At 35.0% G+C, this 70,370-nt stretch overlaps 9 protein-coding genes and 4 pseudogenes across 10 annotated transcripts; 8 read left to right on the top strand and 5 right to left on the bottom strand.

The window, feature by feature from the left end:
- Positions 1-2,855: 2,855 nt before the first annotated feature.
- On the bottom strand, positions 2,856-5,647 carry LOC120197174 (NADH dehydrogenase [ubiquinone] 1 beta subcomplex subunit 7-like). The gene is made up of 2 exons (XM_039198774.1): positions 5,261-5,647; positions 2,856-2,986 (listed from the first exon to the last, which is right to left on the bottom strand). The coding sequence occupies exon 1, from the start codon at positions 5,627-5,629 to the stop codon at positions 5,273-5,275; it is 357 nt and encodes a 118-aa protein (XP_039054705.1). The 5' UTR covers positions 5,630-5,647; the 3' UTR covers positions 2,856-2,986; positions 5,261-5,272.
- A 1,160-nt stretch (positions 5,648-6,807) lies between these two features.
- LOC120197196 (short-chain dehydrogenase reductase ATA1-like) lies at positions 6,808-7,806 on the top strand. Its single transcript, XM_039198800.1, has 2 exons — positions 6,808-6,890; positions 6,961-7,806. The coding sequence occupies exons 1-2, from the start codon at positions 6,814-6,816 to the stop codon at positions 7,751-7,753; spliced, it is 870 nt and encodes a 289-aa protein (XP_039054731.1). The 5' UTR covers positions 6,808-6,813; the 3' UTR covers positions 7,754-7,806.
- Positions 7,807-14,570: 6,764 nt separating this feature from the next.
- On the top strand, positions 14,571-16,580 carry LOC120197194 (glutamate decarboxylase 4-like). Its single transcript, XM_039198796.1, has 5 exons — positions 14,571-14,694; positions 14,791-14,995; positions 15,090-15,505; positions 15,582-15,888; positions 15,976-16,580. The coding sequence occupies exons 1-5, from the start codon at positions 14,609-14,611 to the stop codon at positions 16,459-16,461; spliced, it is 1,500 nt and encodes a 499-aa protein (XP_039054727.1). The 5' UTR covers positions 14,571-14,608; the 3' UTR covers positions 16,462-16,580.
- A 2,144-nt stretch (positions 16,581-18,724) lies between these two features.
- Positions 18,725-19,369, top strand: LOC120197175 (non-specific lipid-transfer protein 4-like). The gene is made up of 2 exons (XM_039198775.1): positions 18,725-19,113; positions 19,212-19,369. The coding sequence occupies exons 1-2, from the start codon at positions 18,762-18,764 to the stop codon at positions 19,226-19,228; spliced, it is 369 nt and encodes a 122-aa protein (XP_039054706.1). The 5' UTR covers positions 18,725-18,761; the 3' UTR covers positions 19,229-19,369.
- Positions 19,370-21,709: 2,340 nt separating this feature from the next.
- LOC120197195 lies at positions 21,710-23,181 on the top strand. Of its 2 annotated transcripts, XM_039198797.1 has the most exons (5): positions 21,710-21,971; positions 22,075-22,199; positions 22,288-22,357; positions 22,428-22,796; positions 22,960-23,181. In XM_039198797.1, exons 1-5 carry the CDS (start codon positions 21,848-21,850, stop codon positions 22,971-22,973), a joined length of 702 nt encoding a protein of 233 aa, XP_039054728.1. In that variant the 5' UTR covers positions 21,710-21,847; the 3' UTR covers positions 22,974-23,181. The 2 variants fall into 2 exon arrangements, with proteins under 2 accessions (XP_039054728.1, XP_039054730.1); XM_039198799.1 differs by lacking the exon at positions 22,960-23,181 and having other exon boundaries at positions 21,711-21,971; positions 22,428-22,906.
- Positions 23,182-27,628: 4,447 nt separating this feature from the next.
- LOC120197224 lies at positions 27,629-42,029 on the top strand (annotated as a pseudogene).
- Positions 32,113-33,346, top strand: LOC120197225 (non-functional NADPH-dependent codeinone reductase 2-like). The gene is made up of 3 exons (XM_039198826.1): positions 32,113-32,502; positions 32,593-32,836; positions 32,924-33,346. The coding sequence occupies exons 1-3, from the start codon at positions 32,135-32,137 to the stop codon at positions 33,326-33,328; spliced, it is 1,017 nt and encodes a 338-aa protein (XP_039054757.1). The 5' UTR covers positions 32,113-32,134; the 3' UTR covers positions 33,329-33,346.
- LOC120197223 lies at positions 33,507-37,012 on the bottom strand (annotated as a pseudogene).
- Positions 42,030-46,062: 4,033 nt separating the features above from the next.
- On the bottom strand, positions 46,063-47,368 carry LOC120197156 (annotated as a pseudogene).
- An 8,125-nt stretch (positions 47,369-55,493) lies between these two features.
- On the top strand, positions 55,494-57,045 carry LOC120197240 (protein BASIC PENTACYSTEINE2-like). Its single transcript, XM_039198836.1, has 2 exons — positions 55,494-55,529; positions 56,153-57,045. Exon 2 carries the CDS (start codon positions 56,157-56,159, stop codon positions 57,003-57,005), a length of 849 nt encoding a protein of 282 aa, XP_039054767.1. The 5' UTR covers positions 55,494-55,529; positions 56,153-56,156; the 3' UTR covers positions 57,006-57,045.
- Positions 57,046-57,352: 307 nt separating this feature from the next.
- LOC120197155 (putative clathrin assembly protein At1g25240) lies at positions 57,353-58,282 on the bottom strand. The gene has a single exon (XM_039198759.1). It carries the CDS (start codon positions 58,280-58,282, stop codon positions 57,353-57,355), a length of 930 nt encoding a protein of 309 aa, XP_039054690.1.
- A 1,663-nt stretch (positions 58,283-59,945) lies between these two features.
- On the top strand, positions 59,946-61,605 carry LOC120197239 (annotated as a pseudogene).
- A 556-nt stretch (positions 61,606-62,161) lies between these two features.
- Positions 62,162-66,186, bottom strand: LOC120197238 (RNA demethylase ALKBH10B-like). The gene is made up of 8 exons (XM_039198835.1): positions 65,284-66,186; positions 64,430-64,555; positions 64,158-64,252; positions 63,924-64,041; positions 63,606-63,725; positions 63,345-63,457; positions 63,102-63,256; positions 62,162-62,970 (listed from the first exon to the last, which is right to left on the bottom strand). The coding sequence occupies exons 1-8, from the start codon at positions 65,834-65,836 to the stop codon at positions 62,421-62,423; spliced, it is 1,830 nt and encodes a 609-aa protein (XP_039054766.1). The 5' UTR covers positions 65,837-66,186; the 3' UTR covers positions 62,162-62,420.
- Positions 66,187-70,370: the final 4,184 nt, after the last annotated feature.

Raw genomic sequence — 70,370 nt, 5'->3', positions numbered from 1 at the left:
AAGGAATCAATATGAATATTCAAATAAAAGATAAATAAATAAAATAATTGAGTAAACATGAATTAAATGGATAATATTAAATCTAATTCATGTATATAATATATGGCTCTCTCGCCCATAAAGGGTCATGGGAAAAATTATTTTCCCAGCATTCGTAATATTATTTTTTGAACTATGGTTTTTTATTGGTATGAAGACGCTGTGCACTCTTGGTGTCTTCTCCACTTGCCTTAAGACGTCATAGAATATTCTTCATTTTCCTGAAGACGTATGCAGTCGTGGAGTATTCATATTTAGCTTGAAGACTCGTGGAGCACTTGGCGTCTTTAAGTTAATACTGTTCAATTCACCCTAGATGGAAAAATAATCCTCGGACTGGATTAAAAATCCCACTTACATTATCTTAACGATTTTCCTTATAACCCTAATATATATATATATGATTAATGAAGAAAATATACAGCACACCATATGGGCCATATGTTTTTGACTTTCCATCAATAAAAGCTGGAATTGTTCAATAAAAAAATTAATTAATACATACAAAGAAGATTTGATTGACGAAGATGTAGGTTTAAGTGATAAGTAGTTTTATATCGTTTAAGTTGAGTTTTAGGTTCGGATTTTTATGTATATAAAAAATCTCTGTTGACAGATTCGCCCATCAAAATTAGATATGAGACGTGAATCGATTCAGATTAATCAGAATGAAATCTTTGAATCCAGAGAAAATAAATAAATAAAACGATTTGATTAGCCAAACTATTCATGCACGTTACCAGCCGTAAAGGACAAAAGTGATGAGCTTTGTTGCATGTTAGGTTTCTAAAAAAACCAATAAAATCAAAGTATTAGGTTTTTTTTTGAAGCTTCCACATTGTTCCTCCAAACCTAAAACTTCCAAAACAATTCAAATTATTTTATATATTATTATTTTTAGTATGAAAAATAAATTCTCTATTATGGGTCATTGTCCCATACTTCCAATAATAATAAAAATAATAAAATATATTATAAATTTATATTCATGGAATTTGACTCCTTCATACAATCCAACCTTGATGTTTATTCTTACATTCCATCAACAAGGTTGTCATTTGTCACTTTTTAGCTAGCTGTTATCTTCAATCCCTCCAACTTTTTAGCATCACTTTATATATAATTGATTTATTTGTTCAAATATGTCATGCATTTCCCACAATAGGGTTTAGGGTGTGAACAACTATATGGACCGTCACCCAATGTTTATTGACCTAATCATTAATTATTAGGGTAGAGTATACAAATAGTCTTCCTACTATATAATTATTGACTATTAAAAGTTATAAAATGGTCACCGACTATTTATTATGTTTTAAACCTGTCATTTTATGTTAAAAGATAGACAATTTTTTTAAGTTGGACATTAATTAACATGATGACTGATATATGATAGTTGTTTGTGATCCTGAGATCATATTTTATCATATCATAATTAGCATGATAACGTTCAGTTAAGAATACCGTCAATTTTTTAACGAAAAAACGAGTTTTGAACATGATAAATAGTTGGATGATCACTTTGTAACTGTTTAATAGTCGATAGATTCAACAAAATAACACTCTATAGGATAATAACCTATTTCGTCAAAAAAAAAGTCGTAATTAATTGAGAAGTGAGTTTACCAAATAATAATTAAGATGAAAAAAATTCAGACCAAAAAGTTAAAAGGCAGAAACAGATCACGTGTGGTGTTGTGGATCCATGAAAGACTGAATGTGAAATTATTTGCAATTCGTCAAACATTGCTCGAATTTCAAGAAACGATCAGTTTGACTATCAGAGAAGATCATAAAGTTTCACATTTGGGTCGTAGTTTTAATTAATCAATATCCAATAGTAGAACATATGTAATGATATATTATATTTAGAGATAATGAGTTCGAGGATTAGCGTCGGTAATAAAATAATTGATTTATTATTATCAAATGGTTGAAAGTATTTAAAACATAATTACTTTATAATTGCCTCCACGTTTAATTCAAATGATCCGTTAGTTTGAGAAGATGTTAATGGTATAACCGTACCCGTTTATGAGATTTTGGTGGTCTTAAGATGAATAAAAAAAATTAAGTGATATTACGGTCACTGTAATTATTTTGATTGTGAATTTTTAATAACATATATATCGTGAGCATAATGGTCATGGATATCGTGATTTTAAATGATGTCGTCGTCACTACATAACGATCACAGTTGTGGTTGCAAACCGTTATTTAAGTAATTGTTCCTAATAACAAGTTTTTAAAAAAATTATAAGGGTAACTTCATAATAATAAGTTTTGGAAGATCCCTAATAACAAATATTAAAAAAAAATATTAAGAGTACACTCGTAATAATAAATACTAAAAAAATTAGACCCTTGATAACAGGTATTGAAAAAATTAGACCCTTAATAACAAATGTTAAAAAAATGATGACAAAAAATTAGATATTTATACAAATATTAGAAAAAAATAATTATAATAATAAGTCTCCAATAATAAATATTAGAAAAAATGAACCCATAATAATAAATATTAAAAACAAAAGCAAACCCTTAATAACAAATATTAAAAATCATTTTTTACAAATATAATGTATTATAAAAAAATTACGGCCCTAGGCAAGTACCTCTCCTGCCCAAGCCCAAATACGACCTTGGGTATCATTAGAAGGCCCTGGGCAAGTGCCCCTCCTACCCAAGCCCAAATACGACCCTGGGTATCGTTAGAAGACGTTAGTTCGTTATCGCACATCGTTTTGATGAAAAAATTGTTAAATATGATAATCGTGTCTTGGAACCACTTAAAAGATGTCACAAAAACCATGTATTTGATGAGCAAATTTATTCCATAAACAAGGAAATGGTATCCCTTTTACATGAGTTCAGGACAATACAGTTCTTACTCTCGATCGGATTCGAATAGCAATGCCGACATCCACCAAAGCTGTTAAAAACCTTCCTGCCATGTTTAAACCAGGTATGATAAGCATAACGTATGGAGAACAAAACAAAAGTAGAGAGCAATGTCGATTATAACAACGAGCACGATACTACAATGTCCGTCGTTCCACTAAATATAGAATGCACATTGTGGCTTTTATAACAAGGCACATGCTTCTCTGCTCGGATAACAACGAGCTGGTGCAGCATGCTAAATTCAAAACAGGCACATAAACAGCCTAGGCCTGGTATGTGCCAAGGAAACAGTGCTTAGCATTTGATACAACTGTTCAACGCATGATTAGCCATGGACTACAAATTACGAATTCGGATGAGGGAGAAGTTTAATTGATCACCGAGGTGCACTTATGTATATCCCTTGTGGCACATAAGTAGGATCGGATTCCATAGTTCTCTAGGCACATAAGTATTTAAGCACCGTGTTTATGTTAATAATGACTAAAAGAGGAAGCCTTAAAATATGATAAGTGTTTAGAACTCCTTAATCTCATAAATCGATCAGTAAAAGAACCAAAAGCAAAGGACTTCTTTATCTGGATCGTATCACAATTTACCCGCCATCAGAATCGAAGTAATCTCAGTAGAAGCAGCTCAGTCCCAAAATAGTATTCTAAGTCCCTGACTTCTTCATTCTACAATAATCCCCTACAACACCCTTTTGTCAAACCTTTTTATTCGAGTAGTTCCCAACGTGTTATATACTCAAAAGCCTTAAGCAACCACACTAAAGAAATTATCAGTTTCCCTCCAACACATCCTACTAAACCTCGCATTTTAGTGATACTTTCAGTAAAGCATTTTGTTTAGGATCTAAGACAACTCAAAATGGTAGATGTAACACATCAGACACCGTTCATTGCTTGCTCGGCAGTAACTTTTTGCAGAACTCACACGTAGAAGCACTATTGTGAGGGGAGAGCAAACTAAAATGCAAAAGTTTTACAAAAGAACAGTAATTGAGTTCCTAATCTAAGAAGTTTTATGAGTATGATGTTTTAGTGCTTTCAGAATTTGAAAAGAACATATTCGTTCCTCCTAACTTCTATGTCCAAGCTTTGCGATTCAAGACAAGCCGATGCACCAGAAAATGGTATCTATGTCTGAGCCTCACCTTACCATGTTTACCAAACAGAGGGCGACAATGTCATCCGAAAATTTGATTTAAACCAGAAATATCATTCAATACACTAACTCAGGCCTCCTATGATATGTCAGTTAAATTTTGGATTAGATTTAGACCAATACCACTTGAGGGAAATAAACGAGAACAATCAAACTAAATGACTAATCAGAATTCATCTTCAGTATGTAACTGGGATATTACGCTTTCCAATGCCTCAGCACTCTCCAGTTAAACGTCCATTTGTTCCTTATTCCGTAACCACAATATCTTATACTGATCATAATCAACATAGTTCCATCAGCTAAGATACTAATTCATTGAAAATAAATAAATATGAAAGTAACCTAATTGTGCAAACACAACTACCTTCACCGGTCAAGATACCCCAAAAAAACCCATTATGGTAACCAGAAAAAGCATGTGTATATAATCCGATTGCTCGCAAAACATAACATGAAATCTCATTAATCAAGATCCAGAGAACACTTGCAAGCATTAGCCGCCACATGACCGTTCAAGATCTTATTTAATCCCATTTTCAGAGGCTCTACATGGACATAAAGTCCAGAATCTGTGCTGTTCTGACTCCCTATATACAATACTCTATACCACAAGGCAAGAACAACCTAATTCTACTTCCAAAATCTTCAAAATGAACACAATTCTATGGACTAACCGAACCGGAAGCAAAAATCGAACGAGCAGGGTACATTCCAGATCCCCTGCTCTTTTCAATCAAATACCAGACGAACCAAAGACTGAAAGAAAAAACGAGTTTTTTATTCGAAGACAGGAAACCGAGTTCCTTAAAGTATCGATAATCGAGTGCCTGAAATTCATTGATTTGATAATCAACGGGGATAAAAGAGAACACCTAAACGCTTCAATTCAACACTAAGATCAAACAGTAAATTTCTATTCAACTTTTAGCAGCAAACCCTTGATTAAAACAAAGCCCTGTTGAGAAAAACAAATCCCGATCATCCAATAATCTATCTGGTCAATTCAAAAAGACCCATGAAAACAAAACCTAGCCTGCTCAAAACCCAAAAAAGTTCTGAACTTTAGAACCCGTACTTTAAATTCAGAGAACCCATCAACAAATCATGCAAAAAAGAAAGAAGAATAAAGAAACGAAATTTAACTCACCGTGGAGGTAGCTTAAGTATCAGCGGTTTTGGGGATGAGAGGGATGGATCCGCCTTGTTTCCCCGCCTGTTTGAATTTGGCCTCTTCCTCACGGATCTTCTGCATCTGCAGCATCCTCTCCATGACGAGCTCGTACTCGCACTTCTCGTACGAGTGGCGTTCGTTCTCGCATTTCCAAGGCAAGTAGAACTCGGCTTGCCGGCACTTGTTGAGTGGGATCAAAAGGTGAGCGCAATGGTCTCTGTATGGGATCGGCACCTTGTTCGCCACCATTTCTTCCTGCGTTGCAATCATCTTCTTCGACGAACCCTTCACTTCCATTTTTTCTGGTTCCTCTCTCCTTTGATCCGAACAAAATTCTTGGGTCATGGACAAAAATAAAAATCCCTACTTGGCTAGATTTATCTAATTCTTGTGCTTTTTTGGGTAAAGTATACAAATGATACCTTAACTATATGATACTATTTTGTTAGGTTCACCGACTATTAAAAGTTACAAAATGATCACAATTATAGGATGCTGCTTTGTCGAGTCCTCTACTATTAAAAGTTACAAAATAGTCACCGACTATTCATTATGTTCCAAACTCACCGATTTCCATTAAAAAATTAATATAAATCAGAGTTGGATATTAATTTGTTGTCTGAGATATGATAGTTGTTTGAGATTCTAAGATCAGATTTTATCATATCTCAAACAGATATTAACATCTAGTTTAGACTGTCATCAATTTTGAACAGAAAAATATGCGTTTGAAACATAATGAATAGTCGGATGATCATTTTGTACTTTACCATTGTTTTTTCATCATTTACCTCATAATTCAGATTAGATTTTTGGTCTAATATTGATTTTAGTCCCTCTACTATATTAATGTCAACTAGCAGCGTCATTATTATAAGGCATGATGACAAATTCAGCCTCTAATGTTTCTATAAATATTCAATTTGGCTCCTATTCTTTTTTCGAGTGCATTTTAACTCCAGCCCATTTTAATTTTTTTTATCAAAATAACCTGTACTAGATGAAAAATATTAATTGACTAACGATCAACATAAGTTACTGATGTGACATAATCTCTCTATTCTATACTAAAATGCTACTTTGGATGAATGGGAAATACGTCGCTCTTTGATCTGCATAATAAGACCTACGAGCTCTCTGTTTTATGGCAGAGATCTCTCCACGCCAAGGAACCAAATCACAATAGGTCGAAGACCTCCTTTTCTTTCCAATTAGTCAAATTCTTACTTGGGAAATTGTGGTCGACCCCGACTAGATGACGTGGGCTTGAAGAGGGACAGGTCTTGTGACTTGTCTAGTCAGACATGAAATTAGAAGGTAGCAGGTTGTTGTAAAGTAGATATCAACCACATGATTTTAGAAGGAGAATCCATGAACAGAACATTACCAAGCTTCTAGTTTGGAAGTAGTTGTTGAGGATGTAAAGAGTGCCCAACTCTATTATATATAAAACAATACCAAAAACACTTCAAAATAGCCTCTTTCAGTTTATATATATATATATATATATATATATATATATATACACCATGTTTGCTTATGTTGTGTATGCAATGGAGCAAGGTGTTGATAAGAACGTTGATTTGCAGAGTTCATCTACAAAAAGGTTAGTTTCCAATGGCTACTCCAACACCCTTGTTCGATTTCGACTCTAAATGGTTTCGGTTTTTTTGTAGGATGATTGGAAAAGTTGTGGTCATAACTGGTGGTGCGAGAGGGATCGGAGCTGCTACGGCTAAATTGTTTGCTGAGAACGGGGCATCCGTTGTCATCGCAGACGTTTTGGATGAATCGGGGACGGTTCTTGCCGAATCCATCGGGGCTCGCTACGTCCATTGCGATGTATCGAAGGAGAGCGACGTCGAATTGGCTATCCAGCTTGCCGTCGCATGGAAAGGCAAACTCGACGTGCTGTTCAGCAATGCTGGCATTGGAGGCACTGCGAGCAGCATAGTCGACCTCGACATGGAACAAGCGAAGCATCTGATCTCGATCAATCTGCTCGGAAATGTTCACGCGATCAAGCACGCCGCGCGAGCCATGCTGAGATGCGACACGAAAGGTTCCATCATATGCACATCGAGTTCGGCTGGCATCATGGGAGGGCTAGCGTCTCACCCTTACTCTCTGTCGAAAGCCGGCATCCTCGGACTGATGAGGACCGCCGCGTGCGAGCTAGGCGTGCACGGGATCCGTGTGAACTGCATCTCTCCACACGGCGTCCCTACGGATATGCTCGTGAGCGGCTATAGAATTTTCCGAGGGAAAGAGATGACGCCCGAACAAGTGGTTAAACTCGTTGGTGAACAAGGGAGTTTATTACGCGGGAAGGCTGCAACCGTCGAAGACGTTGCCCGAGCTGCGATGTTCCTCGCAACTGATGGTGCCGGATTCATAACAGGACATAATCTCGTTATCGACGGCGGATATACTTCCGCGATCGGCAGCCTGAGTTTCATCTACAAATAGCAAAAAAATCGGGAAAACGAAAAATAAAACAAAGAACAACGTACTTGATATGTAAACATGATTGAATGCAAACACATTCAATCAAACCAACATAGTTGTACTACGCCTTATATTGAAATACATGCAGTTTTTATCTTATAACATCACAGGTGAATTTCTCTCCATATCAGAAGGAACTTTAAAGAACCCTTCTGCTTTTACTTCGAGACGCCGACGACGTACACCGACATTATAGTTGTACGTCTTTGCGCATTGGGCCTTGTCGAGGATCAATCTGTTTTGATTTTATTTCGATGAACCCACTTGTATTAAGAAAAATGTAATTCTCGGCCTAATTTGGACTTGAACTCGCAGCCTATGTTCATGCAGCTTCTTAGTCAGGTAGCTCACAATATCAGTTGCTATCCCATGATAAGCCTATTTCATCTAAAAATTACGAGTTAAACTTTTGAACATTTCAATTTCATTATCAAATTATAACTTTCATTTTAAAGTGATTTTTAAACTTTTAACTCTTTCAATTTCATCCTTAATTTCATCCGTAATTAGTTTTAATATAATTGAGGGTAGAAACACTCCTTAAATTATAGTTAAAATAATTTTTTTTTATTTTAGCAGACGGAAAATTCTACAGTACACGTTGCACACCGCAACATACCACTAAAGCGATGTTCCGAAACGTACCACTAGTTAAATTATCTTTATTAAGTAAATATTAAAAAGATATTAAGTAAATATTAAAAGGATAAATTACACGCTTTTATACTTAAATTATCACTTAAGCTTAATTTTAGTATTTAAATTTTAATTTTAGATACAATTAAAAATACTGGTAGTGTAATGTCCTAAAATTACACGTTTTGTACCAATACAGTTTAAAAAAAATACTTACGGAGAAATAGAAAAATGATGTGAAAATAAAAAAATTGACATGTGATGTCACTTCAACATTTTAGTTAATGATTTTGAAAAAAATAAACTTTAGGTATTAAAATGAAAAAAAATGATAGTGTAACTAAACATATAAATTAGCTGACCCTGTTCTCATATGTAATGTGATAAGGGGAGGTAGGGTAATAGGTTGCCCCCAACACCAGGTTGAGAGCAGCTTCTGTGGAAGACCTCCGATTATGAATTGCCTGACTCGATCCCACGACCACAAGGTTAAGAGCCTTGCGTTCTACCAACTGAGCTAGATTGGTTAATATTACTTAATAAGGACATTTTAATTAATTGTGTGTTTAGATACATCACTTAGTGGTATGTTATGGTAAGCAACGTGCGCTCTAGATAGGGATGGGCATGAGTTGAGTTTCGGCAAGTCCGACTTGAAAATTTTATATCTTTCACCAAACTCGAAAAATATATATCCTCCACCCGACCCTATTTTTTGAGATAAAACCTGACCCGAACCTGACCTGACCCGACCCGAAATAATAAAAAAAATAGTATTTTTATTCAATAAAAATAATGATTTAATTGAAAAAAATAATATATAGAGGGTATTATTATAATTATTCTTAAATACATAAGATAAAATTATATTTTTTTCAGGTCAGGTAGGGTTGAGAATTTTTTACCCTAAACCTGAATCTAACCCGACCTGAACATCATCTTTAAAAAACCAAACCCGATCCGAATCTAATTTTTTTTTTAAAACCCGACCTGGTCAGGTCGAGTTGGGTTCGAGTCCCATGCCCATCCCTAGATGTATACTCATCATTTAGCAGTTAAAACAGTTAAATCAATGGTTAGGGGTTATTAAATTTTATAACCGAACTTAACCACTTAATTGACTTAATTATACATTATTTAATTATGTTTATAACATAAAATAGGAAAAATTATGTATTTAGTACCTAAATTATTAGTTTTTATCCGTTTTAATACTTAAAGTTTCAATTTTTTTCAAAACCATACCTAATGTTTAGTTTTTATTTCATTTTAGTACCAATCGTTACAAACTTAATGTGTTTAGTACCTAAACTATCAATTTTGATCCGTTTTAGTACCTAAATTTTTAATTTTTTTTTCAAAACTTAACGTTAAATTTTGAACGGGGTACTAAAATGAAACCAAAACTAAATTTTAGGTATAATTTTTAAAAAATGAAAGTTTAGGCACTAAAATAGGTCAAAACTAAAAGTTTAAGTATTAAACGCGTAATATACCCTATAAAATAATTACAGTAAATGATTTATGCCTAAGGATGGCAACGGGCTGGGTTAGTGGTCAACCTGACCCAACCCGAAAATATGCACCATCAACCTGACCCCGACTCGACCCGAAAAATATATATCATCCACCCGACTCTGACTTCGACCCGATTGTACCCAACCCGATATAAATTAATGATTTAATTAAAATAATAATAATTTTTAAAGAAATTTACATTATTATCCTCGGGACGGGTCGGGTCGAAGTTTTTCACCCTCCACCCGAACTCGACTTCACCCCTTAAAAAATATGACCCAGCCCGAACCTAAATTTTTCTAAAAAATATATGACTCGATCGGATTGAAACCCGTCGGATGCGGGTGAAATTACCATCCCTATCTATGCCTAGTTTAAGCTGGATAAATCATGAGTGTATCTTAAAATCCAAATTCTCTGTAATTATTTATCTATTTTATTAAATATGTTACATTAAAATTGTATTTTTGTCAACTCGAATAAAAAGTTAATGTTGTTAATATATATGTATATGTACTCAATATTTCTAAATTCGCTACGAATAAATATATGGAGTATAAAATTTAGAACAAATCCAACCAGATTAACTTACTTTTTTTATAATTGCCGATATTTGATTTATTGATCGCTTAATCTAGATCAGGTACTGCAGGGACAAGGGTGACTCTCCCAACTCAATTAACTCTATTCACAATCATCAAGATTCGAACATTTGACCTTGCTTAAGAGACGTAATGCAATCTATTCTTCATCACACTGGACCAACTGATTATTGGTACCGGATTAACTTATTTTCTAACATATAAATCTATTTATAAATATATAATAAACGTGGATTACATAGTTGCCAATAATAATTAGATTTATTTTTTCCTTTTTACATAAATTATTGAAAAATTTCTCGTTCAAACAACCATTGAATTTGACGTTTATATATACGTGTTGAATTTTAGTTTTTTATTTTCATTATTTTTAAAAGGGTAAATTATATATTTAGTACTTAAACTATCAGTTTTTATCTGTTTTAATACTTAAACTTTTAATTTTTTTAAAACCATACCTAAAGTTCAGTTTTTGTTTCATTTTAGTACATATTTTTCAAAATTTAATGTTAAGTTTTGAAAAAAATAAAAGTTTAGGTACTAAAATAGAACAAAACGGATAGTTTAGGTACTAAACACAATAAGTTTCTTAACGGTGAGGTACTAAAATGAAACAAAAACTAAATATTTAGTATGGTTTTAAAAAAATTGAAAGTTAAGATACTAAAACAGATCAAAATTAATAGTTTAGATACTAAATTTGTAGTTTACCCTTTTTAAAAATAGAAGAAAAAGCAACAATTATACGACATGGCCGGTTGTGGTCCAAATGTAAAAGGTAAGTCAAAAGAAGCTGACCGGACCAGATTCGTCGGTCGCAACTCGCAATTTAACACAAAGACTCGGTCCATTTGACGGACAGCTGCCGGTTTCTAAGGTAAATTACATGTTTAGTATTAAACTATTAGTTTTGGTTTGTTTGAGTACCTAAACTTTCATTTTTTAAATCATACCTAAAATTTATTCATGTTTCATTTTAGTACCATGTTAAAAACTTAATATTAATTTTTGAAAAAATTGGAAGTTTAGGTACTAAAACGGACCAAAAGTGATAGTTTAGATACTAAATATGTTAAGCTTTTAACAGCAGGATAATAAAATGAAACAAAACTAAACTTTAAGTATGTTTTTGAAAAAAATGAAAGTTTAGATACTAAAATGGACTAAAATTGATAGTTTAATTACTAAACGTGTAATTTACCCAATTTTCTATTGTTCACTATTTTTTATGTGAATTTTATTAGATCATACATTATATATATATGGTTATTTGTATTAAAATAATTGTAATAATATATTATATTTTAAATATAATTATGGTACTTACATGGGTGAAAATTAAATTATTAGTTAATTTAATTATCATTTTATAATTTTTAAAAAAATATTAAAATAATTATTTAAATATAATTAAATTCGAGGGTAAAATATTTAAATGGTCTCCCGACTAGAAGATATTGCTTTATTAAGTCACTTGACTACGAAAAGTTACAAAATAGTCCTTCAACTATAGAATGTTACTTTATTAAGTCTCCAACTATTAAAAGTTACAAAATGGTCACTTAACTATTCATTGCATTTCAAACTCATCATTTTCCGTTAAAAATTGATGGTTATCTAAGTTGGACATTAACGTGAAGGCTGAGATACGATAGTCGTTTGAGATTCTGGTATCAGTTTTTATTATATCATAGTCAGTAAGTTAAGTTCAGCTTAGAATACCGTCAATTTTTTTTAACAAAAAATGACGAGTTTGGAACATAATGAATAGTCGAGTAACTATCTTGTAACTTTTAATAGTCGATGGACTCAAGAAAGTAACACTATATAGTTGAAAGACCATTTTATAACTTTTAATAGTAGAATGACATAATAAAGTAACACCATACAGACGGGGACCATTTATGCACTTAACCCTAAATTAATTTAAAGTACTTTACCCAATTATAAATTGAAAAAGAAAACTCTTTATTAATTTAATTTTGAGTTAGGAAGCATTAGGTTGATTATTGACTTATAAAAATAAATGTTTGTAATTGACTCCATATTTGTTTTTTTATTAACAATTGACTCCATATTTGTTTTTTATTAACAATTGACTCCATATTCAATATCCTTTGGGGCTATTCTTTTGACTTTCTCCACATCCACACATTGTTTACTTTCCATACTTTATTACAAAACAAGCCACGACATAACCACTAGGCCTTGTTTGGTAGTGTAAGATTTTTTCTTAAAATATTTTAGGAATATTATTTCATGCATTTATAGTGGAAAAAAATCTATAAACAATCTATTAAATGTGCATAAATAGTCATGACTATAGTATGTCTTATTGAGTCTTTCGATTATTAGAAGTTATAAAATGATTTCCTGCCTATAAGACGTTGCTTTTTTAAGTCCGCTGACTATTAAAAGTTATAAAATGGTCACCTGAATATTCATTGTGTTCATTTTCCATTAAAAAAAATCGATGACAATTTGAGTTGTGCGTTAACCTTCTGACTGAGATATGATATCATATGAACCCAGAATCCCAAACGACTATCATATCTCAATCAGCAGGTTAACATATAGTTTAAACTACCATCGATTTTTTAACGAAAAGGGACGTGTTTGGAACACAATGAATAGTTGGGTGATCATTTTGTAACTTTTAATAGTTGAGGGACTTAAAAAAGCAACGTCTTATAGTCAATGAACCATTTTATAACTTTCATTAGTCGAATGACTCAAAAAAGCAATACTCTATAGTTGAGGAACCGTTTGTGTACTTTACCCTAATTTTTTTATATACATCTTCTAATCTTACACCACTAACTCCCAAATTAGTAGGGTGATTAAGCCATGTGGTAAGAATAGATTCCTAGAAAGAAAGTAAATTAGGCATAATAAATTAATCATGAGGAGAATTTGGGTTTGCTTTTGTAGTTAATATTGACTCAAAATAATTAAAAATAAAACTTAATAAATCCAATATCCATAGAACTCAACTTTGTTATATAAGGTATTTAATAGCAACTTGATAGTTAGGGGGAAGTGGAGATATATACCATACCCTACTAAATAAATAATAAATACCTTTTATAAGGTCTATTTAATCCTCCAATAATTAGTAATAGTTCTATGGATTTAGAGGTAAGAGGCTAACCTTTCCCTTTATTATTCTAATAAAAAGAGATATTTTCATTTTTTTTCCAAAATGGAATTTCAATGAAATTATTTTATTTCGAATTAGATTTAAAATGTCCATCATACACAAGTCTAATACTACCATAATTAGGGATCGAGTCGGGTCAAATTTTCGGTCCACCCGACTCTATTTTTGAGATAAAATTCGAACATGACCAAAATAATATATTTATTAAAAAATATTTATATTCAATAAAAATAGGGATTTAATTGAAAGAAAATAATATATATAGGGGTGTTATTGTAATTATCCCTAAATATAATGTAAAATTACAATTTTTCGGGTCGGGTATTTTCACCCTAAACCGAACCGACCCGAACATAACTTAAAAAATCCGACCCGATTCGAACCCAATTTCTTTAAAAAAATCTGACCCGATCAGACCAGATCGAGTCGCCCATCCCTAACCATAACCAACAATTCACTATCCAAATCAAAAAGAAATAAAAATGAAACAAAATTAAACTTTAGATATGGTTTTGAAAAAATTAAAAGTTTAGATACCAAAATGAATAAAAAATTTGATAGTTTAGGTACCAAAGGCGTAATTTATCCTAAACAAAATTATAAAGAATCAATTAACCAAACGTTGCTTTGAAGGTGCCTTTGTTCCATCATGGGCACGCAAGTTCCCCCCATCCGCCGAATAAGACCCCACCACCGTCTAAACACGGCGGCGATGGCGTTCTTTGACCCCTTTTTTCTTCTTCCGGGGAAATAGTCAAATGGACCAAATCCCCTTCCAATCCATCCCTATAAATACCCATTTGCCTCTCATTTCTTCCTTCATCAAGCAAAACAACAGTTCCATCTTCACAAAAAGAACCCTTCTTTAATCAGTTCATTTCAGTTTTTCAGACATCAACAATGGTGCTTTCTAAGACAGCTTCTCAAACCGATGTCTCTGTTCACTCAACTTTCGCCTCTCGTTATGTCCGAACCTCACTTCCAAGGTAAACCCCTTGCATCTTTAGTTCTCAAATTCATGTTAAAAGTGTATGCTTTAATGGCGAAAAAACAAGGTGGCTGATTTGTTTAAATATCTGCAGGTTCAAGATGCCGGAAGAGTCGATACCGAAAGAAGCTGCGTATCAGATCATCAACGATGAACTTATGCTCGATGGTAACCCAAGGTTGAACCTCGCCTCTTTCGTCACCACCTGGATGGAGCCTGAATGCGATAAGCTCATCATGGATGCCGTTAACAAGAACTACGTCGACATGGATGAATACCCTGTCACCACCGAGCTTCAGGTCAATATCGAACGGTTCATTGAAATAGCACATTTGTTCAATGCACCACTAGGGGACTTAATCTCTGATAAAAGTTGTACTTGTTGTAATGCAGAACCGATGTGTGAATATGATAGCACATTTGTTCAATGCACCACTAGGGGACTCGGAGACCGCGGTAGGAGTCGGAACGGTCGGATCGTCGGAAGCGATCATGTTGGCCGGCCTTGCATTCAAGAGAAAATGGCAAAACAAGCGTAAAGCCGAGGGGAAACCGTATGACAAGCCGAACATCGTGACCGGAGCCAATGTTCAAGTGTGCTGGGAGAAGTTCGCAAGGTATTTCGAAGTCGAGTTGAAGGAAGTGAAGCTGAGGGAAGGTTACTACGTAATGGACCCTGCTAAAGCTGTGGAAATGGTCGATGAAAACACCATTTGCGTTGCAGCAATTCTTGGATCAACGCTCAATGGTGAATTCGAAGATGTCAAGCTTTTGAATGATCTCCTTGTCGAAAAGAACAAGGAAACTGGGTAAATATCTAAACTTTATGAACTTGAGTAGTTTGAAACAACATCAAAGTACTGAGTTTGATCCTTTTTTATGCAGATGGGATACCCCAATTCATGTTGATGCAGCTAGTGGTGGGTTCATTGCACCATTTTTGTACCCAGAGCTTGAATGGGACTTTAGGCTTCCACTTGTGAAGAGCATTAATGTCAGTGGCCATAAATATGGTCTTGTTTATGCTGGTATCGGTTGGGTTATCTGGAGGAACAAGGAGGATTTGCCTGAAGAACTTATTTTCCATATCAATTACCTTGGAGCTGATCAACCCACTTTCACTCTCAATTTCTCCAAAGGTTCAAGCCAAGTCATTGCTCAGTATTACCAGTTGATTCGATTGGGTTACGAGGTAAGAACGAGATAAAATTATCGTTAATTGTCGCGTCAGTACATGCCATTCGACTTACGATTCGGATTCGATGGTGTTATGTCACAGGGGTACAGGAATGTGATGGAGAACTGTCATGAAAACGCCATGGTCCTAAAACGGGGATTGGAGAAGATGGGGCGGTTCGAAATTGTGTCGAAGGACGAAGGTGTCCCGTTGGTGGCGTTTTCCCTCAAGGACAACAAGCGTCACGACGAGTTTGAGATAGCCGAGATGCTGCGTCGGTTCGGATGGATAGTGCCGGCATACACCATGCCGGCCGACGCTCAACACATCACGGTGTTGCGCGTCGTCATCAGGGAAGACTTCTCCCGTACCCTGGCAGAGCGTCTCGTGATGGACATCCAGAAGGTCCTACACGAACTCGATACGCTCCCCGCCAAGGTGAATGCCAAATTGGCCATGACGGAGGAAGAGCATGGAAAGAACGGCACCACCGTGAAGAAGACCGCCGTCGAAACCCAGAGGGAAATCACTGCTTACTGGAAGAAATTTGTGAGCGAGAGGAACACGAACAAGAACAAAATATGTTAGAGTTTACTATATAATCTTTAATTTATCACTATGTTTCCACCTATTGTTTTATTTTTCAAGCTTAAGAATCATTAATGTAATGGATCTTATTTAGCAATATATTGAAGTTTCAAACCAGAGTTTGATTTAGCATAATGTTGTCTCTGCATGACCATGTTGTCCGGATTAGAGATATAATAGTTCGAGTCGGATCGGATTTATAATTCACTTGATTCGAGTATTATATTCTTTCACTTGTACTCGCATTTGATCTAGGTTTAGAGATTTCATTCAACATAAAATCCATTCAATTTTAAGTTTAAAATTTGTATCCGATCCAACACAAATATATATATACATATAAATTAGGGTTATCTCTTGATATATAAATATAATTATATTACCGTCTCTAGTCAAACCTTTTCATTTAAATTTAAAGTCGACATGATGTCATCCTGAAGAAAAAAAACCCGACTTAAATTTAAAATTTTAAAATAACAATTTTATAAAATCAAATTAAATAAAATTGAAATTCGTTGAATTCAAATCAAATGTCTACCCAGAGCCGTGATAGGGTTTTCGGGGGCCCTGTACAAATTCTTAAAAAGGACCCCCTATTTTTTAGATATATTCGATTTCGGGGTAACAATAGTGGTGTTTTCTTGACAAACGCCGCAATAGATCCATCTATAATGGCGTTTTATCAATAAAGCCGCAATAATAGTGACGTTTTTTTTTGAAAAAACGTCGCAATAAGTCCATTTATAGTGATGTTTATTGGAAAAAACACCACTATATATATACTTTTTTGGGGCCCATTTTTTGGGGGCCTTGCGCAGTCACGCAGTTTGCGCCTCCCCAACCACGACCCTGTGTCTACCTAAACCCGAACTTCGGGTAAAGTACAAAAATAGTCCATTGATTATAGGATATTGTTTTATTAAGTCCATTGACTATTAAAAGTTACAAAATGATCTTTTGACTATAGAGTGTTGCTTTGTTAAATCCTTCGACTATTAAAAGTTATAAATTGGTCGTCCGACTATTGATTACGTTCCAAACTCGTCCTTCTCCGTAAAAAAATTGACGATTTTGAGGTTAAGCCTTATCATATCACAAAATAGTTAATATATTAATGTCTAACTTGGAATACTATCAATTTTTAACAGAAAATAATAAATTTAAAACATAATAAATAGTCGAATAATCATTTTCTAATTTTAATCACCGAAATACTCAACAAAGCAACCCAACACTCTAATGTTTAATAAATATATGCCACGTATACGTTTCCCCCTTGTTATAATATACTTGAAAGATACTTCCATCATAGTGGAGCACATCATTAATTGTCTCAAAGCATGCCAAAATATTTAACTAACTTAAGATTTTATGCATAAGCGTTCACATTGCCACCTACCCTATGTTTATTAGGCCTACATTTTTATAAGTAAAATTTTAAATAAAATCTTTTATCTCGACTCGATGCGAAATAATAGTATAATAATTTTTATATTTAAAAATAATTATAATAATATTTTTATTTATATTTTTCTTCAGTTAGATATCTATATTATCAAATAAAAATAAGATTTTCTTATTTGTGTTTGATTGAGTTAGGGGTAAGTTTTTATCCAAAAAAATCATATCGAATTTGAAGTGTAATAAAACTTTCCTAAACTTGTATCAAATTAAATTACTTATGAATAAATATAATATCGAGTTCGTATCGATCAAAACTCAACCGACATAGCCAAGTTATCTCTAGTTATATATATAAATAAAGGAAATAACATTTGATTTATTAATCCTAGTTTTAAACGAAATCGATGGAATCTGATCTGACTCGATTTGATAGGATTGAATTTTAAAAAAAATGGGTTCAAGTCAGATTTTTTAAGGGAGTAAGGTCGGGTCAAGTTGAGATCTAGTGGATGATATATGTTTTTGGGTCAGATCGAGTGGATGATATATAATTTTTGAGTCAGATCGAATTCGAATGGAGTATATATATTTTCGGGTCAAATAAGATAGACTAAAACTCGATCCGTTGCTATCCCTAAACATAATATAAGAGAGTAACATCCTTTCAATGGGAACATAGGACTAATGGTCCAAAATATCATTACATCTTGAATAATCAAAGGGGGAAGAACAATCCACCATATTCTTCCACTTAAGATCCCCACACCCACCGCACTAAGCACAAATTTCACCACCTCACAGGCTTAACATGTTTATAAATATGCATTATCTTGTGCCATCCAAATGCAAGTGTCGAAACAAGAGTGAATCCAGCATAGCGTAAACAAAGACTCGACATGGCTTTCAGCTCAAAACCTTGTTGCTTCGTTGTCCTGTTCGTGTTTATGGTAAGTTTCGATGCATTGGTTCGAGACGTCGGTGCGGCCGGCGGTGCGTGCGGGAGGACCCCAATCAGGTCCGCTGCCGCGAGTTTAAGCCCGTGCTTGGGCGCGTCTCGGAATGCCAGGGCTAAAGTCCCGCCTGCATGCTGCGCCAAGGTGGGTGACTTGATCCGGGCTTCACCGAGGTGCCTTTGTGCCATCTTGCTATCGCCATTGGCAAAGCAGGCCGGGATCATGCCCGGGGTCGCTATCGCCATCCCCAAACGATGCAACATTCGGAACAGGCAAGCCGGCAAAAAATGTGGAAGTAAGTACCTTTACTCACTAGTATTGTATCGGTATTCATGTCATTAATCGAATTCTTATGATCTCAAGGCTAACTATCAACATTTTGACAATTTACAGGGTACATCGTCCCATAAGAGAGCATGCATGAAGGAGGAAAATGGGTTATTTCACTCTTAGTTATGATAAATAAAGTATTGTTGCTGCATTATTGGGTGATTCACCCATTAAGGCACTTCGTCATACTATATATGCAATCTTGAGTGTTAGATCTCTCGAGGTAATAGCTTCACCGTGTTTGTTTTTGTGTACGTTCACCTTCTATTATATATTAATGAATAATAATTGTTCTTAAATATAAACCTCTCTCCATGCATGCAAAACAATGCATATTCATAATAGGTTAAACGGGTTTAGAATATTTCTTACTCATTAATAAAACACACATCCAATACGAGTACAATTATTTAAACTCGAGACATATAAGAATAACATAAAACAATCATTCCATGTACAAAATACAATGTGGCTAACACAAATATCCGGTGAAAAAGGTTTTGCCCCACATAACTCTCATCAATAGTTCATCTTGTGCTTATCCTCCTTGTGTGTTGCTGAAATGCTGCACATTCTCAATGGACCGCAGAAGCATGCCAATGTATGGACCCTCCAAGGATTTTAATAAGAGGGTCAAAGATGATAAAAGGACCCTCCAATTAAATGGACACACTATATTTTTGGATAAATTACACATTTAGTATCTAAACTATCAACCTTGATTTGTTTTAGTATCTAAACTTTCGATTGTTTCAAAATCATAAATACGTTTAGTTTTTTGTTTCATTTTAGTAATGTGTCGTTAAAAATTTAACGAAACTTTTGCATGTGACATTTTTTATGGGCAAATTACATTTATTCATCTCTTAACTATCTTCTCACTCATATTTTGGTCATTAAAGTTTAAATTTTTTAATTGAAGTACTCAACTTTCAAATTGCTTGTGTTTTAATTACTCTAATTTATGTTATTAATAATATTTTGTGACATGATGTTTTTTTATTATTTTATTATATATAAGTAAAAAAAAATCAAATTTGAAAGTTAGAGTGATTAAATTAGGAGAAATTTAAAAGTTAAGTAATTAAATAAAAAAAATTAAACTTCAATGACCAAAATAGGAGTGAGAAGATAGTTGAGTGGTGAATGATGTAATTTACCCATAAAAAGTGCCAAGTTGTAACAGTTCCACTAAGTTCTTAACGGTGGGTACTAAAATGAAACAAAAATTAAACGTTGGCTATGATTTTGAATTTTTTTGAAAATTTAAGTACTAAAATAGACTAAAACTGATAGTTTATGCACTAAATGCGTAATTTACCCATTTTTTAACAAATTGAAATATGTTCGAAATTTCTTAAATTATTGCAAGATAAACACTATTAGAACAGACAATATTTAATAAAATATGATTTGAATGTACGAACTATAATAATATTTATTCAAAACGACCCCCACAATGGAGACGATGTGCAAAGGCAAAATTCAATGGAAAAGTTGCCAATAGGAGAAACGGTTGGTGACCATATCAGAAGGAATTGAAAATAGAAAGAAAAAAAAAGCTGTAATTTGAATTATGTCTACCCATTTGTCCTTATTTTAATTTTGGGAAAAATATATTGAAGGTTATTGAGTTATGCTCTTATATTCATTTTGGTCACTACTTTTAAAAGTCATATGCCTAACTATCGTAAAATGATAACACATAATGTTATAACAATTGTAAAAGCTTATTAAATTTAGTCTTGAAATTTATCATTTTCGTCCTTATCATTTTATTACATCAATTTAGCACTCGAAATTATTTAAGGTGTTCATCTTAGCCCTCAAAATTCGTTTTGACTAACAGAACCGTTAGTCTTATGCGATTATCAACACCGATAATTCCCAGATCAACCAATATTATTGACATGGCTTGGTGGTGACGTGATATGTATTAGAAAAATAAATAATAAAATATTTAAAATACTTACTAAATACAACGGTTAGGGAAAACCCCCCAAAAATTTATCCTAATCCCTTAATCTCACTTAAATAAGTAATAAAATTTTGGGAATTTGTTCTAATTATTGTGTTTAATAAATATTTTAACATAATATCTTAATTCACATACAGAGAAGATCGACAGTTCTGTTAGCCAAAATGGTCAATGAACTTCAGAGGCTAGGATAAATACCTTGAACAACTTCAAGGGCTAAATTGATGCAAAAACGATAGGGACAAAATTGACAGAGTAAGATTACTATAAGGACAAAAGTGACCCTTAAGTCTTAACTTTAATTATTATTTTATAATAATTTGATAAAAGGGTAATAATTTTTCATATTTATTAAAATTTAATGATGAAAATGATCATTTGAGCATAATTTAATGACCTAAAATTTATTTCACCTTTATTTTGTAATCTTCAAACAATAACTTTACCTTTATACATGTAAAACAACAGCATATGATATCATAACTTTTGCAATTATTTAGTCCCCCAAGTACCAAACCCCACATTTTATGATTAAAATTCCAATCCCCAACTAATTTTGCAGAAAGAACAGAAGCCAAGTTTCATATCCCAAGAAAAACACACACTTTTGTTCCCTCTCTCATTGCTGTTGACTGATCATGTAATCTACAGTAAGAATGGAACCTTTGATGTGTTTTTAAAATATTTTCTTAGCTATTTAAGACAGGCCTTAGCCCCCAACATGGGTGAGTTTAAGTTCAACTCCATGGCTTATTACACTACTAACAGCAGCAGCAGCATCAATGGCACTTCCCTAGGTTGGGATCTTCAAAACCTCGGAGTTGTCAACGCAGACATGCCTTTAGGTATACAAATTACAAAACTACACGCTTTTGCTTTTGTTTTTTACTCGGATGATGTTGTGTTTTTCTTGATGTCGTGTTCTTCTGGGGAACTGGATTTCTGCAGATTTCTCTTCTGGGTATCTCGAAGATGCTTTGCTTGAATTCACCGAACGATCCAAACGAAGAAGACTGTTGTTGTACAACGATGATGATCATGGTGAAATCAGTGGTTTCAATGATCTTGCAATGGTAAATTTTTTGTTCTTGAATCTTTATTAGTTTCTTGTTCTTTATTTACCATTCTTATTTTTCACTTTTCACTGTCATCGTCATGCAGCAAGGATGCTGGGATTATAGCTGCAACTGGGGCCTCTCTGAAGATTTCACCTGCATCAATGGCGTTTCAGGTAATGATTCATGAGAATTTTCACCATGCACGTCAATCAAATCATGTTTACAATTTTCTATCATGTACAGATCAGATGAAAACAACAGATGCTTTTGATTCGTCGTCGTCTTCTTCATGCAAGCTCTCGGCTGTGAAAACCAAGTCGTTTTCTTCCGGAAACGAAGATAAGACGAAGATGAAGAAGAGGGTGATAACGAGGGTTGTTTATCCATTCGCATTGGTTAAGCCCGGCGGCGTCGAAGGCGATACGACTCTGAATGACATTAACGAAAGGATTCTAATGCCGCCGTCGAGGCCTGTAAGGCACCCGGTCGGCGACTTCGCTTGTCGGCCATGCGTATCGGCCGATGGTCCCGGCCTCTCCGGTAAAGATGTTGTGGCCCTCACCAAAATACACACCCAAGGGAGAGGCACCATCACCATTATTCGAACCAAAGGTTAGGGAAAATTGTATAGGATAGGGCTTGTATGAATGGTGAATCATGCATGCATGTAAAACATCATGTTATCATCCATTTTTCAGACTTAAACTTGTTCTTTTTCGTAACAACAACGATGTTAATCGAACTAAGGCTCGATGTGTTTCATGTTTAAGTTTAGATTTGTACTTTTGAGTGAAAAAGACTTGTGCTTTGAACCAAATGGGACGTGAAGAAGAAGCAAGAAGAAAGAAGAGATGGGGTAAAAAGAAAGGAAAAGGAAAAGCTATGGGAATTATTGCTTTATTTCCACATTTTGTTTTGATGAAGACACCAAACCAAAGGGCTAAATTTTAGCTTTTGTGCCCTTTGGTGTCTTCAAATATATCATGAATCTTGACCATCTATCTATGAAGCCATTTTTGTTAACTTCAAGCAAATTCACTTGAGAAAGGTCTAATCTTGAGAAGATCACTCTTGAAGTTTCGAAAAATATAAAATGATCATTAAACTTATAAAAACGATTCTTAAACTTATCAAAAATTATGATTTTTTTTTATAATAGAGTGAAGTATACAAATGGTCTTTTGACTATATGATATTGTTTTGTTGAGTATCAAATGTTACAAAATGGTCCTCTGACTATAGAGAATTGCTTTGTTGAAATACTTAACTATTAAAAATTACAAAATAGTCATCTGACTAGTCATTATGTTTCAAACTAGTTCTTTTTGTTAAAAATTTAATGACATTAACACGTAGATTGAGATATAATAATATTTAATCTCAGAACAAACGGCTATCATATTTTAGTGAGCATGTTCATGTCCAGTTCAGACGGTCATTAATTTTTTAACGGAAAAAGATGAGTTTTAAATATAATAAATAGTCAGGGGATCATTTTATAATTTTTAATAATCAAATTCAACAAAACAATATCCTATAGTCAAAGATCGTTTTGTAATTTTTAATAATTAAATGACTAAAAAAGATAATATATTTATTATTGTTTGGTAGGTCAATACTCAATAGTCAATACCCACCCATTTGCTGCCTCACTTACCTACAGACAAGAACAGTAAAACTACTTTGGACCCCAAAAGTAAACCTAATATGTCACCCAACCATATCATTGTTCTCACCTGCACCTGAAATCAGGACCATTCATTTCCTTTGACTCCTCAATGTGGGAATTATCATGCAAATCCAACGGCTCTGATGAGAGGCAGAGCAAGGGTTATGAGAGTGAGGGAAAGTACTTGATTTCTCACAGCTGTAAGGCAAAGGAAAGTGGAATGATGGAGATTTAGGGTTTTACTTCTTTACAATATAATATTAGAGAGGACCCATTAAGATTTTTCGTAATTATTTTATTAATTTGAATTTTAAACTTAATTCTGTTTTGATCACTAGAAATGAAAGGGTGACATAGACATGTGTAAATTAGGATAAATTAAAAATTTCATCACTCAACTTTCTTCTTACTCCTATTTTGATCATTGAAGTTTACAAATTTTCAATTTACTCATTGAACTTTTGATTTACTCCTACTCTAGTCATTCATATATTAAATCATAAATGGAAGGGTGACACCATAGACATGGGTGCCGATGTGAACTCCCTTTTTTTTACATGCAATTCAGGTGTCATCCACGCTATTTTCTTTTTTTTTTCCTTTTGATTTCATCTTCTTCATCCAAAGATAAAAATTGTACACTTTTCATCATTGTGTAACGTCTATATTGTAATTACCATTCTATGGTGTCTTCTCTCACCACTCAAGAAACATACAAACTCTCCTCAACGTCTCTTACCACTTTATCAGTTTAAATTTTCTCAAAATTACTTTAGAACCCATAAAACTCAACCCCAAATCTAAAAGTACTCATAAAACCCTAAACAAATATAATTTATAATATCCACTATTCGATAAACATTAAATTAAGATATACAACTTGCTTCCTTCTTCTCCATCTCCCCATTGTTGAGATTTGAAAAAAAAAAGAAGATGATTCATTGTCGAGAAATCAAAAGTAATATGAAATCATGAGTTTTTTTTCCCACAAAAATGAAGAAAGTTTGAGGAGCATTTCATAAATTTTAAAATAAAAATGTACACTCATAATGTCGTTAAGTATTTAACGACGAAGTAACCAAAATAAGAATAAATGAGTAAATTGAAAAATTTTAAAGTTTAGTTACCAAAATAGTTATCAAAATAGAATTGAGAATAAAGTTAAGTGAAAATAATTTACAATTTACCCAAGAAGATCAGATTCATAGATGAATGTGGATCAAATGATATTCAAGAACGAATCTAAGAAAAAATACCGAGCCCTTTATAGTCTAATCATGTTTTTAAGGTAATTTCTTAAGGTTAAATAACATGTTTTTGTTTTTATAATAATACTATTATTTTAAAGGGTGAAGCGTACAAATGGTCCTCCGACTACAGAGTGTTGCTCTGTTGCGACTATAGGATGTTGCTTTGTTGAGTCCACATACTGTTAAAAGTTACAGAATGATAACCTAACTATTCATTATGTTCTAAATTCGTCATTTTTTGTTAAAAAATATGGAAGTTTGGGTTGGATGTTAATCTACTGTCCGAGATATAATAAAATCTGATCCTAGAATCTCAAATGAGTATCATATCTCATACAATATATTAACATCCAACTCAGATTGTCGTTATTTTTTTAACGGAGAATGATGAGTTTGGAACATAATGAATAGTCGGGTGACCATTTTATAACTTTTAATAGTCGATGGACCATTATGTTAGGCACATGTATGGTAATTGGTGATGGTACGCTTACTCCGGCAATCTCGGGTATGTTTCCGGATTTATTTCTTTGCAAGTATTCGAGTATTTTTGTTCTTGACTTGCAAATGTTTTGATAGTGTTGTCTGCAATGGATGGACTTAGAGCACCGTTCCCTTCTGTCAGCAAATGTAAGAATTTAAGCTTTCTGAAGGCATAAATGGATGGAAGGCGTCTACGTGAGTGCGTTTTTGACTAAAATTCCCGAAGGCGGATGGAGTCCATTTGCCATATCCATTATTCTCGCCTTCATCATGTTAGGTTGGTACTATGGGAGATGGAGGAAGATACAGTATGAACTAACTCACAAGATCGACCTGGGAGTGCTATTATCAGACACGAGCGTGCAAAGGGTTCCTGGATTGTGTTTCTTTTACTCGAACATACAGAACGGGCTGACTCCGATCCTCGGACATTATATTAAAAACACGAGATCGCTTCATAAGGTCACCATTTTCACAACACTTAGATATCTACTGGTCCCCAAAGTTGCTCCACAGGAGAGGATAGTGGTGAAAAAGTTAGGCCTCAGAGTAGTTTACGCATGTGTGATTCAATACGGTTACGCAGACTCTCTAAACCTCCAAGGAGACGACTTTGTTGGTCAAGTCATGGATAGCTTGCGAGTGCATATCGAAAACAGCTCCGGTTGTTTACCCTCGGATCTTACGCTGGGTCGGGAAGAGATCTCCGAACTGAGAGAGGCTGAAATCGCAGGCGTAATTCATGTTCTAGGAAAAGCAAGGTTTTACATAGGCAAGAACACAAGCCTGTTTGATAGATTAATGCTTGCCTTCTATGAAGTGTTGCACAATAACTGTAGGTCGGCACTGCCTGCTCTCGGCGTGCCGCTGCCGCAGCGTCTCGAGGTCGGAATGTTTTACGAGGCTTGATCGGATCATTTCGGTTATGTTAGTTAGTGTAGGATAATACCAAATGTGAAATATAATCTTCTATTGATAAGTTATTTAAGATCTATTTTTTCCTCGACATTACAAGTGAAAGTGTTTTAAGATTAAGGGTAAAATACATTTTAGTACTTAAACTATCAGTTTTAGTTCGTTTTATTAGTTAAATTTTTAATTTTTTTAAAAATCATACATAACATTTAGTTTTTATTTCATTTTAATATTTGTTATTAAAAACTTAACGAGTTTAATATCTAAATTATCAGTTTTTGTTTGTTTTAGTATTTAAACTTTTAATTTTTTTTCCTTCAAAATTTAGCATTAAATTTTCAACAGTGTACTAAAATGAAATAAAAATTAAATGTTTGATATGATTTTGGAAAAATTGAAAGTTTAGGTATTAAAATATAATGTTTGAAACACAATGAAAAGGACATGTTTGGAATAAAATGAATAGTCGGATGATCATTTTGTAACTTTAATAGTCAAGTGATCTAAAAAAGTAATGTCTTATAGTCGAAGAATTATTTTATAATTTTTAATAGTTAAAGGCTTTAATAAAACAACACCCGGGATCATTTACGTACTTCACTCGAAATAAAATATTAATAAAAGATAATTAAAAAATAATTTAAACATTCGATTTTATAACTAAAAAACTGTAAAACCATTACTCATTTAACTCATTTTCTTAATTAGGAGGATAAAATTTGACTCGATTTGAAAAATTAATTTTTTTTTAATTTGACTCGACTTGAAAAAAATTGACTCATATTGATTTCGAGTTATAATTTCATAAACTCGACTCGACTTGAAAAAAATTCAAATTCAAATAGAGTTGTAAAATACAACTCGAATAACTCGAAATTTTTCGTAATTAATAGATTATTTTCAAGTTTGAATCAAAATTTGAGTCGAGTTCATCGACTTTATATGTATATATAAACCTCATATGAAAAATATATCTATTATATATGATTATAAAATTCATTTAAATTAAAATCAAATAATATAATAATATTATAAATATTTACAATTAAATTTAAATATAAACTCAAAATTTTGACTCGGATAAAACTTCCTACACGCCTGTTCCATTTCCTCTCCTTCGACCCAAAATGAAATCCATCGGCGCCAATTTTCCGGCGGTTTTAATCCTCGGAGTTTTGGTTCTCTCTTGTCTTTCCCACGTTAGATCCGACGCCTCTGACCACCGCTACAAAGAAGGTGACCCCGTCCCTCTCTACGCCAACAAGGTTGACCCACAACCCCAGGTAGTTAATCAACCCTTTCTTCTTCACTGGGTCTGAAAGTTACTTGCTTTCCGATTCAATGCCTTGGTTCCCGTTTTCATGGCACCCACGTTTGGAACATTTAGAGCTCGAATTTCATTACGTTTAGCATTTTTGTTGTCTTTTTATGCTTTGGGTTTATTCTTAAATTTGGAATGCTTTGGTTTTGTTTGTTTGATTGCAGTGAAACCTATCGCTATTTTGATCTTCCCTTTTGTTCCCCAGGTTCGTTATTTTTAGAATTAGATCTTAAGAAATTTAATTTAGATTCTTAATGAAGCGGCGGTTGCTTTTTAATGTATGATTTAGATCATGTAAAGGAGAAGACAGAAGCATTGGGTGAGGTATTGAATGGAGATCGACTCGTTAGTGCGCCTTATAAGTTGAATTTTAGAGAGGAAAAAGATTCATCTGTTGTATGTAAGAAGAAGCTTTCCAAGGATGAGGTTGCGTCTTTTCGAAAGGCGGTCGACAAAGATTATTATTTCCAAATGTACTACGACGATTTGCCGATATGGGGTTTATCGGCAAAGTTGATAAGGAAGGGAAGGCCGATCCGAGCGAGTATAAGTATTACCTTTACAAGCATATCCAGTTTGATGTGCTTTATAGCAAGGATCGCGTTATTGAGATCAGTGCGAGGATGGATCCACATTCGCTCGTGGACTTACCCGAGGATAAGGAGGTTGATGCTGAGTTTATGTACACTGCGAAATGGAAGGAAACAGATACACCCTTTGAGAAGAGGATGGACACGTACTCCATGTCTTCTTCTCTGCCGCATCATTTGGAGATCCATTGGTTCTCGATTATCAACTCTTGTGTGACGGTCCTGCTTTTGACAGGATTCCTTGCAACGACTCTCATGAGGGTCTTGAAGAACGATTTCGGTAAGTGAGATCCATTATATTTTTTATATATGTATATTTCGTTTCGGTTGTTGGTTGCTATAAATATTTGATTTGTTACGAAAGGTATGGTCAAGATGAAGAAGCCGCCGATGACCAAGAAGAGACTGGATGGAAGTATATTCATGGAGACGTATTCTGTTTCCCAAAGTACAAATCTCACTTCGCTGCTTCTCTCGGATCTGGAGCACAGCTTTTCACTTTGTGAGAATCCCACTTGTGCTGTATAGCCTGTATTTATGTTACTTTCAGATATTTGAACCAACTTTTAATACATTATGATCTGTATGTCGATTATTCGATGTTCCTGTCTCTAATTTATTTGAACCTTTGCATGTCTCGTAGAATGGTATTCATTTTTATGCTTGCATTGGTTGGTGTCTTTTATCCATACAACCGAGGAGCTCTGTTTACTGACCTGGTGGTCGTATACGCTCTCACGTCGGGGATTGCAGGATACGTAGCAACTTCTTTCTACTGTCAGCTCGAAGGGATGAACTGGATTAGGAATCTGTTATTGACTGTCTGCCTTTTCTGTGGACCCTTGTTTCTAATATTCTACTTCCTTAACACGGTCGCTGTTGCATACAACACAACCGCCACACTACCTTTTGGAACTATTGTCGTAATAGTCCTCATATGGACACTCGTGACGTCTCCGTTGCTTGTTCTGGGTGGTATTGCTGGCAAAAATAGCAAGGCTGAGTTCCAAGCTCCTTGCCGCACCACTAAGTATCCCCGGGAGATTCCACCGCTGCCTTGGTACAGGAGTGCCGTTCCTCAGATGGCAATGGCCGGGTTCCTTCCGTTCAGCGCTATCTACATCGAGCTTTACTACATATTTGCCAGTGTTTGGGGCCACAGGATCTATACCATATACAGCATCTTGTTTATCGTCTTCATAATCCTTCTGATTATTGTCACTGCTTTCATAACTATTGCCTTGACATATTTCCAACTTCCTACTGAAGATCATGAATGGTGGTGGAGGTACATACATAAATTCGATATTTCTGCATTCGTCTCCCTATCGCTCTTTGCTTTGCGAGTTCGACATAGTCTTATCTTGTGCTGTTAATTCGTAACAGGTCTTTCCTCTGCGGTGGATCGACGGGTATCTTCATCTACGCCTACTGCTTGTATTACTACTATGCACGATCTGATATGTCCGGTTTCATGCAAACCTCGTTCTTCTTCGGCTACGTGGCCTGCATCTGCTATGGATTCTTCCTCATGCTCGGGATGGTGGGTTTCCGTGCCTCACTCCTCTTCGTTCGTCACATATACAGGTCTATCAAGTGCGAGTAGCGGGTATCGTCATCGGTTGCCGTTTTCCGATCAATCGTGGTAGAAGAAATTCGATGATTTTTGTTAGAAATTAACCGGAGAGTGCCGTTCTGATCATGCCTAATGGGAAAATCATGTGCTTATTAGAAATATATTTGGATTGCATGTAATCAATGTCCACGTGGCATATTTGTCTTAGGTCGCTGTTACTTATTATACATCTTCGGCTCTTTTCATAAAAAGGTAAACAGACCATGGGGTCACCTAACTATTATCAAGTTTTTGTTATGGCCATTTACTTTTTCTTTTTGATAAATTTGTCATTTATGTTACATTTTTATTCTAAAAGCACAAGCCATTAAAATAAAAATAGAGATGGTGATTTGATATAGTATGATGATAATTCTAATTTTATAAATTTATAGGTTCTATTAATTTTAGTTTTTATATAAAAATAATTTTAATAACTAAGCTTAATATAAAAATAAGTGTCTAAATTATGTTTCGAAAAATGTTTTAGTACCTAAAGAGTTTTTCGCTAAAAATAGATGTCTAATATTTTTTAGTTACAATTTTAGGTGCCCGACATCAACCATCGTTAAGAATCCATGTCAAGTGACATGTGTCATACTAGTAATTTTGGAATTTTTTATTTAAAATAAAAAATATAATTAAAACCCTTTTTTTAAATCTTAAAAAACCCTAAAACTTTTTTAAAAAATTCATTTTAATCCCTTTGCCAATACTGGTCGCCACCAACATCGTCAACCGGCTGAACACCTAATGACATTTGACCGGCCAACCACCCACGACCAAAATTTCCATGCTTTCGCACCCGATTGAACACCTAAAAATTGTGTAATTGAAAATTTTTGTTTTAGGGTTTCTAAACCATAAAAATCGCTTAGATCGATCGTTGTAATCGGTCATTTGATCGGATGTGACACGTGTTACTTAACGGAGTTTTTTAACGGCAGTTAACGTCCGAGCACAAAAAAATAGTAACGAAGCAAACAATAGACATATATTTTTAACGAAAAATTTTTTAAGCACTAAAATATTTTTCAATGCATAATTTAAACATTTATTTTTATATTAAGCATAATAATAACTAAATGAGATGGTAATGTAATGTGACATTAAACTTGTTATCTTACTCTCATATCGATCTAAGTTTACTTTGTATCATAAAAAAGTACATTTAAAATTCTATAATTAGATATCTACTTTAAAATCATTATATTAATAATTTAATTATTAAATATAAGGGTAAAGTATATAAATGATCCCTGATTATATTGTACTATTTTATTAAGTCCTTTGACTATTAATCATTATAAAATGATCATCTGATTATAGAATGTTGTTTTGTCGAGTCCTTCGAATATTAAAAGTTACAAAATAGTCACCAAACTATTGATTATATTTCAAACTCATCATTTTTTGTTAAAATATTGAAGGTCGTCTGAGCTGAATGTTAACATAATGATTAAAATATAATAGTTGTTTGAGATTTTAGGATCATATTTTATTATATCACAACTAATAAGTTGACGTTCAACTCAAATATAATTTATGAGATATATTTGATGAAGAGAAATGATAAAATATAATTTATCGTACTCAAATAATAGTGTTTATTGGTTCAATCATGTTGCAGTTGATAACATTCACTTATTAGTTCGAGCCCAAGGACGGACGCATGATTTTATGTTAGGAAAAGTGAACTTGAATTTATAAAATTTTAGGGGGGGCAAAAACATATTTTCAGTAAAAATATATAAAAAAAATCTAAAGTATATGATATTTTAGATTTTTAGAGCAACATTCTGTAGTCGAATGATCATTTTATAACTTTTAATAATCTACAGACTTAATAAAATAATATCTTATAACGAGGAATTATTTGTATATTTTACTTTAATAATAATAAAAGTATTAATAGTAACGGTAGTGTGTGAGACGTGAAACCCACTTGACATGTGTTTATTTTAAATAGAAAAATTTCAAATGAGAACAGATAAATAAAATTACAATACCTGTAGATACTAAGAAAAGTGAAAGATGAAGCAAATGATGTGAACAATCATGGATGATCATACATACATACATACATAAACAATAGTTGTTCATAGACATGGAAGTTGGAACAAAAATGGAGTCCAAGGAGAACAAAACAAGGCCAGAGTTAAGCATCCCAAGCTTCCCTCTCGGTTCAACCGGCGATCAACGTATCCCCCTATTAGGCTTCGGCACAGCTGAATTCCCTTTCGGTGCTTCCAACGCCACCCTGAAACACACGATCGTCGACGCCATCCGACTCGGTTACCACCACTTCGACACGGCTGCGATCTACCAGACCGAGCAGCCTCTAGGTGAAGCAGTCGCCGATGCTCTTGGTCTGGGGCTAATCAAGTCCCGAGATGAACTCTTCATCACTTCCAAGTTCTGGTGCAGCGATGCTCACCGTGACCGTGTCGTCCCTGCTCTCCGCAAAACGCTCGAGTATCGATAAATGATAACCCTTTGTTCCATTGATGTTTTTCACTATGATTCTTGTTATCGGTTTGTTAATTGCTTGTTTATTTTGAATAGGAATTTGAAGGTAGAGTATCTTGATCTGTATCTTTTTCACTGGCCATTAAGCTTGAAGCCTGGAAAATATGAGTTTCCGTTCGAGGAAGAAGACATTGTTCCTCTTGATCTAAACTCTGTGTGGGAAGCAATGGAGGAATGTAAAAATCTTGGCCTAACCAAATCTATAGGGGTAAGCAATTTATCATGCAAGAAGCTCCAGATCATCCTTTCCACTGCCAAAATCCCACCTGCTGTGAACCAAGTAAGGATCACTTCAATTTCTAATGTTTTTCATTTCATCAATGGCGGATTTGTCTATGAATTGATGGATGGGGTGAAACTGTGAAAGGTGGAGATGAACCCTATGTGGCAACAGAAGAAACTGAGGGACTTTTGCAAGGAGAAGGGCATATTTGTGCAGGCTTACTCTCCGTTGGGGGCCAATGGAACGGCGTGGGGAAGCGATCGGTTGATCGAATCCGAGATACTCAAAGATATTGCTCAAGCCAAGGGGAAATCAGCTGCTCAGGTTTGCTTGAGATGGGTGTATGAACAAGGAGTATGTGTAATTGTGAAGAGCTTCAACAAGGAAAGGATGAAACAAAACCTTGAAATCTTCGATTGGGAGCTCAGTGATGATGATTTGCATAAAATTAGCCAACTTCCACAGTGCAAAGGATATGCAGCTGAACATTTTCTGTCAGATAATGGTCCTTACAGGTCTGTTCAAGACTTCTGGGATGGAGAGATTTGAGTTCTTCGATTCGAAATAATAAGTGAAATGAAACCTGTCGGTATGAACAGATGGATTTTCTTCTGCAACATGAATTGTCTTCCATCTATGCTATAAGCTCTTATCGTTTGCATAAGCAAAAAACAATAAGCTCATATAATATTACATTAACCATAATGATCAAATAAAACATTACCTTATTGTTCAAGCACTGTTGCTGCTTCCATTGGCTGATCCAGGCATCAGCTCTCTTAGCAATGCCACCACCTGCAACATGTTAGGCCTTTTCGAAGGAAAGTCGTCGACACATTGCAGTGTTATCTCCAAGTACCTCATCATCTCTTTAACTTCTTCGGCTTCGGCTTCGTCGGTTCCTTTAGTCGCCAGCAGTATTTCGGGGTCTATCACTTCCATGTGTTTTTGTTCCCTCACCTTCATTTTTACCCACCCCACCAAGTTGGTGTCCCCAAAGTCCTCTTTATCGGTCGGGCGCTTTCCGGTCAAGAGTTCCAGGAGGACGACTCCTAACGAATAGATGTCTCCCTTTGCTGTGCATCTGAAACTTTGATAGTATTCCGGTGGGACATAACCGGGTGTGCCTGCAAGTGTGCTTACACTTAAGTGAGTGTCAAGGGCACTTATGAGCCTTGCCATTCCGAAATCTGAGACCCTGGCTTCCATTTCATGGTCTAATAACACATTGCTTGACTTCATGTCTCTATGAATAATATGAGGGATGCAGTTGTGGTGGAGGAAACAGAGTCCTTTCGCTGCACCCCGAGCGATCTTTTTCCGTTCCTCCCATGTTAATATCCGTCGATCTCTCGCCTTTTCTCTTCCGTGGAGCATTTCTTCGAGACTGCCGTACTCCATGAACTCATACACAAGCAGCCTTTCCTCTCCTATCATGCAGTACCCCAACAATGGCACGAGATTTTTGTGCTTTATCTTCCCTAACGTTTCCATTTCAGCCATGAATTCTCGATCGCCCTGGCAGCTCAATCGAATGAGTTTCTTGATTGCGACACTGGAACCGTCCTTCAAAGTGGCTTTGAACACTTCTCCGAACCCGCCGCTACCTATAAGACTTGCTGCTGAGAACCATTTGTAGCCTCAATGAGTGTGGAGAACTTTAGCTTCCTTAACTGTCTCTGAAACGTTGCGACATTGATGCTCAGCGGTTCTCTCTTTCTCGATCTTCCATGTCGTAGCCGCATGAACTGCTTGCAATCTGTTAAGCATCTTGACTTCCTCGACTCCCCTCCGCCTCGCGCGCATCGCAATCGCCCATACAATCAAAACGCATATAGATGCAATGGAGATAAGGATCCCAAGGACAATGCTATTAGCCCATGAAGCAGCAGCAGCCTTCCTACTTCTTTTGCCATCTAAATCTGAGCTTGTAGGAGCTTGGTTGTTTCCATTTCGACATTCGGGCAATGGAACTCCACAAAGTCCTGGATTATTAGCATACTGAGTTGCTGGAAGTGTACTCAGCTGACCCCTTTGCGGAATCGGACCGGTTAATTCATTATAAGACAAGTCGATCTGCACCAGAAAAGATAAGTTGGAGAACGACTCTGGGATTTGGCCCTGCAGCCTGTTATGTGATGCATCAAACACACCTAAATTCCTCAGCTGGCCAAGTGACGAGGGAATCTCTCCGGATAGCTGATTATGTGCTAATTCAAGAACTTGTAAGGCCACCATTTCACCGATTTCGTCCGGGATTTTTCCTCGGAGCTCATTGTACGAGAGATCCAAATACTCCAACGTCTGGTATTGTGTGAAGAGACTCAACACTGCTCCAGAATACATCCTAGTAAAATCACAACTTTTCAAGTTTGGTATCTGCAATAGTCTTTCAGGCCTAATACCAGCAAACTCCAACAGCCCTCCGACGCCTTTACACGAATTCCCGACATTCCTTACGAACACCAGAGTGTTGCCTGACAGAATTCCACTCAAGGATTTAGCCCCGAGCTGCCGGCCGAGTCTCGGTGGGATTTCACCTGTGAGTGGTTGCTGTTTATATCTAACCAAACCAAGCTAGTGCAGTTCCCTAGCTCTCCTGGTATTAAACCACTCAAGCTATTGTTTGCCAGCTGAAGAACAGCTAACCTTGACAACATGCCGAATTCTCGAGGGATCGAGCCGGTGAGTTTGTTGCTTGTGAGAGATATCCATTCGAGATTGCTGCAGTTGAATAACTCAACAGGAATCTCACCACTGAGTCGATTGTTGTTAAGGATGAGATCTTTCAATTTACTGCATTTTCCCAATTCTTCGGGATTTGTCCCTCCAACTCATTGAACCATGCTATCAGCTGCTCAAGATTCTCAAGCGCCCCGAACTCGGCCGGGATCGATCCGTTGAGGTAGTTTAAACTGAAATCAACTGTCCTCAAATGGGGACATTGTGACAGTTGACTTGGGATCTGTCCTGTTATAAGGTTGTCCGGGATCTTCAGCTCCTCAAGTGCTGCAGCTCCAGGGCATATATCAGGTGGGATGGTCCCAAAGAATTTATTCGAACTCAAATCCACAACTCTCAAGCTCCTGCAATACAAAATCGAAGACGGAAACGGACCGAAGATGATGTTATTACTCAACAACAAGGCCTCTAATGCACCAAGATTCTGGAGGATAGAATCCAGGAAAGGACCCGTTATGTTGTTATTAGACAAATCAAGAAGCAGCAGGTAAGAACATGAAGACAATGAGCCAGGAACAGGACCAGACAAGTTGTTGTAAGAAAGCCTGAGTTCCAAGAGCGAGTCACATGCATTCCCCAACTCGGAAGGTATCCAACCGGTGAGATGGTTAGAAGAAAGGTCTAGCTTTTGTAACCTTTTAAGCTCTCCGAAAGAGCTCGGGATCTCCCCGGTGAGCGAATTCGACGAGAGATTCAAAGCGGTGAGCTTCGTGCAATTCGAGAGATGATCGGGGATCGAATCGACGATGTGGTTACCGGACAAATTGAGGACCAACAAAGAATTGCACGAGTTCTCCAATTTCAGCCCTGAAATGGACCCTGTTATGTTGTTGAACGAAAGATCAAGGACCTGCAACTTATCAGGGTTTGGCAACAAAAGGTCACCAGGCAAAGACCCTGTTAGATTACTATGTGACAAATCAACATATTGGAGAATCGGTAGTTTGGAGAACAAGTTATCAGGGAACGGACCAACGAGACCGGTGTCGGACAACTCGAGACGCTTCAATCCATAAGGGAGGAACACCAAAGTGGTTGAATTTACAGTGAACATATTCCCAGACAAAACCAAACCAGACAACATGTTTAAAGAAGCCAAAGGATTGAAAAAGATGGTCCCATACAGGCTGCACTGGTTAAGTTCAAGCTGAACCACTCTTCCTAATGAACATTTAACACCATACCAGACGCATGGACTCGTTTCATGCTTCCAGCCCGATAAAACTCCGGTCGGGTCGTTGTCGATCATCTCCTTGAAGGCGAGAAGGGCCGCTGCATCGGTTTTGATCGACGGAACCACCGCTTGCTCCGCCGCGGAAACTGAAATGTAGACCGTAAAGATAAGTATCAATGGGAGACCATAGGAAAGTTTAAGCGGTTTGATCTCCATTGATGAGAAACACAATTGAGAGAAAGATGGAAGGGATAGTGGGAGTGGTGAATATTATGATGAGCAATTGTTGCGGATGCAAAGTAGACGAGAAGCTTTAGAAAAAGATGTTGCTTTTTTCTAATATAAAAGGAGAATCGAACCCTTTACTATTTAACTCGACTCAACTCCACTCGATACATCTATGATACTATGAAACGGCTTTGTTTCACTGATCTATACGTCCATACTTCCATGGTCAAAAGGAAAAGGACCCACAGACAAGGTCTGTCATAAGATCGGCTTCTTTCTATTACAGAGGAAAAAGAAATGCTAAATTTGGGGTACATATGTAGTTTGATGATCATTGATGCAAGAGGAGTCGCTGTCTGTTTGCTTGTCAGAGAGGCGTGAGAGAAAGCTTTTTTTTTTTTCATATATGATCAGATGATATGAAGAAGGTGAAGATTCAGTTCCATTGTAAGTGATTGTCTCTCATCTATTTTCGTTTCTTTCCCATCTCTCCTTCCAACGATTTCGATTTGGTGTCATTTTTCTTTATTACTTTCTTGGCAACAATTGATTTTTAAATTCGATAATTGTAAATTAAAATCGAAAAATATTCAAACAATAAATTTTAAAAAGATTTAAGGGTCATCTTTGTCTTTGTAATAGACTTAATTTATCATCTTCAATCCTATCGTATTTTCGTATCAATTTAAACCTCAAAATTATTTAATTGATCATTTTATACCTCGCCCATAACTTAAAACCCTAAATTATAAATCTTAAGCTAAGGTTTTTGAGTTAGGGGTATGATAGAATGATGCAATTGATCATCTTTCTCAAATTTCAAATTAAATATTTAATAAAAAATTATTTAATAAATTTTTATTAATTTTAAAATTAAATAATTTAGGCTTAATTGTAAAATAAGTGTCCAAATTATAGCGCTTTCCACAAATAGGTGTTTAAATTTTTTTTTGAATGATCCAAGTGTCTAACGTTACAAACGATAGATGCTCAGACCGTAACTGTCGTTAATTTTCTTTGTTAAGTGACACGTGTCACGTTATGATAATTTTAAAATTTTATTTAAAATTAAAAATTAAAATTATATTTAAAAGACCAAAAAAAATTAAAATAACCTAAAACTTTGAAAACCCTCGTTTCAACTCCTAAATCTACGCCGGCCGTTGGTCTTTGCTGTCGACGAAGCTCCACTCGACCTCACCTCCCCCGATGATAAATAACCCTATGAAACCGGGACCAGCCGGTGTTTTGTACCCCGTGAACCCTATGATGAAAATCGCAATCTCACACGAACTCGAAACTAATCGGCTGCAACTATGGCAGCGTATAGCCAGAAAGATGGCAGCGACTACGTCAATTAAGGTGGTTGTGGCCGGCAAGAGCGACGATGGCATATTAAGGCTAAAGATTTAGGGTTGACAATTTAAGAACAAATTAATTTTTTTATAAATATAATAATATTTTAAATATTTTTAAAAAATAAAAATTATCAGAATGTAACACGTAACATCTAACCGAGAAAATCTCGTCTTCTGATCTTACTCCATTCCTTTATTTACACAAAAGATATGAATATATTAGTGAATAAAAATTAGAACGTAAAGGTGCAAAAGAACATTAAACGTCGAAAACAAAGCAATTTCAATCTTTATCCTATTCTCCAATTATAATTTACTTTACATTGAAAAAAAAGAAGTTAAAAGTTGTAAAACCAATGGAATCAAGCACAGTAAAAGTTAAAAAATTACTATTATATTTAGATATTTATTTGATTAAAAAGTAATTAAGGAAAAGCATGGGTGATTAGGGGGACCCTTAGACAACATAAAAATGTGAAGGAATATGAATATATATGATTCGGACCACTTGGGGGATTAATGGCTGGAAGAATATTATGCATGGGAAGTGATGATGCCCCCATTTGCAATTGCTTCGTTTCTTTCTTAAGGTAAAAAAAATTGTCTAAATAAATTTAAATTTAATTAAAAGTATATTTAAACATTGAAAGACCTCACCAACGGGGTTGGTTCAAGTGGTAAGTAACTTGATATCGTTTAAGCAAGGTCTTGAGTTCGAGTCCTTGTGTATGCAGAAAATCCTTGCTGGAAGATTCACCCATCAAAACTAGGTGTGCGACACTGGTCAGTCCGAATTAGTCAAGGCTAAGCCTTAGAACCGGGAGGGTAACCAAAATAAAAATTGAAAGAGCTCATTAGTAAAAAATTTTTGTTAATTTCTTTAGAGGATTCAAATTTGAGCAATTAAGTCTACATGGTATATGTTTTGTTAATAGCTTAAGAAAAAATTATAACGTATACTAATTTGTAATCATTTTAGGATATTCAAAAAAACAATGTTCTATAACATCATTTGTGAATATCATGCTTGTCACTAAAAGAACAATAAGATTTTTAACCGCTCGTATTTCATTAATCGACTAATTTAGATTAGATGTTATATGTATCTATTATGAGTGATACTTCTAACATTTTTTATTTTATACATAATATTAAGATTAAAACTCGAATGTTCGTAATAAAAAAATAATTAATCTTGAAATAATGGGTAAAATACACAAATGATCCTTTGACTATAAAATAATGCTTTATTGAGTTCATTTACTATAAAAATTTACAAAATAGTCCCCTGACTATAGGAAATTGCTTTGTTGAGTCTCTTAACTATTAAAAGTTACAAAATGGTCATCCAACTATTCATTATATTTCAAACTTGTCATTTTCTTTTTAAAATAACGATCATATGAGTTGTACGTTAACCTGTTGGCTGAGATATAATAAAATCCAATTTCATAATCTCAAATGACTACCATGTCTCAGTCAACATGTTAACGTCCAACTCATATAATCGTTAATTTTTAACATAATGAATACTCGAGTGATCATTTTGTAACTTTTAATAGTCGAGAGACTCAACAAAGTAACTCTCCATAATTAGAGTATCATTTTGTAATTTTGAATAGTCAAGGAACTTAATAAAACATTATCTTATAGTTGGGGACCATTTACATACTTTACCCTAAAATAATATGGTAAAAACATTCATTGGCAAAACAAACGCAAGCATGGCTAATGAAGAAAAAGATAGAGTAGGGTTTCACGTCCATATATGATTATAAATTCATATGTTTAATAATAATAATTATTATAATCTTAATTAGGGTAGCCCACTAAAACCCTTGTTGGATACAAGACGACATTCATAATATTTGTCTTTGTGAATCTCGCGTAAATATTCTAAAGTATTTGATAATCAACGCTCAATCATCTTATTACCGCTACTGGTGCTCGAACTCGTGACCTATAGGAACGATAATGATTCCTTGAACCACAAAGTAATCTTAAACCCTAAACCTTAAACATAAATATATATTAAATGCTATAAAAGAAATTATAAGAATATTAATATTAATATGTTAAACTCAATTTATATCCTAAAAAATACATAAATATATTACAAATACATGGATTATACATAAATATACTAAAAGAGGGATGGTGGATCTAACGGAAGGGCAACAAAAAATATTCATAAGGGTTTTTTAATCTTTCAATTTGGTTAAATTAAGATCTAACGGTGTCGAATTTGTTATAGGGTAAACTACATGAATTGTCCATCGATTATAGAGTGATGTTTTATTGAGTCTTTTTATTATTAAAAGTTATAAAATAGTCTTCCAATTATAAGACATTGCTTTTTTAAGTCCCCTAACTATTAAAAATTATAAAATGGTCACCCGATTATTGATTCTGTTCCAAACTCGTCCTTCTTCCTTTAAAAATGATGGTAATTTAAGTGAGACGTTAACATGCTGACTAATATATGATATAATCTGATCTCAGAATATCAAACGACTATCATTCACAGTCAGTAGGTTACCGTCCAGCTCAAACCACTCTTAATTTTTAATGGAAAAAGACGAGTTTGGAACACAATAGATAGTCGGTTGACCATTTTTTAATTTCAATAGTCGATGACTCAAAAAAGTATAAGACCGTTTTATAACTTTTAATAATAATTAACTCAATAAATTAATACTCTATAGTCGAGACTATTTGTTCTAATACTATTTAACCTTTCAAAATTGTTAAATAAGGTCACAAATTTTTGGCAACAGCTTTTTCCTTTATTATTTGTATTTAATATATATTTATGGAGTAGAGGTATTATATTTTATCATTGTTTTTATTCTAATTTTGAAAATTAACTTTTAAAAGTATCGTAGAAACGAACTTTTGAAAGTGTTGTGCAAAAGTACAATTTAAAATTTAATTGTTCGGGATTGTTGGAACCAAATCCCAATTAAATCTCTCTTTTAACTCTAACCTTGCATGGTAATTAAATTTAATTACCGTCCACACTTCTTCACAATTTTAAATTACCAGCCAGTAAAAGTCAATAAAATTGACCAAATCAAACGGTGCCAATAATTAAAGAGAGAGAGACCAAATTCACCATTTTTGCCGAATGATGAATGCGCTTTTCAATCATTTACTTTAAGACTTTTATGTACCAACTGATATTTAGATTATGTAAATAAATTTAATATATCAATAAATTTAATCAAAATTAGTAATTATAGAGACTAAATTAAAGAATTACTTAATAATTATTTCAAATCGAATCAAATTTAAACCTAATTTTTTTCGAGTTGAAATTTGGATGTGTATGTATGGTGTTACTTTTTTAGCATACGTCAAAAATAACTCTCAACGTTTATTAAAGTGGTCATTCTTATCTTATTTTATTTTTTTAGTATTTTGTGACACTCAACGTTTTATTTTAGGACAAAGAAACATTTAATATTTGACTCACTTTGTTCATTATTCTTTTTTCCTTGGACATTTTATTCTTTAATGTTTCATTTTATGGTAAAAAGACTCTTAATTTGGAGCGTTAATAGTGTGTTAACGAATGATTTTCATCTATAGGGGAAGCTTTTTTCTCAAGGTGAAACGTTGGGACAAAAATGCTCAATAAAATAATAGGGGCAAAGATGATCATTATAGTAAACATTGAGGACTATTTTTAGCATTATACCTACTTTTTATGAAAAAGAAATGGAAAGGAAATGAAGATCAAATTGTCGTCAACTTCACGCCAAAGGGACCGAAAAGTAAAATAAATAAATAAATAAACAGCTTCCCACTCATCTGTTTTTTTTTATCGAGAATCCAAGATGACCCACCAAATGGAGCTAATGATGACCAATTATTTAATTATTATTTTTCAATTAATAACAAAAAGAATACTTATTTTTAATTTATAATTATTCAAAAATATGCATAATTTTTTTTATTTAATTTAATATCATTTAAGTTTATTTTTATGTATATTTTAATTAAAATTATATCATTTCACTCGTAGCATTAAAATATTAAAATATGTAATATGTGTAGGTATAATATTAAAATCTATATATTTATTACGAACAAAGGTTGTTTCAATTTTCAAGTGTTAAGCAGTTTGATATCATTTAAGTAAAGTTTCGAGTTTAAGTCTTTGTGTATATAAAAAATTCTTGTTAGAAGATTCACCCACCAAAACCAAGTGTGCGACGCGAGTCAGTTCGAACTAATCAAGAAGAAACCTTGAAACCAGTAGAATAAAAAAATCTATAATTTGTTCCTTAATTTTTATTTTAGGCAAAAACACCTTTAATATTTGACAAAACAGTTACTTTGTTCTTTTTTTTTTACAAAAGAATATGGACCAAAATGATCATCTTGATAAACATTAGGAGCTATTTACATATTATTTTTTTTCCAATAATAAGCTTGAATTTGAGATCCCAATTAGGGATGGGCATGGGTCGGGTTGAGTCAGATTTTTGGTCCACCTGACCTGACCCGAGAACAAGGAATCCTCCACCCGATATCCAACCTGATTCGACCAAAATAAGATTTCACCTGACCCGATAAAAACAGTGACTTAATTGAAAAAAATAATATATAGAGGGATATTGTTGTAATTATTCCTAAATATAAAAGGTAAAATTATATATTTTTTCGGGTCGAATCGCTTATTTTTCACCCTAAACTAAAACTCGGCCTCACCCGAACATCACATTTAAAATATCCGACCTGACCCAAACCTAAATTTAAAAAAAAACACTTCCCGATCAAATCGGATCAGATCGAAACCCGTCGGATTCGATTCCCATAACCGTCCCTAATCCCAATGCATGGAACTTTGTTTCTCATCACAAAATTAAGTTGACCCAAAAAGGAAAAGGTGTGAGGGGGTAATGATTAAAATACTCAATTCTTCATCAGTGTAAAAGGAGGAGAGCACTCAGTGAGTCACCATTGGCAGTAAAAAGGAAGTATTCTGAAAGAGCTTTACAACAAAAGGTAGGGGATGAAGTTGAACCCCTCATGATGCCATTTCCCCACTCTTCTTTCAAATAAAATAATCAACTTTGCTTTTAATTTCAGTCCATTATCTTTTAAGAATACACAATCCAGGCCAGCTCCATCGGATCATAAAAAATAGAGGGTAAATTACACATTTAGTACTTAAACTATCAGTTCTAGCCTATTTCAATACCTAAACTTTCAAAATTTTCAAATTCATACCTAAAGTTTAGTTTTTGTTTCATTTTATTACTCGTCGTTAAAAACTTTAGTTTTTGTTTCATTTTATTAGCCCGTTCAAAACGTAACTTTAAGTTTTGAAAATATTGAAGTTTAGGTACTAAAACGGATCAAAATTGATAATTTAGGTACTAAACACGTTAAGTTTTTAACGATTGAGTACTAAAATGAAATGAAAACTAAACGTTAGGTATTTTTTTAAAAAATTGAAAGTTATGCATTTAGTACCTAAATTATCAGTTTTGGTCTGTTAGTGCCTAAACTTTCAATTTTTTCAAAACCATACCTAAAGTTTAGTTTTTGTTTCATTTTAATACTCTGTCGTTAAAAACCTAATGTGTTTAGTGCCTAAACTATCAGTTTTGGTCCGTTTTAGTACCTAAACTTTCAATTTTTTCAAAACTAAACATTAAAACAAGGACATTAAAATAAAATAAAAACTAAAGTTTTCAACAACAGGGTACAAAAATGAGATAAAACTAAACTTTAAGTATGGTTTTGAAAAAATTAAAATTTTAAGTACTAAAATGAACCAAATCTGATAGGTTAGACACTAAACGTGTAATTTATCCAAAATAAATTAAAGCTAAATGTAAATGACTTTAATATTCTCATTAATTAAGCTTTTCATAATTCAATTCGACTCGATTGATTCAAGAAAAAAATTAACAAAACTTTGATTTTTATACAGATCTAGATAACATATCGATAACATTTTATGATTTAATGTTAATTTACACAAAATACAAAGACTGATAATAAAATTTGATTTGATAATTTTTCATGAATATAGTTTGAGTTAGGACCTATTTGTTTTTAAATTGAAAAGTACAGGGAGTAGAAAATTAAATTAGAATATATGGGTTAAACTATAAGTTATGCACAGTACAGGGACAAATAGAAGAATTTTACCTTCCGTTTTTTAAAAATGCCCGAATCTCGGATGTTATATCCAAATTGCAAAATTAAAAGGGCTCCTAAGTAGTTGGCCCAAATCTGTGTTCTGACCAAACAAAGCCCACATGTTTGCTGTATTTTTGAAAGGATAGGCCCATTTATTAAATAATCTTGGGTAAACTACAAGAGTAGTCTCTTATATTTCATATTTGTACATTTTTACTCATTAAATTTTAAAAATTAAGTTTTAGTCACTTATGTTATCATTTTATTACATTTTAATCACTTGAACGTTAAATGTCGTTAATTTGATGACATATTACGTTAATATTTTTTGTCATTAATTCTAGATGACAAGTGGTGACCACTAATTAGTTAATTAGATGAATATTACTGATGAGTTTGACTAGAATAATTTATGATTATTATAATATAAATCTCACTTGTTTGATTTCACTTTTTTTACGATCTTTAGAGCAAGTGGTTAAAAGTTCTTTTCTCCTCTTCTCTAAGCCGTAGTTCATTATAAGTAAAAATTTCTCTTTCCCTCTCATAGATAAAAATTGTTAAAAAAATAAAGATAAACTATGCATTTAGTACCTAAACTATTAGTTTTGGTTCTTTTTAGTACTTAAACTTTTAGTTTTTTAAAGCTATACTTAATGTTTAGTTTTGTTTCATTTTAGTACCCTACCGTTACAAATTGAACATGTTTAATACCTAAACTATCAGTTTTGGTCTGTTGTAGTACCTAAACTTTCATTTTTTTCAAAATTAATGTTAAATTTTGAACAGGGTACCAAAATGAAATAAAAACTAAACGTTAGGTATGATTTTTAAAAAATTGAAGGTTTAGGTACTAAAACAAAACAAAACTGATAGTTTAGGTACTAAATATGAATTTACCCAAAAAGTAATTTAAGTTTTGAATTATAGCTAATATCCAATGGACCAAAAAGAGCAAATGGAACTGCATTTAAAGGTGAGGAAAGAGCTGCCCATGCTCCCAAACCCAACCTAAAACAACACCACAAAGCTTCAAAATAAAAAGAACATGGTAATCCTTTTGCCTGCACTTGTTAAACAGAAAGAAACCCTAAACTATATATATATATATATATATCGATTTCCTTCATTTGTTGTTTGTTTTGAACTATAGTTGAAGGGTTGAAGAAGAAGGTAAGTGCAGTTTTGGCTTCAGAAAACGTTAATGAATAAATGGCAGATTGTGTGTCCTCTGCCATGGCTGCTGCTTACTGACTGATCACTCAGCAAGCTTTCTGCAACTGATAAAATGTGTGGGAGAGAGAAAGTGTTCGTGTTTTTATGTGAATTGCATGTGTTGTTTATATTTGAGAAGAACTATTGGGGCACTGAAAACATGGTGTTTTTTCTTTATATCTATAAGTATTTAAAAGGGACTCAAATGCAATGAAAATGACATTCCTTTCCCCCCACCCCCTTCTAGCACTCAATTTTGGTATTTTAAGCTTTGGGTCACCATCTTTTAATGTTTACTTCCTATTTTCTAGCTAATTTTTTCTCTAAAGTAATGTAAAATAAAGTTCATTCAACTTTAAATATAATCAGAACATTCATATGACCTAATCTAAGGGATAATGGAACATTCATACGTCTTCTGTTGTGGCTGAAGACATGTAACTCATGGCAAGTGAGATCTCATCGTCTGGGACCGCAGCTGTTGATGTTTGGAACTGGTGTTTGCACGTTTGACAAGTGATCTGCATGATGGTAGCACTTATCTTCTTTGTCGCTTCATCTTTCAAGGCTTGAGCTTTCTCGAGCTCGCTTGCTGATTGTTGCCTTATTCTCTTTGCACTTGCGAACTCGAGCTCGGCCATGTCGATCTGCCTCTTAGCTTCTTGTCTAGCCTTTTCGGCATATGCCTTCTCGGCCATGGCCAACTCTTTCAACCTAGTAGTTCCCAGTGTGGTTTCACTACTTGCATTTGATCCTATGGACGGCTTCAAATGAGTAGTGTGATTCTCATCCGAATCCCTTGTTGGTAGAAGTTGAAGTTCAAGATTGTGTTGCTTCTGGTGCTGCAAGAAAACAGGCTCGGCCCTTCGAGCGATGATGAAGTTGGCAGCTTCGTTTGAAGGACTGGAGCGAAGCTGCTCGAGACGAGCAGGCAGCCTGTAACTCGGGTTGAACTCGCCGAACAGCGCAAACATCTTGGTGCTCGATAAAACTCTCCACCCTGACACACGAAGAAACCAGACAACATGAGATTATGTTCGATCGATCATACAACCAACTACATCTTCTTTATGTAGGGTTAACGAAAATGAACCTGGAAAAGACACGGGCACAGTCACAAGAATGGCCTCGGGTGCCACAGGTCTTGAGATGAGCCTTGTAATCCGACTGAACTGCTTATCCTTTCGAACATTTCTCGCAAACCCATTGTCTCCGATCGCTTTTTTTTCCTTCTATAATGTTTCTTGATCCCGACCAGATCTCCAAGAGCATGACAGGGTTCGTGGTGCAAGCATGTCAGCTCGGGACAAACGAAGATCCTCTTCCTCACCTCCTGTGATCCCCTCTTCAGCAACTTCCATGGCACCTTATGTCTCCTCCTGTGCATTTGAAGGTTCTGGTCCCTTTGAAACCCTTGCTTACAGATCTCACAAACGTACCTGTCGGATTCCAGCAACGTTTCCGGCGACAAAGAAGCCACTTCCGCATCAGGATCTACAACAACAACAACAAACCAAACATAAACCTGTCGGATTATATAACTACTGATTAATTCAAAGACGTGCGACAACGATCAACTGGTACAAAACCTGGTGTGCCTGCTGGTTTTCTTCTTCGTTTGTGTGCAGCCCCATTTTCCAAGGGCTTATCAGAGGAGGAAGGAGGAAGAGCTGGTAATGAAATTGAAGCGTTGATGTTGTGGTCTTCTAACATAAGTAGAGGTGGAAAAATTCAGCCTTTACTGGAACATGGAGAAGAAAGCTATTGCTTTCTGCAAATATATCAACTTTCACTGTAAAAATCCAGTCTTTGGGTTATATAAAGCTACTTTGAAAGAGAAAGATAAAGAGAGAGAGAGAGCCCACACCCACATAATAACACAGGCATTTGGACAGAAACAAAAAAAAAAAAAAACATCGCCACAAGAAAACAAACAGTCATTATTCAATCACACAGTGATTTGTATGAATATATATATATATATATATATATATATTAGGTAAATTATGCATTTAGTACCTAAACTATCAATTTTGATTCTAAACTATCCATTTTGATATATTTTAATACCTAAATTATCAATTTTGATCTGTTTTAATACCTAACTTCCACGTTCTTCAAAACATACCTAAATGTTTTTGTTTTATTTTAGTACCCGTTCAAAATTTAACGTTAAATTTTAATTTTTTTGAAAGTTTAGGCATTAAAATGGACTAAAACTGATAGTATAAGTACTAAACACGTTAAGTTTTTAATAACGATATAATAAAATGAAACAAAAACTAAACGTTGGATATAATTTTGAAAAAAATAAAAAATTTAAGTACTAAAACATACTAAAATTACTAGTTTAAGTACTAAATAGGTAGTTTATCCTAATATATTATATATGTATAGGATATGCAGGCCATACCTATCTTAAATATATGGATTATGTGTTTGGTTGAGAAGAAAATGTAAACTGAAAACCTAATTAGTACTGTGTTTTCTAAAGATGAATGAAACAAGATTTGTCACTTTCAAGAAGGCTGCAATCATTTCTACTAGAGAATTTACTTTTTTTCCTCTTTAGGTTTCTTTCTAGTTTCTACCCCAACCTTCAAAATTTGCAATTTTACTCATTATGAGCTCTTTCTTCAATAAAGGGTGGAAAAGATTGGAACCCTAATAATTCTAGGGTAAACTACATGTCTAGTACCTAAACTATCAATTTTAGTCGTTGCAGTACTTAAACTTTTAATTTTTTCAAAATCATACCTAACATTTAGTTTTTATTTCATTTTAGTACACTTCCGTTAAAATTTTAATGCGTTTAGTCAAAACTTAACATTAAATTTTGAACATGCCACTAAAATGAAACAAAACTAAATTTCAGGTATGATTTTGAAAAAAAAATGAAAGTTTAGATACTAAAATGATTCAAAACTGATAGTTTAGGTACTAAACTCATAATTTACCCATAGTTCTATTCGGCATAAAGACAATGTTACATCACTTAGCCAATGAGTTGAAAACTTTTGGGTTAAAATATAGGAGAGATAACTAAACTTTCAAAATATATTAGATGGTTATTTATCAAATTTAGTTATGTATACCTCCATTTGACACCTCCAACAATATTAATTCTCTTTATATTGAAGCAACATTTGATCAAATGATATCTTCATAGCTAACATATTCAGCAACATTATTTATCCTTTCTATAAAATAATTCATTGGAGTAACGTTGGATCAATTGAAATTCTCCACTAGAAATTGATATATATATATATATCGCAACCGGTCATTGAGAAGAAAAGTCGACTAGTTACGATGATTGAGGTTTTTGAAAATATTTTAATGAGAAGATGGAGAGTTGCCACCAATCATTTTTAAGGTACAATTAAAACACCTAATATCGAAATTTTTTAATAAAATAATTTTATTTTATAAAAAATTACGAGTTTCGGTATGCAAAATCATAAATCGGATTTAGGAGTCAGTTACGTGTGGGGAATGATTAGCACCCCACACCACCCAAAAATTAGTACTAATCGATTACCCTATATTTAAAATTAAAAATTTTGAGTTCAAGGTTTTATTTAATTTAAAATCTACTATGTATGCAAATTTTGAAAATGTTATCGGTTTATCAAGACCAATAACGACCACCATCGGGGTGTTTTATGCAAAAGTTTCGTTATCGATCCTAATAAGTAAACATTGCCTTGATTATTAAGAAATCATGATGTAAGGTTTTGAAAAGGATGTTGATTTATTTCAGGAATTACCAGTAGTCACCCCAGACATTTAGGCGAAGGATACATTATTAATTCATTGATAAATAAAAATTGCCTTATTTAAAAAAAACTGAAAATACAATCAAACAACCATTTATTAACCTAATCATTCTAGGCGAGTTAATTAAGACAAGCCTTAACTTAGAGTGTCAAATTATGAAATTTAAAGAACCTAAAGGACTAAACCTAAAAATGGAGGCTCTAATATTAATCATAATCGATTTTAAACAATTATTGAGTTGAATAATAAATGTGGACCCTCTGACATTTTAATGCAAAGATCAAATCGAATTATTCCCTAAATTAAGGGACTAAAGTGAAATTAAGCCTAAAGTGGAGGCTCTAATATTAATCCTAGTCATTTTTATCCAATTATTAAATCGAATAATCAACGTGAACCATCGGGTATTTTAATGTGAAAGTCAAATCGAATTATTCCCTAAATTAAAGGAGTAAAGTGAAATTAAATCTAAAGTGAAGGCTCTAATATTAATCATAGTTATTTTTATTCATTTATTGAATCAAATAATCTAAATGAACCTACGAGTATTAAGGCGAGAGCCAAATTGAATATTCCCTAGTTTTTTAAAAAGTTCGAGGACTAAATCCTAAGAAACCTAAGTCTAAGGGGCTAGATCTAGAAAAAGCATACTAATTAAGGACTAAGTTATAAATAATCTAAACTTAGTGACACAAACATGATAAGATTTAAAAAAACAAAAGATTAAAACCAAAACTAAATTAAAATAATCATACATTGTAGTGGCTAAATAAGTAACTAACAAGCCTAAATCAAATAAAATTAAAAGCATACGAGTTCAATAGTAAAATGATAATTTTAGAGAGACTAAAAAACTAAATTTCATCTTATTTTATCCTTATACATAAAAATGGAAAATACCACATTTAATACCCTAATTTGAAACAAAATAACAAATAAACCTACCACATGGCCAAACTGTAAATTCGCGGCAAAATTCTAAGGACTAAAAGCCAAAATTCTATTTTTTAGTTATACCCTAACATGCTTAAGAAACTAAAGGGAAAATAGCTAAATCAGTGTTTCGATTTAAAACCAAATAATGCAAAAAACCTAGAGATTGATGACATAAATTTAAAAACGAACCTAAATACGGAGGATCTAAAGGCAAAATTCTTTTTATTTATTAAGTTTAACACGAAATGGGAAAATTGTGCAAATAGTGTCTACACATTCGAATTAAATAATAAAATAAATGAAACATGGGATGATTTTGTAAAAAACGCTAAATGTCTAGTGGCTTGTGCGTGGTTTTTTCTTCTTCTAAAAGCTATGGTATTTAAACCTCTTTTTTGCTATTTCAGGAAACAAACTAAACCCTAGCCATTTTCAATGTTCTCTTTGTTTTTTTCTCCAACACTTCTTCTCGGCAAAATCAACGAGATAATGCGTTGATTTTTTTTTTTCACGAGATAGTGCCCTCGCCAGATTAATTGCTCAGATAGGGTGATCTCTACAGTCCCACGTCTCTGGGGGTAGGTCGCCATGCACGCCCCAACACGCTGGGCATCCGAGACCATCCGACCGAGGCCATCCGAACGAGCTATGCGAGGGCAACCGAGCGAGCTATGCGAGGGAATCCGAGCAACCGAGCGAGGATAGGTCGCCCGGACCTTTGGGGGCTGCATGGATTGCATGGCGACCTACCTAGGTCGCTGGGCGTGCATGGCGACCTGGTAGGTAGCTGGGCGTGCATGGCGACCTATATGGGTACTGCATAAATCACCCCATCTGAGCAATTAATCTGGCGAGGGCACTATCTCGTGAAAAAAAAAATTTCAACGCATTATCTCGTTGATTTTGCCCTTCTTCTCTGCTCAACCGAGAACCATCGAGCCCCTTTGAAACCTAGATTCCGACCATCATACTTTGGTGGCCTCTCCTCCCTCTGACCACCTTATACGACGGCAAACAAACCGAAAACCAAATCTAAAATAACCTAAACCCCTTTGTTTTAGCCCCTCAACCTAGGTCTACGATCTAGAACATCAAATAAGGCACCCAAAGTCTAAAAATCTTTCTTCCCCTTTTGCCCTCTCGAACTCCAGCCACCACCAGTGGTGGTCGGGAAACGTGATCGACACCTAAATGATTCCCAAAGACAACCAAAGCCTTCGGTTCCCTATTCGAAAACATGGTTTGAGGATATGAACGATTTTTTTTTTATTTTGCTGAAGATTATCATGAAGATAATTGCTCAACTTTCAAATTTCTGTTGGTGAAATTGTACTGTCGAATATTCTTAAAACAAAGGTTGTGGTTTTTGACTTTGTAATGTGGATTCTTACATTTTGTTATGTTTTCATGGCTTTGATTAAAAGTGTATTGCCCGGCAGGACTTATTATTCGAGCAAGATGTTTCATACGATTCAATCGTAATCTTTTACATGTTAAACCTGAACAGAAAATTTTTATATAAAAAAGTTACAAACACATAATCCGAGATTGAAGTTGATAACTCATTTCCATTGTTATTCTAACGAGGGAAGTGGGTGAGAGCTCAAGGGTGAAAGACAAAGAGAAAGAGGTGCTTGGGTGAGCTTGAGGTTGTTCCTATAACTACTGGGTGTATGGTAACACAATCATAACCCTTATTTACTGCTTGTAGATCAACATGTGTAGTTTTGATGCATGTTTGGGGTGTATGAGCCATTTGTGTGCACTTGGGGGTTTAAAGCATGAAAAAGGGATTTAGGGGTTTTGAGGACACTAGAGAAACGTTTTGGGAAGTTTTAGACGAGTGAAACAGAGTTTTTTGGGTAGAGGATATCGCAACTATAAGAAAAGTACCGAAATTGTTAGTTATATAAGGGCAAAATTCAAAAGGTTTGTGAGGAGAGTATCAATATCCTAACAAGGAGTATCGATACTGTTCAGGAAAATATCGATACTCGGGGCTTAGTATTAATACTTGGGGTCTTGTTCAGATTCCAGAATGTAATTTTGGTATTGGTACTCATTGGAGTATCAATATCGAGGGTATAATATTGATACTCGGTATTGATATTCCCAAAAAGGGTATCAATACCGATGTATTTTTCAAAACATCGAAAGCTATTTTGGTATTGATATTCAAGGGAGTATAGATGACCAAGAGGGAGAGTATCAGAGTATTGATATTGAGATATTTTCCAAAAACATCGAATATAAATTTGGTATCGATACTTGGGGAAGTATTGATACCACAGGAGGGGAGTATCGATACCTAAGGAGGAGTATCGGTACCATCGTGAATGTTTAGGCTATAAGCTTAGCTTGGATTTGAAAGACGAAACCAAAGGGTTCGGTGAGGGAAACCTTCTAATAAGCCTACAAGTGGAAACCTAAATGAATTGTATGATAACATAAGATCTTAATGAGGTAAGATTCCATAAGACTTATGCCTTGTTTGATACTCAGGAAACATTGAGAACACCTGAGTTACTTGTGTACGACGTTGATATAGTGGAGTAAATGATTATTCGAATATATCCAATTCAATTCTTGTGCACTTTAAATGCTAGTTGGATGTTGCTTCGATGCTAAGTGTTCCGGGCAAATCCCAAGTACTCTAGAGGGGTAGACTAGTTGAGTGAGTTTTCGATGCTATGTGACTCAGACTCAACTCGAGGTTTAGGGAGGCATTGATGTTGTGTGACCCAATACTCACCTAAGGTTCTTTAGTAAGCAAATAGGGGTGTGAGTTTCGTGATGTTAAGTGACCTCGAGCTGCACCATGATGCTTACTTTGGTTGTTGTGTTATTGTATGCAATTGTTCATAACCATACTTGTAGATGCTCATTTGTTGAATGCATGTAGTATAGTTCGGTTATTTGTGTAGCACTGAGCTTGTGAGCTCAGCGTATCTAATGTGTTTCCGTACGCAGGTTCTTAGATGCCATCAGAAGAGCTCGTCGCCTAGTTTTTCAAATTTTTAGACTCGATCATCCTATCAGAGTGCGTCTCAAGTATTGTAACCTTAGATGTTTAATATTTGAGTTGTAAACTCTATTTTATACTCATGTATCTTGGAGACTGCTGTCGGGAGCTCCCTGTATTGAAATACTTACATTTTGTATTTTTGTGATTATTTTGGGTATTTATATTATGCCCGAATGTTAATTTGGTCAATATTCTTTTTAAAAAATGGTAGATGGTTTCGTGTGACATTCTAATCATCCGGACTTTGAGTCAGATCAGATTAGGGTTTTACATATATAGTAATAATGACAGAGTAATCAAAGTATGAGTAACTTAAAAGTTTAATGAATAAATAAAAAAATTAAACTTTAATGACTAAAATAAGAGTAAAAAGAAAGTTGAATGCTAATATTTGTAATTTACCCAAAAAAAGTTTTGCTTTTTTTTTGTTTGTTCCAAAAATGAGTGTTGATTGTATCAACCATTCTCAATTTATGATCTGAAATTTAATTTGATTTATAAATTTTTAAAATATTCTAATTAAACCTTTAAAGTATAATATTATATCGTTTATGTTTGTTCATCAATCTAACTACTAATTAAGCCACCAAATGACCACTCAAATCTAAATTGAACCATACTAAAAAAATACATGAAACAAATTGTAAATATTTATACCAATTATATGAATAATTTAAAATTTATTTTAAATGTTTTATTTGTCAAATCAAAACTAATATTTAATATCTAAATTAAAAGTTAAATTGTTAAAAAAATATTTGATAAAATTAAATTAAAATGATATGTTTGTATCAGTCTTATGTCAAATTATTTAATAAATACATATTTTAAAGATTATATTTAAACACTCGAATACTTTTATATATATATATATATAATGTTGGATTTGAAAATCACATGAACTTCTCAATTCTCATGTTGTGTAAATATATGGTTATTTAAGTATTTAAATATATTATTTTAAATATGTATTTATTGAGTGATTAAATATAAGGTTAATACACACGTGTCGTCGATCTATGCTTGTGTTCGTCTTCAACACACATTACAGGTGTTTCTTCTTTTTGGACAAAATTCATAAATCTCTTTCATATTTTGTCCCCTCTTTTTATTTTTCTTTCATTTCAATCCAACTCAATCGACTTTTGTAGAAACAACTCGTAAAACACGTCTTTTTATCACACAGAAGACATATCCTATAAAATGTGTATTTTATTACATTGATAGAAGATGCTTTTTACGAAAAACACTTTTATGGGAAACGCTCACGTGCGGCGCCTTAGCATACGGTTAAAATAAAGTACTATCAGTTTTGTTATTATTTTAAATAACAAAACCGGTAGCATCTTTTTTAGTCTATTCTATGACCTCGCACCGCAGAACTGCTCCACTTTTATTAATGTGGTAGGAAAAAGTGCTAATTCCTGAATTATTAATGGGTAAACTACGTATTTAATATTTAAATTATTAGTTTTGATTTGTTTTAGTATCTAAGCTTTTAATTTTTTCAAAATCATATTTAATGTTTAGTTTTTATTTCATTTTAGTGCCCAACTGTTAAAAACTTAACACGTTTAGTACCTAAACTATCAATTTTAGTATGTTTTAGTAGCTAAACATCAAAAAATTTAAAATTTCACGTTAAATTTTGAACTGTAGTATTAAAATAAAATAAAAACTAAATTTTAAATATGATTTTGAAAAAAATTAAAAATTTATAGATTAAAATGTATCAAGACTGGTAGTTCATGCACTAAATGCATAGTTTGCCCATTATTAATTTATGTGTATTAAAATAAAAAATGATTTTTTATTAGGTGATGTTAGAATAAAAGAAACCATTTAAGGGGACCCTTTCTATAATTACCCCTTATAAAATCTCCTTTGATTGAAACACTGGTTTAGGTCTTCCCCACTCTCCCTCGTTTTTTAATATTTGGGGCTTCTCTTTCTTTCTTTCTTTCTCTTTCTCTTTCTCTTTCTCTTTCTTTCTCTTTCTTTCTGTTTCATTCTCTTTCATAGCTTTATATATATATATATATATATATATATATTGCCTTTTCTCTCTCCTCTTTCTATCCAGAAAGGGCAAACCCCTAAAGAGCCGTATACTCTCTCTCTCTCTCTCTCTAGGTAAGTTCTCTCTCTCCTCTCACCTCCTTTTCCTTTGCTTTCCCTTTCTAACGATTTTTGAATACATGGGTCCTTAGTCTTTGTACTATTATTAAATGTATTTTCTTATTAAAATTGTTTATTTGTGGTGTGTTTGAGCTTTTGTAGGTGAAATTTGTGAAAGGCAGATCTATGAATGTTATAAAGTTTCCATTTTTAAAGTCCTTCAACTGCCATAAAAAAACCCAAACTTTATTTTTCCTTTTTTCCAGTTTCTGTTAGTAGATCTGATCATGGGTTTCGTTGCATGCAAAGATTTGACCTTGGGGAAATGTGCGGAATTGGAAACATGTTTGAATCTGAAAGTTCCCATTTTCTGTTGGGATTCTTTAGATTTTTCCGTTTCTGCTATGTTTGTTAGCTGCGAATTGAGATCTTTTGTTTACGTATCTTGGATCTGCGGAAATGTGAAAGCTTACGGTTGAAATTTAGCTCATGGGGGCTTTCCCCTGTTATTTTCTCGGGAACCAAACGGGTTACAAGGCATGGTTTTGATTTGAATGTCTCCGCCTTTGTGGGTGGAAATAATGTGAACCATTGTAAAGAGTTTATTCAATCTGTTGTTTGTTGGTGTTTATGTGTAGCTTCATGGATGACAATGCGTTGAACATGCGGAATTGGGGTTACTATGAGCCTTCCTTTAAAGGACATCTTGGTCTGCAGCTTATGCCGAGCATGGCCGACCGAGACACGAAGTCTTTTATTCCGATGCGTCATCCGAATCTCTTGGCCGCTCCCAATGTTGCCTTTCATCATCGTGACTGCGTTGTTTCGGAGGCTTCTATACCTATGAATTATGTTCGGGATAGTGGGATGAGCCAGAGGGAAAAGTTTTTCAACATGATACCAGCTATTTCTCCTAATTTCGGCATTGTTCCGGAAACTCCGGCAGTTCATTCGATGCCGATTTTGCCGCCGCCACTCGATTCTTCAACGAAAGATGAGAGGGTGGTTCGGAGAGTTGAAGAGCCACCAGCTAGTAAGGAAAGTGTTCAATTGAAGAAAAGGCAGGGCGAGGCTGCTCCTAAGACGCCAAAGACGAAAAAGCCTAGGAAGCCAAAGGATAACACCGATTCTACCATTCAACGTGTGAAGCCAGCGAAGAAGAGCATGGACATTAAAATCAATGGATATGACATGGATATTTCTGGCATTCCAATTCCGGTTTGCTCGTGTACCGGAACCCCTCAGCAATGTTATCGATGGGGTTGTGGCGGTTGGCAATCCGCATGTTGCACCACAAATGTATCCATGTATCCTCTGCCGATGAGCACCAAACGACGAGGTGCGAGGATAGCCGGGAGGAAAATGAGTCAAGGGGCATTCAAGAAGTTGCTGGAGAAACTCGTGTCGGAAAACTATAACTTCAGTATCCCGATCGATTTGAGGACCTATTGGGCTAGACATGGTACCAACAAGTTTGTCACTATCAGGTAGATTTAAATAGGTGGCTACCACCGGCACAGCTCCATCGCATACCGTCCCTGCTTCACTGCTTCAAACATGTACATATTTCTCTGTCCTTTGGAGATCTTTGTTGCCTTTGTAGTTCATGAATTTTCAGTCATGATAATGTTTCAATTATCTTCTCTTTTCTTTGAACTATTTAGTACTTCATTTATGCGTTTGCTTCAAGAACTTTTGTTTAATGATGAGTTCTCTATTTGCTGGATAAGTCTTTGTACATTTAGTGTATATATATGTATGTATGTATGTATGTATGTATGTATTAATTGTTTCCATTGATGTCACAGTTAATATTTCCTCCATTGGTGTTTATATCATCATGGAGAACCTCCAATCTGTGTGAAAGTTTCTGTTGTTTCTCCATGTTCGGCAATGGCCTCTGAAACCTCATCGATTCTTCTTTCGAGTTCTTTGACATATTCCGCCGGAATCTCGAAAACTGTGACGGCTTCGTTGGCTTTCGAAACACCGTATTCCTTACAGAATTCGAGAAATCGAGAAAGTTTTTCAACTTGTCTCTTTGCCTTCCGAAGAATCTCAAGGGCCGTGGCTGCTTCTGGTTTACCTAGTGAATGTACTTCCAATAGTACCTTTGCAATCTCACTGCGTATGCTACTATAAACATCGAAGACCTCGACGACAACACAATCCATGGCTTCGAAAATTAAAGGGACCTTCATGTTATCCGCTCGTGGCCTAATCTTAAGCAACATATCGAGCAAAAGTTGCCGTTTCCGAAGCTTCAACAGCTGCTGAACCATCAATGGACTATCCTCGGCATTTCCGTTTTCATCCTCGACCCAAATGGCACCTCTTTCATCGAGAAATGCATAGTACCGACGAACAAAAAGATTAAAACAGCATGTTTTGCTTAACCTCGAATGCCCGTCGCTGAACCTCGACAAATCAAACGGTAAACGACCCATCTTTTTAACACCCGGGACCCTACAACGAACAAGTTTGTGCACTAGCATCAACCCTTTGATCGCCACCACCCAACTCCTCGTCTTCTCCATCCTTTTACTCAAAGCCCGGACAAAATGGTATAGGTTATTCGGAGAATCTCGAATCCACTCGAGAACTATTTCCGCGTTCCTTCTAACGACGGTGCGTTCGTCATGACTTGTGGCCTTAACGATGGCAGCCACAAAATCATGATTCCGATGCGATACTCTAGCAGAAAAATAGGCCACAACTAGGCATTTCACGTCTTCGATACCAGCGGCGGCCCTCCTCAACATGCTCATTTTTCCAGCGTCGGAATCGTCGCCGGAAGAGGGAGGAAGATAAAGCAGTGGATTTTGGGTTATGAATTCAAATAATGCAGTGGATTTAAGGTGACGACGCCTAGTTATTTGTTCGTTTGTTAAGTTATTTAGCGACGATTGATCGTTGCCATTTGTTATTTGTTTACATAAAGCATTACAGGTACATCTTGGTAACATGTTTGTTACTAAAAACAATTGGCATTGTTCTTGAAATGGTACATAAATTTTGATTTAATTAATAATACCTTGTATTTTTTGGTACATGGTTTTTGGGTAAATTACAAATTTAGTACTTAAACTATCAGTTTTAATTCGTTTTAGTACCTAAACTTTTAATTTTTTCAAAATCATACCTAAAGTTTAGTTTTTATTTCATTTTAGTACCCATCCGTTAAAAACTTTAGTTTTTGTTTCATTTCAGTATCACCGTTCAAAATTTAACGTTAAGTTTTGAAAAAACTGGAAGTTTAGGTATTAAAACGGACAAAACTGATAGTTTAAGTACTAAACGCGTTAAATTTTTAACGGCAAAATACTAAAATAAAATGAAAACTAAATGTTAAATACGATTTTGAAAAGATTGAAAATTTAGGCATCGAAATGAAAACTAAATGCGTAATCTACCCTTTCTTTTTAAATTCTGTTGACGTACAATAAGTGAAGTATTTAATTCCATGCTTATCAATCATAACACTTAATTACCTAATCAAAAGCTTTCTGCAAATATAAGCTTCCAAAAACATGCAGATGGAAACAGAGGATCATGATTAGTGACGGGTCCATATTTTACGGATAAATAAATTTTTATCTTATAAAAGGTTGTTATCTTAAAATTTGATTTTTTCGATTATTTATTTTATTAATAATGTCTACCTTAAGAATTTATTTATGTCGATTTCACGTATAAGTATCTTCTTTTAAGGGCTATAAATCATATCCATCTATATTGGAGCTACTTCAATTGGAAAAGGAACTTGGCAATGAATTTCTCCAATGGAAGTGCATGGTGGATCGAATAATACTACGTACTCTTCGATCAGTGGTGGATTTAAAACTTTAAAAAACGATGGTTTAAAATTTTAATATTATTTTCTTAAAAATAATAGATCATTTTACTCTATGCATCTCATTAAATTTAATTATTTTTTTCCTTCAAAATAACGGGATGCGCTTGATCTCCTTAAGGAGTTTAGTGCATGCTTGATCTCCTTAAGGAGTTTAGTGCATTCGTTCCTGTCTACAAGACTACAGCCTCCCCTCAATCATCTAATATCAAACTGATCATCGAAATATATTCGAACCCGAATATAAATAAACATAAATAAATAAAAATTCCTACAAAGTCACTTTTTCTTTTTGTCATTTGACAGATACAAAGGAAGATACTTGGAATTTCCCTACACGTTTTGTCCTTCAAGAACGTGGATTGATGGTTTTTGTTTGGTTAATCAGAAAATTCATGGACCACAAATCAAAATTCTTGAAGATATAGCTATCAATATCGTATACGACATATATATATATATATATATATATATATATATATATATATATATATATATATATATATATATATATACACACGTATGTATGTATATATATGTACATTACTTCGTTTAGTATAATCATGATGTGTCAATAACACAATAAAACCTTCTTCTTGTTTACGATTCTTCGGATTTATCAATATAATTGTATTTTATTATGTGGATTTAAAGTAATCCAAACTGCTATTATAAGTAGCCTGCCAGCATTTCACGTCGGGTAATCATTGTTGTTTCAAAAAAAAAGAAAAAGCTATGAAGCTAAAGCTCGTATCCACGATGATGGTCGGGTTGTTTGTGGTCTCGTGTGTGGTAGAGCTTCACCGCTTCGAGCACGCTGCGAAACCGGATGGGTCGCTGAGCTTCTTGGTGGTCGGAGACTGCCAGGCTGGGGAAGAAGAGGACACTATAACCAATCTTCAGGTGTTTCTCTTAAAACTGTTTTCATAAAAACAACATGCACGTGTACTAACTTATCATGCATGATTAACATACAAGTTTTCGTATCGAAATACTTTTTATCGATTGGATTTAACTCGGTTGATATTATTATCGATAATAATATAGATAGTTTAGTTATTATCTTCAAATAATAATTTATTTATATGGTTCAGATGGGAATAATCGGGGAGAAAATCGATATTGACTTCGTAATCTCGACCGGAGATAATTTTTACGACAACGGACTAACCGGCGTCCGAGATCCATCCTTCCATGAATCCTTCACTGATATTTACACAGCTCCCAGCTTGCAGAAACAGTGGTACACTGGTATTAATCTTCACTGATATTATCTTTTAAAAGAAAAAAAATTAACATTGTAATCATGATTATAGGGGCAACGTTGAGGCTCAATTAAGTCCTATCCTTAGAAAGATGGATAGCAGACGGCTTTGTTTGAGATCTTTTATCCTTAATGCTGGACCTGGTAATCAAGCTTTTATATATATATATATATATTCAACACATTTTTAATATTTTTCCTCATTATTTGTTGGCAGAAATGGCTGAATTTTTCTTTGTAGACACTACACCATTCGTGTCCAAGTACTTCACTGACCCAAAAGACCATGTTTATGACTGGAGAGGCGGAAGTACCTCAACAGAAGTTGGATTGTAACCCTTTTTTAATCATGGAAATATTCGTATTCGAATATGTATCTGATATGAATATATCATAGAGGAAGTGGAATCGGCTCTGAGAGAGTCGTCGGCGACGTGGAGAATAGTAGTGGGACACCATCCAATCAAGAGCGCCGGACACCACGGGAACACCGACGAGCTCTCTGATCGTCTTCTCCCACTTCTTCAGGCGTACGATCAATGGACATGACTAAAGAGTGTTTGTTGGTTATAAACTTATAATGGTCGTAGTGGGATTCAATTTATGACAAGTGGAGGGGGATCAAAGGCATGGAGGGGAGATGTTGCCACGTGGAAGAATCCAGAAGAGATGGAATTTTATCGCGACGTACAAGGGTTCATGTCGGTGGAGATGACAGGGAAAGAAATTGAGGTTAAATTCTATGATGATGTTGTGCACAGATCACCTTGCTTTCGCTGTCTAGGGGAACCTTTGCTTTGGCGATTGTTTAATGGCATCACCCAAATGAAAATGGTTGAGAGAAACTTGGATAATCATGGGTGACCTTTATGTAATATTTAGCCGGCCACGGATCCATAAATATCTTTCAAGTCGATCATACGTATATATTAATCAAATAAATTTTTTATACAAAATGGACACAACTATTAAAATATATAATTATTTAAAAAAAATCAGATTCTAAGATGAACGGGTGTACACCTTAAATCTTTCATGGATATGTCACTATATTTAATTAATTGCCCGTCTAACTCAGTTGGTAGAGCGCAAGGCTTTTAACCTTGTGGTCGTGGGATTGAGTCTCATGGTGGGTAATTTGTTAAGTTTTAAAATAAATAAGTATTAAAATGGGCTAAAACTCATAATTTATACGTTAAATACATAATTTACCTTTTTTTCTCGTCTCTGCACCATTGAAATTTAAAAGATGTTCCTTGTGCACGAAAAAACACTGGAGGGAGGAAGACGCACAGCGGTTATGAGTTCGCTATTTAGATAGTTTTTTATTTATAACCACCAATATCCTATTTAAATATATTAAATGACTAATATGGATCGAGTACTACAAAGACAAGAAAACCCTCAATCAAATTTACTCCATCGTTAGAATTCGAACCCCTAAACTTGCTTAAAAGATCTATCGTCTCATCTCAGGCATATTCGGACAAATTCAAAAAAGTCAAGGATTAAGACAGAACTTTGAAATAATTTCGTAACAAAACTTGTAAACCAGATAATTATAAGGACCAAAGTCAAATTAACAATGGAGTTTCCGCCTACCATGTGATTTCATTTAATAAGATAACCGAAAAAAGAACTTGAAAGTTTCGAATGTAGCCGCTCTTTAAACTCATTGCACTTCATAGCCTACCTTTCTCTGAACTTAACTAGTAGCAGCTTTGCTCGACCTTACCGTTTGTTCTTCCTTCACGGCTATACCGCATTCCCGAATCCGTCTACGCTTCCGTTACACTTCTCTTTTTTCTGGTTGGGAAGCTGTCTCCGCCGGAACATTGAGTTCGGTTGCAGTAGTTAACTCTTGCGATGATGGATTACTAGAGCCTGGTGGAGGAAGGAAAACTCCGGTTCCAGGAATAGGTAGGCGAGGTGAAGGGTGCCTTGAAGGAGGGGCCGGCCATGCCGTCGAACCAGGTGGGATGGGAACCGGAGCATGAAATGACATTGCAGGAGAAACTGGAGTGGGCACAAATAGAGGCTGAACACCGTTCGGAGGTGGGATTTGTGGGTGATTTGGTGTGGCTGGGAGTACTATCGATGTTGGTATTGCTGTATATGGCTTGGCACCAACGGAAGGGCAAAAATGGTTGGGTGATCTACTAGGAGGAGGACCCCATTTTGAAGGCTGAGAAACCGAAGGCGATGGAAACCTCTGGTTGTCGGTCACGAATTTCTTCGGTTGATACTTTGTAAATGTGATGAGTACGCGTTGTTTTCGGACGGAGGGAAGCGCATGTTTAGCGAAATCACAAGATTTTCCTTGCATCACAAGGAGGGAACTGCACGATAGTTATGAAATACACTATTAGGAAAATGATCAAAGATAGTAATCTGAAACATGAAACATTCTCGAAGCACATCGAAAGGCTGTGAAGGCGATAGGGTAGAGAGAAAACGGTTAAATAATTACCCCGGTGCAAGAGAAAGCTTTAGAGAGCCTCTAAAGTCCCCAGGATGATCGAATGCAGCAACTCTTCCAAAAGTAATATCGCACTCGGTCAAGAACACGATGCAAACCGGTTTTCCATACCAAGATGGCAACATGTGAGGTGGTGAATGATCCCCCTTGATATTTAAAAAGAAAAGCATAATATTAGTATCAATGCTTAGCTCATTTTCCAGCAAAACCACCAGAAGCACCATCATTAACTACCTCATTATAAACATCGATGATGCAAGAGTCCGGCTTTGCAGTTATAACTTGCAAGTCGACCAAACGATCAATAGCATCTAGCAGCAAGGAAGGAATGGCTTCGATTCTCCGCTCTGGTAATGCATAATCAAATTAGAAGGCGTTTGAAGTTTAGTTACTTATCAGTCGATAAACAAATATGTACGCTACTTTGTACATGTGTGTGTTCGGGGGGTGGGAGGAAAGAGTTAAGGGGGAGAAGGCACATCACAGGAAACATGCCTCTGGAAGTCCCTGCAGCAGTTTCATCATCTAGAGGAGCATTCGCGATTGGAAGGCCCAACTGGATCATCTCTCGACCATGTCCCTTAATTGGCTTTTTCGAAACCACATATGTCGGATCTGTTTCTCGCAAATTATCACATAAGAATTCAGCTCTTACTGATATCGTTAGTAAAACTGAACGCAATTTTGTAGGCCTAATCAACGTGACAGCGCTACAGAATCTGTCAAGTAGAAGCTTCCAAGGAACAAATTCAATTTTCGAAAGTTACCTCCTGGCTAGACCAAGAAAAAAAATGAACTTGTAAGAATACTTGCCTTGAAGTTCCCCTCTTTTCCCCGTTGCCCTTAAATCATTTACCAACGAGACAAGATTCGAAACGTCCTTCTCATCAAACAGTTCCTCGTACAATTTTAGCCCATCCACCACATTGACCTTAACATATAAAAAGGCTTATCAGAAGTTGAAGAAGTTTGCGGTGGGAGAAGCAAGAAGCTATCAGTACATCAAGAATTTCACAAAATAATATCGTAACAATTATAAGGAATTACCGTCTTTCCGTCAAACATCTCGTTGCAAACAAAAGTTTTTGGACCCGTAACATTCTGCTTTCCATTCTGATTTTGGGAGGAATGTAGATCTTTCTCTAAAAGATCATTAATAGAAAAAGAATATTAATACAACAGAACACGGTGAAATTAGTGTCAAAACTCTCAAGGAATTATTCGAAAAACCTGAAATATTTGAGTTTGAGCATTCTACATGGTGCAGGTGTTGAATCAAACATGCAATAGCTAAAAGCAACCGAAGTAAAAGGTGGTACCTTTACAGCTCAAGGTGTATCCTCCATTTACATCCTCAGTTCTCAATTCTGTATTTTCGGATGCAGTTCCCTTCGAAGACCCTGAATTTATTAAGCCGCTATCAGCACGAGGTTTGGAGACAACATCTGAGTACAATACATAACCACGATGAAAGAGTATCAATTAACTTTTCTGGAAAAAAGGTTATTACCCAATGCGGTATCACAAAGAAAGCTTGAAAACGAACCAAAATAGCCTTCATCGAGAACAAAAGGAAAACTCCTTGGGAGTTAAAGAAAAATCCCAGGACAATTGCCCTCCGAACCGATAAATCGTCCAATGCCAAAACACAATTCTAATCAAGTTAAGAAAGTCTATGTTGTGATACCTTAACAGATAATTTTCACAATATGACGACACTCCATGTTATTCTTCGGCTACGACATTTGGTAACAAAGCATGAGTTTTCATCCTCCCGAATGATCGTAAACAAGTTATTAAATGCGTGCCTCTTATGTATTCTTAACCATCCCCAGCTGTAAATTAGGCATGTAGGTATATCATACATGGACATTAAAGTAAAAGTGACAAATATGGAATGTAATAGCAATTTCCAACTAAGAAAGCTTGCTTTAAAATCCTTTAATTTTAACAGAAATTTTTCCAAAAGACAAATGGTTACTTTCTAGTTTAGGGTAATTTGCCTAATCCGAGAAAGATTGCGAATTCGACATATATAGAAACACCATGCTTTTTAAGCAAGTAAATACAAATTTCATGAATTCATCACAGATAAATGACCAAACATATCAAGCTAACAATACAATACATCATTCAATTTCACCACAATGTAAAACATGAGCCAAGTAGTTACCATTCTTATCCTCGGTGACAGCCTCGTTCCGGTCCGAAACTGCGGCCACAGTCGAATTTCCATCACTATCCACCCCAGAATTCTGCACATCTTTAGCTACCTCTATCCTATGTCCCTTAAACCCGGTGCCGGATCTTCTAAATTCTTTCCCCCCAACTTTCTCTTGATCGTAATGCCTTTGTCTCCGGCTCCACACGACCTGTTGGAGCGCCTGCGAAACTTCGGCGACCGAGAAGTATTGCTGCATATGAAGCACGGGGTTCCAATGGCATCTCCTTTGTTGAATGCAAGCTATGACAGCTTCATACTCCCCAACGCCACCGACCTCGCGCAAATGTTGACAGAGAATGTCGATCATGGCATTGGCGGCGGCGAATTCCCCTCGCAACCAATAGATAAAGCCGTCACGTTCATCGGGGAGCCATTGCCGGAATTGGTGCTGATGGATCTCTCCTCCTCCACCGGATCCACGGCCACCGACATATCCGGCAGCTGCAGGCCCAGGAAACTGAATTTTATCAGACAAAACTACACTTCCCGATGGCATTGCCATTGAGGGATAGAAAAAAGCTCCGTAAACCAATTCAACAATAAACCCAGACTACTAAAACAACATATATGAACTAAAATACCCTTAATCCAGATCTAATTAATATAAATCCCAAAATATCCAATCGGATCACGTTAACTCTTAAATAATTCAACTTCAAAACAATTCCGTGAAACAAGAAACAAATGGGTTTCTTTTAATTTCCTTGTTTACTGGGTTTAAGCCGATCTAATAACAGAGTCGCAATGGGAAAAGGAAATGGGTAACTAAGGGAGCTAAAGCAATGACAAAATCTAATATAGAAATTGGGGTTGGTCTAGTTTAGTCAGATCTGGGGGGGGGAAAATCGGATCTTTCGCTTTTGTTGTGTTGTGCGTGTGAAGCTACAGTGGTTCAACACTGACGTGAGTGCTAAAGAAAACTTTTTTAAATAGAAAAAGAAAAGAAGACGACTTTCTCGAGCTGAACAAAAATGGCTTATAGATCACGCAAGCATGTGTGTGGTCTTAAATGGTGGCTAAAATCAAAACAAACTTCGTTTTTTTCATTGAAAATTTATATCTTTTTGAGCTTGATGGATAGATCTTCGAACCTTAGTGGAATATTCGATGGTTTTTTCATGAATTATTAATGAAATAAAATCAATTTTTATAATTAAAAACCTTTTAATAAATTCATGGAAAACGTTTATATTATTTTATGCAATTACAATGCTTTGCTTCGAATTGGAGGCTTCATGGTAACTATTTAGATCATTGAAATGGTTGCAACTTGATTGTCAGTAAGAAACGTGATCTGTCAAGAGTGTTCCTGCTGAATTGGTATCTTTGGTGCTGTTGGTCACTATTTATCGGTCTCCACCGACGATAAGCTCCGAGAAACCGACCATCGGGGAATGGAGTGGCATCCGATGTCTGAATTAACTATTCTAGATCGGAGACTAACCCCTTGTCGAGTATGTTCACCATGCAGAATTTTAACATAATCTGTTTAGCTTCATTGCAAAATGCAGGAAAGATATTGCACGTTCTCCCTATGGTGCTATGCATGGCAAATCTTGTCCTGTATATTACGACGAGAAGGCGGAAGGCGGGTTGTTTACGGGATTGGCGAAGTATATGTTACTTGAAGTATCCTAGGACACCTCCGAAAGGTTCGCCGATGCACTGCAGATGCCACAGCATCATGATCTTCCGGTCGTGTATGTCACAGATTCGCATAGGCAAGACTTACCCGAGATATTTTTTCCTGCTCTTTTAAGCCTTTTTTCTTCTTCTAAAGATCATGCAAGTTTTCTCCTAGAATTCAAAACTAGGCGGTCGATAACTTTTCCGGAAAGCATCTTCAGGACTTTTATGCTAATATCATTTGTAGCAATCGAAGACTTCTTATCCACTTTGCACATGATTTTACGCCAGTGCTTATGGATGGATGACTATGAAATTGTTTCAAGTGCAATTTCAAGTGCAAGTTTTTTCAACAATTTGTGATCCATGTGATCCTTATCCTATCAGATCCGAATCCGTCGAATTCGGGTTAAATTGTCATCCCATGGCAGGCGTACTAGCCCCGAACTTTGGACATTAAGTGCAACAGTTTTGGGTGTTGCAGATGATCCACCAAGAAGAAAAGCAAAAATGAAACTTGAAATTAATAAAAAGAAAAAGTACTTTATTGAACGATTCTGTAAAAGCTATGGAGAGAAAACATAACTGATAAAAGTGGACTCTGTAACCTAAAATAATATATATATGTGTGTGTATATGTGCTGTCACCTCTCTCTATACACAACTGATCACCGCACAGCTGTGAAGGACCTAATCTGAGAATTCGGCTACGTAAGGAGTGTTGCGGAAGACAGCTATCGGATAGAGCAAAATCGCAACTGATAATTTGAGAAAATAAAAATGAAGATAAAAAGAGACACAAAATTTACGTGGAAAACCCCTAAATAAAATAGGGTAAAAACCACAGGCAACGGTAGAAGAATTTCACTATGAGAAAATAGGAATTACAACATCTCTCGATCTACCAAGGAGAAAACAATGATAATTCTCTCTCGATAAAAAGGAGAAAAAAACTCTCAAGAAACTCTCTAAATTCTCTATAGTATTGGAAGAAAGCTAGAATGCTTTGGGATGGTTTTGAAGCTAAATGAGCTAGGGTATTTATAGTTGAAGCTTAAGGACTAATTTGTAAATACTCTAAATTATAATGACTAAAATTTAGATTTTACCATTTCAAAAGTCATAAAAATCATGCTGCCAATTACTCCAATTGCTCCAATTGCACCGAAAGTTTCTCAATCAATTTCCACCGAAAGTTTGGTGGTTTGCAGCTATTGTTGACTTTTCAATTTGTATTTCAACAATCTCCCACTTGAAGATTTGATTGGAACAATCATATCTTCACACCATTCTTTCTACCTTGTACCTTCATGTTGCTTACGTCTCTGACAGGCCACAAGAGGATCGACACCAGGTAAATTTATCAGCGTTGATCGCCTTCGTCATGAAATATGCTATGTTGTCTTTGGTATGGATCTTCTGCATATCTACTGTCCCTTCTTCCACCTTTTCACGAATGAAATGGTACTGAACTCGTATGTGCTTTGTCCTTGAATGAAATGGTGGATTCCTTGCTAGATGCAAGGCGCTTTGACTGTCACAAAACAGAGAGACATACTCTTGATTGTTCTCAAGCTCCTCCAATAGGATCTTCAACCAAATTGCTTCTTTACTGGCTTGTGTAGCTGCTACATATTCTGCCTCTGTTGTGGACGTAGCCACAACTGACTGCAATTTTGAAACCCAACTTACAGCTCCACCAACAACTTTGAACACATATCCTGTAGTAGATTTGCTTTTATCCAAATCCCCTGCATAGTCAGAATCTACATACCCATTGATTAGTAAGTTTGATCCTCCGTAACATAATGCAACATTTGAGGTCCCTTTGATGTATCTTAGGATCCTCTTTACAATATTCCAATGCTCTTTACCTGGATTCGCCATGTATTGACTAACCACTCCCACTGCTTGTGCAATGTCTGGTCTTGTGCATATCATAGCGAACATTAAACTTCCCACTGCTGATGCATACGGTACTCGAGACATCTCAATCCTCTCTTCTTCGCTGCTAGGACTCATACTGGAGGATAATTTGAAGTTAATAGGAAGAGGGGTAGAAATTGGCTTACAATCTTGCATGTTGAATCGTACAAGATCTTCTTCAAGTAATTCTTTTGTGAAAGCCAAATCTTCCTATTACTTCTGTCTCGGTGAATTTTCATCCCTAGAATCTTGTTTGCTGATCCCAAGTCCTTCATTTCAAATTCCCTAGCCAGTTGTGCCTTCAATTCTTCAATATGATCTTTGTTGGGTCCTGCAACCAACATGTCATCCACATACAACAGCAATATAACAAAATCGTTATCACCAGACCTCTTGAAATAAGCACAAGGGTCTGCATTAAGTCTGTTGTATCCAAGACACATAATGAAGGAATCAAATCTCTTATACCAACACCTCGGCGGCTGCTTTAGACCGTACAGAGATTTATTCAACCTGCAAACCAAGTTCTTCTTTTCGTCTTCTTCAAAACCTTCAGGCTGGAGCATATAAATCTCTTCTTCAAGATTTCCATGAAGAAAAGCTGTTTTAACATCTAGATGTTCCAGATCTAAATTCAATGTAGCACACACATTGCCAAGACTACTCGAACTGTTGTTAGTCGAACCACAGGAGAAAAAATTTCATTGAAATCAATACCTTCTTTCTGAGCATATCCTTTGACCACCAGTCTTGCACGATACCTCTCCACTTGATCGTCACCATTTCGCTTGATTTTGAAAACCCATTTGTTACCAATTGGCTTCCTTCCTTGTGGTAGTGGCACAAGGTCCCATGTATTATTTTTATGAAGGGCTTCGATTTCTTCTTGCTTCGCCATCATCCACAGTGAAGCATCTGAGTTGTTTATTACCTCCTGATATGTTGATGGCTCACCGTCCTCTGTTAAAAGATAGTATGCAACATTTCCTTCTATAACATAATCTGAGTGCCAATTGGGACGTCTTCTCACACGATCTGATTGACGAGTTGTTGGAGCTTCAGAACTCTCTGGTTCTGCTTCAGAAGAATCTCCTTGTTCAAACTCCTTTTCTACATGTATCTGTGTAGTCTCTGACTTTTCAGCGCTTTCATTGTCTTCTTTTCTTTGTAGCTTATCTTCTATAAAGATAACATCCCTGCTAATGATCACTTTGCGGGCAATGAGATCCCACAAGCGATACCCCTTTACTCCATCAGCATACCCCAAGAATTTGCATTTTCTGGATTTTTGGATCCAACTTTGAAATTTCTTGGGCGTTGTACATCACTTACACAATACTTCCAAATACATGGAGGTTTGAATAATCAGCTGGTTTACCAGTCCACATCTCCATTGGTGTCTTCAGCTCTATTGCAGTTGATGGAGCTCGATTCACCAAATAACAAGCGGTATTGACTGCTTCTGCCCAGAATGATTTTTCTAG

This window comes from Hibiscus syriacus, unplaced genomic scaffold (assembly GCF_006381635.1).
Source record: "Hibiscus syriacus cultivar Baekdansim isolate YM2019G1 unplaced genomic scaffold, ASM638163v2 tig00117047_pilon, whole genome shotgun sequence".
Taxonomy (NCBI): Eukaryota; Viridiplantae; Streptophyta; class Magnoliopsida; order Malvales; family Malvaceae; genus Hibiscus; species Hibiscus syriacus.
Note: the sequence above shows the minus strand (reverse complement) of the source record. Positions and strands in the feature narration are given on the sequence as shown.

What these genes read in the sequence shown, in the direction of transcription:
- LOC120197238 (XM_039198835.1), bottom strand. Translation starts at nt 65,836, where the DNA reads ATGGCAATGCCATCGGGAAGTGTAGTTTTGTCTGATAAAATTCAGTTT. An exon ending in TGTCACCGAGGATAAGAATG is followed by an intron (nt 64,556 to 65,283) that starts GTAACTACTTGG and finishes TATTGTACTCAG; the next exon opens with ATGTTGTCTCCAAACCTCGT. An exon ending in TGCTGCAGGGACTTCCAGAG is followed by an intron (nt 63,458 to 63,605) that starts GCATGTTTCCTG and finishes ATGCATTACCAG; the next exon opens with AGCGGAGAATCGAAGCCATT.
- LOC120197196 (XM_039198800.1), top strand. Translation starts at nt 6,814, where the DNA reads ATGTTTGCTTATGTTGTGTATGCAATGGAGCAAGGTGTTGATAAGAAC. An exon ending in CAGAGTTCATCTACAAAAAG is followed by an intron (nt 6,891 to 6,960) that starts GTTAGTTTCCAA and finishes GTTTTTTTGTAG; the next exon opens with GATGATTGGAAAAGTTGTGG.
- LOC120197194 (XM_039198796.1), top strand. Translation starts at nt 14,609, where the DNA reads ATGGTGCTTTCTAAGACAGCTTCTCAAACCGATGTCTCTGTTCACTCA. An exon ending in CTGTCACCACCGAGCTTCAG is followed by an intron (nt 14,996 to 15,089) that starts GTCAATATCGAA and finishes GTTGTAATGCAG; the next exon opens with AACCGATGTGTGAATATGAT. An exon ending in TGATTCGATTGGGTTACGAG is followed by an intron (nt 15,889 to 15,975) that starts GTAAGAACGAGA and finishes GTTATGTCACAG; the next exon opens with GGGTACAGGAATGTGATGGA.
- LOC120197225 (XM_039198826.1), top strand. Translation starts at nt 32,135, where the DNA reads ATGGAAGTTGGAACAAAAATGGAGTCCAAGGAGAACAAAACAAGGCCA. An exon ending in GCTCTCCGCAAAACGCTCGA is followed by an intron (nt 32,503 to 32,592) that starts GTATCGATAAAT and finishes TATTTTGAATAG; the next exon opens with GAATTTGAAGGTAGAGTATC. An exon ending in TCCCACCTGCTGTGAACCAA is followed by an intron (nt 32,837 to 32,923) that starts GTAAGGATCACT and finishes AAACTGTGAAAG; the next exon opens with GTGGAGATGAACCCTATGTG.
- LOC120197175 (XM_039198775.1), top strand. Translation starts at nt 18,762, where the DNA reads ATGGCTTTCAGCTCAAAACCTTGTTGCTTCGTTGTCCTGTTCGTGTTT.
- LOC120197195 (XM_039198797.1), top strand. Translation starts at nt 21,848, where the DNA reads ATGGGTGAGTTTAAGTTCAACTCCATGGCTTATTACACTACTAACAGC. An exon ending in GTTTCAATGATCTTGCAATG is followed by an intron (nt 22,200 to 22,287) that starts GTAAATTTTTTG and finishes ATCGTCATGCAG; the next exon opens with CAAGGATGCTGGGATTATAG. An exon ending in CTGCATCAATGGCGTTTCAG is followed by an intron (nt 22,358 to 22,427) that starts GTAATGATTCAT and finishes TATCATGTACAG; the next exon opens with ATCAGATGAAAACAACAGAT.
- LOC120197155 (XM_039198759.1), bottom strand. Translation starts at nt 58,282, where the DNA reads ATGAGCATGTTGAGGAGGGCCGCCGCTGGTATCGAAGACGTGAAATGC.
- LOC120197174 (XM_039198774.1), bottom strand. Translation starts at nt 5,629, where the DNA reads ATGACCCAAGAATTTTGTTCGGATCAAAGGAGAGAGGAACCAGAAAAA.
- LOC120197240 (XM_039198836.1), top strand. Translation starts at nt 56,157, where the DNA reads ATGGATGACAATGCGTTGAACATGCGGAATTGGGGTTACTATGAGCCT.